This window comes from Ischnura elegans, chromosome 1, assembly GCF_921293095.1.
Source record: "Ischnura elegans chromosome 1, ioIscEleg1.1, whole genome shotgun sequence".
Taxonomy (NCBI): Eukaryota; Metazoa; Arthropoda; class Insecta; order Odonata; family Coenagrionidae; genus Ischnura; species Ischnura elegans.
Genome location: NC_060246.1, coordinates 88609081 through 88681169, shown reverse-complemented (window position 1 = coordinate 88681169; position 72089 = coordinate 88609081). Strand labels below are relative to the sequence as shown.

Genomic DNA, 72089 nt, shown 5'->3' with positions numbered 1-72089 from the left:
GGGAAAACATCAATACTTTGCAGCTAAGTGGGATTTCAAAATGAGAAAGTAATTATGGCAACGCAAGCAGTCCATCTGATACGTTGCTATAAAATGTATATTGCGGGTTAACATTGAAGGGGGACTGTATTATATGCCGTTTTACACGGGGCACGTACTTGCACAATCTGACGTTGGTACCTACGAAGGCGCAATCAAAATTGCGTCGTGTAAAGCGGTGAATTGCTAGAACACATGCGATGATGCGTGCTCTTGAGATGGCAAAAAAAAACCGTTCCATTTTATTTCGTACATTCGCGCAATTCCACGCCATAAATTGAAATTGATGCAGTCCTAACCTACGGAATTTTCATTTTGAAAGTGACATACCTAAAAGAGAATCTCCCAAAAATTTTGGACCCCTACAACACTCACAGCTTTAGCCTTGTTGAGGCACCCTTTTTTCTAGACTCGTCGTGTAGCTTGTTTGGATACATGGGTATATTATTCATCCAAGACCATAGTCGAGTATCCGAGAGCATAGTCGAGTCAGGTCGTGGCATGTGTCACACGGTGAAAATAAAAAACTAGGGAAAACTACTAGAGATAACGTAGTATGAGGGAGAGAAGTTAGCATGGAAGAGGGGAGATGGAGTCCTCCGTGGTGACGTATGGAGGAAAACGAGGCCTTGTGAAGGTGTGTGGTGCTGCCTCAACACCCGATTGGCTTCAACGAGGCGGGCGTGTGCGTTAGCGGCGTGAGGCGCGGGACCTTGCCCGTGTTCCCGGCAGCGCGGGCGCCACTGGAGCGGAAACGAGATAACTCCTTCGTCGCGTCATCAGCGAATGCACATCCTTAACGCAGCTCACTGTGAACTTCAACCGAAAGGCTTCTTTTGATCCAAATCGCAATGGGTAGCCATCACATCCGTGTGGTCTTTTAATGTTTATCCGTCTTCTCTCAGGAATGTGACACTACCGTCTCGAGAGGTCTCGGTTCAATGCCTTCGCTGACGTTCTAAAGTCCGGTCTCGCGTTAAGCTTTCCGCGGAATCTGAGAGTGTTTGCTGCGATTTCTGGATCGATTATGTGGGAAGAAATGGTGGGGGATGTGATCTCGACGAGAAATCTACGATTACAGCATTATGTCTATTGTCAACAACGTGCTCGTGTACATACGCAAGTGGATGGGATAAAAAATTAAAACAAGGAGCGTTGTGCACGGGCGGATTTGGCAATACTTGCATTCAAAATAAGCCATCACACCCGGCAATTTTTATCTTGCGCGGTGAGTGGCACATGAGCGAGTACTTGAAGTGACTGTGCCGTCGGCTACGAAAACTAGTCCATTTGGGTGCTGATCGAGTCTGCTAAAATTAAGGTCATTAATCTCCCAGCATTAACTAATTACTTGGGTGTATGCTCATAAATAATCATAGTTTCGGATTCAATTCTTCGAAATCATTTTTAATCATTAGTTAATAATTTCTGCTACAAGGACAATAGTTCAATCAAAATGGCAGCTATTACAAAAAAATAAGATGATCAAAGCTCATTGGGCACCCATAACGGTACCACTAAATTTTATTTCACTTTATCCTCATACATTTTTTATTGGAAGGTATTGGTATACAAACAGCATTAGCAACAACGAACAGGAATTTGCAATTAGAACATATTGCTTACGGCAGTAAAATATTCTGCAAACAGTGAAACAAAGACAATGGCTGAATGGATGAAAACCATAACGGTAGGACGTGGCCGCAACGCAAAAGATATTATAAGAGGATTAAAAAAGGTAGTCTCAATCGGTGATTCAAGGCGTAGTTTGGCATGGAAAGGTGAAGGTAAGAACATACCTCGGATTTGGTCCTGCTTTAATACGTCAAAAATGCTTCGTACTCTAACGTATTAATTTATGCATAATTGAATTGCATTAGTTCATATCATAATTTACTATCGTATTAATTTATATTTAATTTTTTCATAATGTTAGTTAAAAATTGTTGATTTTTCTATTTATGATGCTAAAAAATGTGCATATATTTTATTTCTCAGGGGATATAGCCCCAGAACAACTAAGCAATTTCATTCATTAATACAAAAGCACCGGGCAACGTCGCGAACCACACTGTCAGGTACCACGCCCCGCACTCACGGATCGTGATCACGCACCGCGATGCTTGGAAACCAGGTACACGGAGCTACCGTAAAGGCAAATAGTGCGTGATCACGCCGTCGCGCATTACGCAGCGGTTTTAGGAAACTAGGGTTGTCAGATGCGTATGAATTTCACTCTATCGGGATAGTGGGCAAGTTCCTTAACCTGGCATACTTGGCATACTGAGGATTTTTGTTTATGGATGTTCCAACGTATCATCCGCGACTGACAATGAGCCAGAGACAAAGCGATTATCCATCAACTTCCCCCAAATATGGCCTAAACAAAAACAAAATCCGGAAAAGTATACATCAAGACCTTTAGTTTATACCCTACTTATGTTAATAAGTTTTCAAATGGAAAGTAAATTTTCGGTCGTACCTAGTGGGGACGGGATCAAGAGCAAATTTTATTTATTTTCATTAATTTTCCATTTTTTTTAATCATTAGTCAATAGAAAAAAAATTTGTAAAATTCTCAAACTTGGAAACGGATCTGCAATGAACGCTAAACTATCAGTTGATTTGCATTCCCAAATATAGTTGCATAACTGTAATTTTAAAGTGATTGATATGGAAGATGGAGACAAGAAGATCTGTACAGGAAAATCTCACGCGTTTGGTGAAGCAAAATAACGTGAGGAAAATAATATCAACTCATCTCAACCCTTATAATATAGTAAAGATTGCCTGAAATAGCATCGATAATGGTTCCGTTTGACGTCAAAATTTTATTGACTGGTACGCGCATTTTTCGCAAAAAAAACAGAAGGATGGCCGCTTAAAAAAAGAACTTCATAACAGCTTAATATTCAGAAAGATAACAATGGTGGAATGAGAGCAATACGGAAAATGATAGATAAAAGTTCCAGCACAATAAACCTCTGACCAGCCGCTCTGATCGTAAATAATTTCTTACAGGGAATTAAAAATTGTGTGGCCATACATCTTAAATGATGATGAATCGAGTCGGTGGAAAAATTAAGTCCATGCGAATGAATGAGCAGGTTGAGAACTTGTCAGGAGCAGCTGTCTTGCGTAAGACCTCTCCGTCACGAATTCGTACGCATGCACCCGCCTCAAAATATTATCAAAGATTTCACTTTAATCTCGAACATCCTCATCCACTAACACAATTTAAACCGGTCCGGTAAGGGAAAAGGCTGCAGTCGCCCCGATACGCCGAAAAACGTTTAGGGGGGCCTTTTACGAAAAGTCCGCATTCGTTGTGCTAAAAAACGCTGTGACAAAGATATTGCCAAATCAGTAGTCTGTCATGCGGGTTGTCTGGAATATTGCTGCGCTGCATTTTACGCCCAGTGCACTCATTGTCAGTGCACTGGGTGCACCTCACGAATATTACCTAAGAGGATCCTCAAGTCGGCCTCTAAATGTGTTAATGTCACCCACCGCGCATTAAATGGGTTTAAAAAAGTCACCACTCACGTCGCTGAAGGACAATTCGATCCGATTTTTACCGGGAAATAAGATATAATTAGGGATATTAACAGAAATGCATACATATGATGATGCGATCTATCGAATTCATTACTTTTCAATGCTATCCCTTATAATGGCTCACTTTGTACTGCAAACTATTGGACGAAAAGTGGATCTCACTCTTCACCGCAAACGTTTTTAAAACCGATTAAAATTTGACCGAAGTGGCAACAGAAATCAACCTTCTATGGAATGGAATTGGGGGTTAAGATGCGTTTTGTGGGACCATGGAGCAGGTAGTCCCAGGATGGGCGTGGTACACCCTCCGAAGGGTTGCTATAATCCGTATAATATATATACGTATACATTATACGGATCATAGCAATATAATCCGTACCCCTTCCTCGAAACTCTCGCTGGCCTGTGTCGTCGATCATCCGAGCCTCCCCAAAAGTGACCGCTGTGAGTGCAATTTGAAAATCAATCAATCAATCCAATCATCAAAAAATGATTGTTTGCATCGTACTCCTACCATTCGGGCGAGCAAGTGCGTCTTTAAACCGTGTTTCTGCAATGAAAAATAACGATTTGTTAACTTTGCTCAAAACGTGGCTGCAGACCACCGGAAAATGGCAACAGCTCTTTGGAATGGGCAAGGTAGTGTGCTATTTGAGTGACTTTCGAGATTGGTTTGAATCCTATTATTCTCTTGGAGAAGTGCATCAGACATATCTGTAATTCTCAAGGCAGCGGAAAGAAACTGTGCAGATACAGGTGGTTTATTCAAATGAAAACAATTGTGACACACATACTTCTGAGGTGACACCATTTGTTTTATCTTAGATGGCATAATTTACTGTCTCACACACAAAAAATATTAGACGAAAAGCTTTTCTTTAGAAACACTAAATTAGCTTCAAAGGCTACGGCATCATGCGTGTTTGTTTCCAGAGTAGGCCTCTAACTTTGCCGATTCTATGAAAAATTGAGAACTACTGCCAAAGGCACAGAAAACCACTGTAAATGAGCGTCACTGTATTGGATTAATCATTGAAACGATCTAAAAACTGTGTTAAGTATTACTGATTATTTCAGGCTTAACTGATTGAAACCTTTCAATTATGTAAAATGAAGTAATAAACTTTGTTAGGTCCATTAAAATATTTAGAAAAGCACGACCCGGGTATCATAACATGGTTAATCGTCGGGTAACTATATTATGAAACCTCGGTCGTGCTTTTTTAAATACATTAGTGATCCTAAAAAAACTTATTCTTGCATTTTCCATAACTGTGTTAAGGTTATACAACGTCAAACTAATGCTGTATATAATGGGCTTAGCAACGCTTATCACACAATTTTAGGCGAAAGCAGGGTAACATCTTGACCATGGCTCATGACGTATAATCATTTTCCATAATTTGATATTTATCCTTATAATTAAATATAATTGCTCGTATAAGAAGGCACCCCCTCTCCATAATTAGTCGTTCCAGAATTCCTTCCATGAACTTCTTCCCTCACCCACTCTAAGATAACAACGTCAGCACTAAGGGCTTTAAATTTTCCACCCCGCATCCGTCACCCGCACTTTCCCGATATAATTTCTCTCCCCATTTCTTACGTATGATCCTACTCAATTATGACTAAGCAGGACAAATTTAAGTTACCCAATCGTAGTTTGAGGACGAATTTAAGTTCTGAGAGTGGTGTATTGAATAAATAAATAAAAGGCTTCTAAGTTTGGGAGAGGGGAAATTAATTTAATTTCCACGATTTTAAAATCATTCATTTTCTCTAACCCTTTCATATAACAGAAGGGAGCTACTGACATTAAAAAAGCCGCAGTGTTACATTCTTTGAGATTAGAGATTAGAGATTGAGAAAATATTCAAGTTACTGGTGGTGATACGCCCTCTTTGATGAAGAGCGTTGAAAGTTGTTGAGATCACACGATGCTTCCGTCTTATAAACTTAGCGTTACACAGAATACCTCCTACCTGGAATTCTTTCGTGTCTTTGATGACGTCAGTAACTCCTCGAGAAGGGCGAAAACTCGATCGAAGTTTTTATTATCCGCGAGTGGCTGAGGAAAGACAATTGTATCGCCGAAAATCTGCTTCCAAATCCAAATTTATCATTGATTAATTGCATACTGATGTAAATAAAATAAATGACATACAATTACATGTCTTAATGAGATCCCGGAAAACATTCACCTAGAGCCAAGTTTAGGGGATAAAAAATGAGTTTAGTAACGGTAGATATGACACAACACCATTAACTTTCGGCATATGAATCGCTAACAGCAGAAAGGCATCATGTCCAAGTTGGACAATTTACCTTTTCATAATGAAGTTGTTGCCACGTGGAAGACTAAACGCTTCCTACTAAAACGAAACATATCATGCTAATAACACCGAACATATGTTTCCATAACACATTTCCTTTTAGTAAGTAACTAATGTCGTCGTGAACCTAGTAACAACTAACAAAGAAGAAAAAACAAAAATCGTCCCACTTGGACGTGATGCCTTTTTGCAGTTAGCGATTAATATGGTGTCAACTCGAGCCTCAATTACACTAGGCTCTGAATACGGTTGTGAGAAACGCCCCAATCATGTTACGTCTCAACGTGAAAACATAAAAAAATTTATATGTCATATAAAAAAAATTGGACACATTTGGTGTCATTAAAAATAAACCAGAACAGCTAATTTGTGAGCGACGAACGAATTCGTCGCCTAGGCAGGCATGAAAAAATATCATTCACTTTCCATATGCTGGCTCTACTTGGTGCTATATGATCCTTGGGCTTGGAAGCAATTTTTTTAGTTTCTTAGAATTACTATTCAGCACATTTATTTGTAATTGACAAAACATAAAATTTGCTTTGAGCAAACCTCTCAAAATATGTTGTGGTATAAATAAGAAAGGACTCGAATTTGATGATGAGAAATGAGAAAGATGCAACTGATCATAAAGAAATTTATTGTAATTAAATAATAGTTAAGATAAGAATTTTTACCGACAGGAAATGGTAAAGTAAGAATTATTTATAACACAAGTAATGTTACCAGGCATGAACTGGGATTAAAATTTCATAATTCTTTGCAACATGCGAATATTCAGTTTAGGTAAAACAGAAGTAAATTGTATAACTAATCAACTGTAAAAATACCATAAGAATACCAATTACATTACCAAAGAGATATTTTACCCACTGTGATGACTACACATTTGCAATATTTCCTTTGTAATGACATGCCTAGTTCCACTCAGTGGCGTATAGATATGGAGGCGCAGGGGGCGCGTGCCCCCACCTTACGGGGCCGCCCGTATCGTCTAACATTGCAGAACCACAATTGTAACTTTTTGATATCATAAGATGGCACTGTCTTGTATATGTCTATCAACGGTAAATCATAGGAATTTCATTCCTCATAGGGAATTTTTTCCTTTCAGTAGAAACATGAAATTATGATTTCGCTAGTAGTAGGACCCGCCCGGCTCTGTGACGGTGCGGGATTCCTCTTCCCTATCCTTCCAATCCCTATTTCCTATTTCCATACCCCTTATTCCTGTTTCCTATCCTATCCTAGGAGGCGACGCGTCGTTGGGTTCCCATCGCGGCGGCGCCTCCCTCCTTTTTCCTACCTTGTCCTTCCCCTTCTGTGGTGCAGATGAGAAAAGCTAGCGCTTACAGACCCTGCCCCAGGAGTGTAACCCCGAGAGCCTGGTCTGGAGTGTCGTTTACACTGTCTCGTAATAATCAGTTTAAATAGAACTTTTTTTAAATTTGCATGCGACTTACTTTTCATCACGATAAAAGCAAAGGTAGCTGAAGATATATTTGCCGCCCCCCCCCCCTGAGATTTTTTCTTTATCCGCCACTGGCTCCACTGCATGCTTTTCGACGAATTTTGTCAAATCCTGAAGACTCTAACAGTCAAGACTACCAGCACAAGTGCGGCTAACATTGAAAAGACGGCAGAATAGAATAAAGGAAAGCCACATCAGCCATCATTGAGGTGACTAAGAATGACGACAGCTTTAAAATAGCTAGCCTTCTACGTACGTGACCGTTGCTGCGCGGAGCTTAATTCTTGAAGAATCATTCGAATGAGTGACTGTATTGGTGGGATTGTGATGGCAAATCCCTACACCACTAGCTGAACAATAGAGGATACCCAAGTCGGCCACTAGATTTGTTGCTAATCCCCGCGATTTAAATGCATTTACTTATCCCGCTACTTGTGTCGCTGATGGTTCAACGATCCGAATTGCACAAGGCATAATCTATAATAAAGGCTGTTAAACAGAATTTAAACTTGGAATGATGTATCCTACCTACCCATGATAAAATATAAACTACCAACGGCAGTGCATGTTATAATAATACATGACACGTCATTTTAAGACAATTTTACTTCAAATTCTAATTTATTTTTTATGAAAAAATCAAAAATATAGACGCCAGTGCAATTAACGACTCCGCGCACCGTAAAACTAGCCATTTTGTCAACTTCATGAACTTTGTATTTAAACAAAGGGAAAACTATCGCGTCTGCTGGCCTGTTTACACGATACATTAACACGTACGAGTTAATGCACGTTTGCGTGAATGATTTTTGTGGACCGGTACGGAACATGTACGAATGCATGAACCAAATTAGAGCAGGTTCTATTTTCTGCGCAAAGATTCGCACAAGTTGGGTGGTTACACGGTGCATTTTGGCGTTCATACATTTAGACATTAACCCGTACGCGTTAATGTACCGTGTAAACAGGCCTTGCAGGATTCATCTTCAAAAAATGGATCGTTTTGCACTCTTAGACGAAATGCGAGTATTTTTTAAAACCGATTAAAATATACCTTAAATGGTGACATTTATCAAGATTTTCTGGGAAGAATTGAGGCCTCTTTTATGCAGTTCCCATGGCCTATTTCTAAAATATCCCTCCGCATTACAATACGATCCCTACCTCGACGGGTAAATGAAAGCCTAAAGAGAGAATCAGTGGCGGCTCGTGAGTCAAATTCTGGGAGGGGCACGCTCCACCGGGGGGTCAAAATTTTTTAATATTTTTTGTATTTTAGTGAGTTTTTAAGGCAATCTAGAGACCATTATGACTCACTATTACAAAAAAATAGCTAACACTAAAACATTAAAAATCACTAACTCGATTAACTCAACTACAACTAGGCCTATTTACATTAAAGCAATTTACACGAAATAAGTCAACTGGTCGCGAAAACAAGGTATTGTGCAACACTGCAACACCAAGATTATACGGCCGCCGGCCGGCGCGGCAATGTCGACTCAACAGATACGTCGCTCTGCGCTTGCTCGGGCGGCGTCCCAAGACTTCCAAAAGGCACAAGCTTAAGGCTGTTTTACACGGTACACGGAATTGCGCAATCTGACGTCCGTGCGAAGGCGCAGTCAAAATTGCGTCGTGTAAGGCAGTGAATTGCTAGAACACATGCGAGAATGCGTGGATGCGAGACGGCAAAATAGCCCCTGTTCTAATTTCGTTCATGCATTCGCGCAATTCCACGCCATTTTAGAAATAAATGCAGCTCTAACCTGTGCAATTCCGTGCCCCGAGTAAAACGGCCTTTAGACGCGTCATAGCACCAGCAGCCCCTACCACTACCACTCTTCACATAACTGCATGCTGATCGATTGGGACGTTCTGGCCAGCGCCCCGCGGCTACAAATGCGAACTTCTTGCGCTATTTTTGCGTGTTTTTGTTACATTTTCGATGTATGCTATTGAAAAAAACACTTTGGTTAATTAGATGCATTATTATAATTGAATGGGTGTTTAATTTTGTTTTCCTTTTTCCAATATTTGGTAGGGGCGGCGTCCGAGAGTCCTTATGGGCAAGCCGCCACTGGAGAGAATACATGTCAGTTTCATCCACGGAACGAGATCACTACCTTGCAAATCCATGAGGGGTTTTCGAGGAGCCCATTAAGAAGGATTGGATAGGCGCATGGCGTGTTGACTGGAGAGAAGGAACGGCCATAAACCTACGGAAGATGAACTCCCTTGACCTCTATCCCACATGTTTCGAGAGGCGCTCTCGAAAAGACGATTTAAATTCGACTCAGAGCCTCCCCAGGGTTTATTAGGTCGTATCAGTTATGCTCGCCTGGATTCGTTCCCTTGCACAGCCAGCTCTCCTCGAAGATGACGAAGTGGAGGCGGTAAGAGCGAGCAAATTGATCGCACTCGTACCGCTGCAGAAGAGGATTTATGAACTCAACGTTAATCACCGTGAGCGAATCTTCAACGACGGCCAGCGGTTCCCGAAATGACTTCGTACGCTCCTCACAGTTAGATGACCGGTGTTAGTTCACTTGGTATATTGAATTATTAGAGCGCCTTTAGTGATATAATAGGGTAGTTTCCTTCATCAAAGAAACGAAAGGCATTGATTGCGATTCGTTACCCACCATTAGTGTATTCATAATATACAAATTATTTGGTTTTAGAAATACCGGACTAGACGAATGGCAAGGGTCAATTTTATCCTCATTTGTAAAGGGCCAGATTGGCGCCCATGCAATGTAACTCCACGTGATGTCACAGGGGTCGAGATGCTATACGAGTAGATAGGAGTTTTACATCGTCTGAGGTTACCAATGCATGCGTGAGGCACAGAGCTCAGCGAAACATGTCTTAATAATCAACTATTGAAACTGGATAAGGTCGGAAAGTTTTCTTCGTTTGATAAAGTATTAATAATCTTTATTTAAGCCAAGCGCTACCAGCTAGCATGGTACTCTGTTACCTGCTAGCATCCTGCGCCGTATCAGCGCTCAGAGCCTCGCCCCAAGGTCACCTCACTTGCGGCAGCGGGAACCAGAACGGAGTTTTCCCGACGTCACACGGAGTTTTCCCGGCATTCATACTTACCCGTCGCGTTTTCTCGCGCTTGAAAATTTTCACTTTTCATTTAATCGCGAAAAATAGATATCGTCGTTTAAAAATCTAAAAGCGTGAAATACGTACTCCAGAAGTAATAATCTTTCGATTTAGGCAATAAAAAAATAATAGGAAACCACCTTATTGCATGCTTACAGTTTACATTACTCTAGGAGATCCCACTTTCTCCACTCCCGCAACTCCATCGATTCCCGCAGGTCGCCGTAATTAGTGGCGTTACAGTAGCTAGGATACTTGTTAAAATACGCATTAGCCTGCAAGAAAAATGCTACGCGGCGAATGAAATTTTTTATTGCTAAAAATGAAAATCATATAAATTAAATACGAGCCTAATTTTTTAGAAATAAACGATTAAATTCGCCGCGTGGCATATTTTTTGCAGGCAAACACGCATGTTGACAAGTATCTGGACTGGTTGCAAGAAAACCGCCGGCAACGTGATCAAAGGGCCCAAATTGTCAAATCCCCCCAAAAAGTGAGAGGACACATAAAGGCGACATGTTTTTTAAGATAAAAAAACGTACAAACAAAATTATTCAGTGCACCATTCATATTAACAGTCCTACAGTTCTTCTGACACCTAAGAAAACATGTACCTCATTTTATGTGTGTTTACCATGGATGAAGTTCGTGTTGAAAACATATTTAGTTTAACCAGGATTCGAACCCCGATCTCTAGATTGCCGGTAAGGCGTGTTATAAAATTACACTACCAAGCCATCTTCTGAGAGCAAATTTCAGAGTGGGTTGTAGCGAACAAGGCGTTGGCGTGTCAAGTACATTCCTGGCACAAGTGACAGGAGTCTTCCTTACTAAGTCACTGTCGGAGATATAACGGAAGATCATATTTCAAATCCCGGTTAAGCCAAATATTTTCTCATGGCCAACTTCAGCTTGATGTATATAACTTTGCACCCGGACGCGTGATTGTGTACAATGTGACTTGTTTCATGCAGTGTTTTAACTTTATTTGTGCCGACACTGAAATCTGACAGTTTTTCAACACTAATAAAAAACAAGGACTCAAAATGGTAATGAGACAAAGTGCTACGCGTTGATATTTGTGAGAAGAAACACGTAATCACTGAATGTGTTTCGCGCGTTCTTTCATTTCACGGTTCACGTACTTTTACGTTACGAGAAAAATGGACGGTAACAAAGAAGCACAGGGCTCCCACAGACCGTATGGGGTCTGCGGTTTTCGGCAGGGATGGCGAGTGAAACGAAACGAAAATTTTTCGTTGAAACCACGCAACTTGACTAAATATTCACAATCTAATTGCAAGAGGTAAATCCTAAGTAAATATATTTTTTGTTTAATCGAAATCGGTTTAACTCTCGAATAGGGTAGTTTCCTTCATCAAAGAAAACAAAAGGCATTGATGGCGATTCGTTACCCACCATTAGTGTATTCATAATACACAAGTTATTTGGTTTTTGAAATACCGGTTTAGACGAATGGCAAGGGTCAAATTCTATCCTCATTTGAAAAAGGCCAGATTGGCGCCCATGCGATTCCACTCCACGTGACGTCACAGGGACCTAGTTTCTACACGAGAGGATAGGAGTTATGCATCGTCAGAGGCTACCAATGCATGCATGAGGCACAGAGCTCAGGGAAACATGTCTTAATAATCACCTATTAAAACTGGCTAAGGTCGGAAAGTTTTCTTCGCTTGATAAGGTATTAATAAACCTTTTTTAAGCCATGCGCTACCAGACAGGAAGGTACTCAGCTACCCGTTAGCATCCTGCGTCCTATCAGCGGTCAGAGCCTCGATCAAGGTCACCTACCAGGCGGGAGGGGGAACCAGAAATGCGTCGCACGGACTTTTTCCCTTCATTCCTACTTACGCGTCGCGTTTTCGCGCGCTTGAAATTTATCACTTTTCATTTGATCGCGAAAAATAGATATCGTCATTTAAAAATCTAAAAACGTGAAATACGTACTCCAGGAGTAATAATCTTTCGATTTAGGCAATAAAAAAATAATAGGAAACCACCCTATTGGCTTGCATTTGGCACTTTCAAGCCAATAGCTTTCCGGGTTTGAACGTAGCATCCTAAAGTCTATTCCCAACCCCCCCTCCCCATACACCTCTCCCCTTTCCCCTCTTTTCCCTTTTCCAACACTCTCCTTCCCTCACCATTCTTACTTCAGCTGAGGAAGAGGCCTCAAGTGCTCCGAAAGCTTTAGTTAATATCCCGTGTGAGTGTTTCTTTTTTGGGTTTCTATGTGTATTGATATTGACTTAAAACTATTTATATTTATATTGCGTGCTGCGTGCATCTCGTTTTTCTAAACATTGTGTTTTTGTTTAAAAAAGATATGTAAGACCCAGAATGACTAATGCAAAAGGCGGCCATTTAGCCAGTTTCAGGAAGTTGCTCGCAAATATCTTTCATATTTTATCATGATCTTTCCCGTCAATATTTAGATTCGTCACAGAATTCTGCCTCTAATGAATGCCGTCTCACAAGATCTTGTTACAAAAAGCTTCTCTCGCTCGAAAGAATCGTATTTCTCCACAAGAGCACATGTTAAGTTATTCTAATTTTACCGTCAAATATCTCGAAATCGGCACATGGGAACCTCTTTTTCTTTGGCTCATCGAAAGTGCGTCTTTCAAATAATATGTGACCAATGTGTAATCAAATTCTTATCACTTTTATCGAGGTACTACCTTAAGCCACATGTTCATCTTGAGTAAGTCTTCAATGTTGTTACGTCTCAATGCGAAAACGGATTTATTATAACGTGGAGGAATTATTGTAACGTGCCAAGTAAATTCAACAGATTTAGGCTTCAACTGGTGGAAGTTAGACATATTTAAACAAATGAAAGATCGTAGCACTTTTCCACAAGATTTTTTAATGCGTATAACGCGTTTCGGCTCACTGAGCCAGTCTTGTACCAGATGATGGCTCAGTGAGCCGAAACGAGTTGTACGCATTCAAAAATCTTGTGAAAAAGAGCTACGATCTTTTATTTATTTAAATGTGCCAAATAAATTGGACTCGAAGGAATGAAAACACAGAAAACGGAAATTGTAGGATCAATGAACGAATTTGTAGGACAGGATAACTGGTGATGGTCAATGGGAAAATAAATTAAATTTTTCGATTGAAAACATGAAAAGAACACATTTTGTCGTCATAAAGCCGAAAGATGAAAAGATATTCAAAGGAAATATTTGAAATGAAATGCATTCATGCGGGACAAAATTCTAAGTACTACACAGAAATGACGCAAACGGTACTAACGTCCAATTTCTCATCCAATTATTTCATAATCACCAATCAATCAAATCCAATGGCTAAGCGGGTTAGCACAAAACATGCTACGAATTACCCTGACCGGTTCGCTTCCCACATCGACAGTCTTCCTTCATTTTGGACGGAAGCCTGTTAGTCTTACTAACACTTGGTCGAGTGTAACATCCTAACAAAAGCACAAGAAAAATGTTCCACGTTATAACCCTGATCTAAATAGGCATTTAGTTTAGTTGCTAATCAACTTGCGATTGCTAAGAAGACGCTAATACTCATTTCCACGAAATTTATGGAGTCACTGATACTCACAGTTCTAACCATTATTCAAGCGTCCTTAAGCAGGGAGCACATAATAAAAGATACACTGAGTTGTATGTTCCACATGGTTCACATGGTTCACACACAAGTTTCGACATGTATACTATGTCATTTTCAAAGGTTATTTGGCCTTTGAAAATGACATGTTGTGCATCAAAGGTGAAATGGCCTTTGAAAATGACATAGTGTACATGTCGAAGCCTGGGTCGCTCAATTAAACTTTTGTGAAACATAGAACTCAGCGTATATTTTATTATATTTCCTGTCACCAAATTCCACCAAATATCGCCATCCAGCCTCAAGTTGGTTCATGAACAGGTTCTTCCTCATTTCCTACATCTCGATTCTAGCGAATCTACCAGCTATCTAAAGAATAATGGCTCAAGAACAAGCCGATGGATTACTAAGCAAGTAATAATCAGCGGAAAAGGCATTAGAGTGATAAAAGCATGGGCTTTGCTACTCTTAGTTAATAATTATGAACAGGATACTAGTTTATAAAATGAGCTGCTGGAGGAAAACTGTTGCGAATACCGACAGTAAATACGAAAGGAAAATCACAGATAAAAAAGAGATAAATGAGAGCAATATACAATGATAACATTTATTCCTCGAAACATTGACCTGTGCATTAGCAGTGACGTAACTCGGCCTAAGAAAGCAATAAAAATGCTACTGATTCGCAGTAGAAGCATGGTGAGGAATTTTCTCAATGCCGAAGCGCACATGCTAACATTTTCTTACGCATTCACTCAGCTATTCCTCAGTGTGATGAATGAATATCAAGTGGGCCAATGGAAAAAATCAGATATGACATCAGACCTAATATTCAGACCAGATCAAGGGCACATGACCTCATGCTTAATCCGCAACTTTATTTGCAACATAGAAAATAGTAGCTATTATTTGGCCATTCCATGGTCAGTTCATTGGAAGGGTGTTTGCTTACTATATTTTTTACGATGTTACTCACCTAATAATGTTTAAAATTCCCAATAGTCAGCCACTACTTTCCTGCAAATCAAGTTGTGGATTAAGTCTGAGGCAATATGCACTCGATGAGGACTAAATATTAGGCCTGATATCATGCCTGTTTTCTTTATTGGCCCAGTAAATGTTGATCCATTACACCGAGCTAATACGTAGGTTTATACGTTATTCTGATTCGGCTGACCGACAGTCGGAATTCTAGCAATAAATTGTTTCCTTTCTTATAGCTTCGTAATGTATTTTATCTACTTAACTTAAGCCACAGGCCATCTCTTGTTATATCCCGTGAACGTGTTAGTTGGATTGTACACCGCTTTCAACTAATCTGTGCCATACTCATCAAAACTCATATCTAGTATCATAGAGGAACCTTCCCTATATTACGGTGAGGAGAGATCTAATGAGAGATCAAACTTCTTCAAGACGAATCTTTAAACTTAGATGATGACACGCCGGGTCTTCGATTATACTACCCAAAACATAAATTGCAATCGCGAGTCCATGGGTCGTAAATAATAGTGACCCGTGAAATCCGCATTCCAGAAATAAAGAGGAAAATTCCACAGGATTCCATATCACACTTAATTTGAAAATAATGCTGCTTTACTCAGTTGACTATTTAATTTTTGGCAGGAGAGAATTTCTTTGGTACATATGGACATGACTCCATGAATACCAAGATATTCATTTCATCGACAGTTGCACAATTGAAGATTAACCCCATTAGGCAATGAAAATTTTCAACATCCGACATACAGCCATCACAGACTAATCAACGTTACCGAGCTTGTTCCAAAATTTTTGAATGAAAATATTTTATCACTCACGCTCTCAAATTAGCGTAGAGTACGATTATTCTTGAAGATATACAGTAAATATTTAATATACTCGGCAGCAATGAACATCAGTCAAAGAATACATTTAAACGATGGGCACTAAGCAATGGATTCACGGTATTTTTTACCCTAAACTACAGGTAAACAAAGGTATTATTGGATAATATTTATTTACGCTCTAAATCCCCTTTGAATGTGATAAGCTCTTTAAATACTGAACAGGATGCAGGTAACAAAAAAAGCAACTGCGGAAAACCTACGAGCCTCACGTAAATACCATGTCTTTTCGTTCATCAACTTGCATACACTAGAATTCCATTTCATTTGTCTTAGAAGTAGACGCTAATAGTGGCAACAATACATGGTCAATTTCGTCTATAAAGATGAATGGTAGGGATGCAAAATGTTTCGCAATGGCCAATGTCATCGAAGGGCGATAACGTACTTCAAAACCGCGACTCAAATTCGTAATAGATGCTATTACAGCATCGATGGATCGCCTCCGCACAGCTCATAGTTCTCTTAAGAAAAACAAATTCAGATCAGATAGAATAGCAGTACAAGCGGGTAATGAGATGGGTGAGACATTCATTTCATATTTCTTTTCCTAAATCTCCATAAATAACACAAATCTCACCTGTAACTAAAAATTTAAAATGCACTAGCTTACGTACTTCAAATTAATCTGCACTTTTAGGAGACAAATGTATTGAAATAGGGTAAAAATATAAATCAGTAACTCAACACGTGCAAAAGAGCATTACAAAGAATCTAATTGAATAGTACGAACAAATTAACCTGTAGATAATGGCAAATGGATGAACCCTGTGGGTGTTTCTCACGTACTTTAAACTTAGTTCAAGAGATCAGCGAAATAGAATGAAGAATCAAAAGCCCTTAAAATTTGATATGTTAAAAACAAAAACTAACCTTAAATTACATTCTATACATGTGAGTAGATATACAGTTCATAAATAATTTGGATCCAGGATTATGAATCATTAACAGTGCACGCTAGAAGAAACACAATTCAGCATACAGCAATACACGTCGTTATGTTGGTGAAAGTATCTCGAAAGCGTTTTGAAAGGCGGAAAATCATGGAGTTCCATCAAAGATTTCCTCGTTATTTAAGGAAACATTGATTATAACAACCTCCATGACCGTCGCCAAAGAGAAATAGACGGAACAAAACTGGCGTCTCCGAAAAGATGGATTTTGCTGAATACACATATGCATGATTCTCTCAAATAATTCTCCCAACGGTCCCTTCTCATGTAGTTCACCAATCCTAGAGAATCACCTGAGAATTTTTATATAATTTCATCTTTCCTTTGGAATATTTTTCCAACTGTACTCATCAGTGATCATTAAGGTATAAATGAGTCTATGTTGCTAGAGAAGGTAACTGTGAAAAATAAAATCAATGTTCATTGAAGCCTGCACTCTGACTACATGCGAAAACACACAAAGGCGCTTCTACAGCAGCCCTGATGAGGCCTACAAGGACTTATTATCTTTCCAAATGTACCTTTACAAATCGGTGATCGTCAAAGATAAAGGAAATTCTACATTCCAAAGGTGTCTGCTGCATTGTAAAATATGTCCTCGTATTTAATAGAAATCAATGCCATATCTCCAGAGTAAAGAGTTTATCTATTACCCCTGCTACCAAATGATCACCCTTCGCCCCTGCATCATGCATTCCCACCACACAAGCGCGTAGCGTCTCTGCCTACGTCATTTTCCCCCTCCCTAATCCCATTCCACCCCACCCCCGAACAACAGCGACGACTCCTCCCGGATGGCTTTTGACCCCGTCCCCCCGCCCCCCTTTCCGGTCAAGCCCCCATCGCCTCCACCAACCCGATGGCACTTTTAAAAAGGGCCCGAACTCCGCGCTTCCATCAGATTGGAAGACGACGCCGAAAAAGCAACCGCCTATCCACGCGACGCGACGCACCAGCAGGCGACTAGGAGCGGAAGAGCAAGGAGACGTTACTGCCGCCAACGCAACGCACTACATATAGAGACCGCACCCGACCGCGAGTGGAAGAGAACAATAGACTGCGCACGACGCGACCCACGAGACAAAAACCAGCCGCCCTAAAAACCATAGGGAGTGCCTAATTCGACGACGCCGCACCTGGATCGCGGGTCACCTTCGGTCCTCAGACGCGCATCCTATCATTCGAGCAACGAGGATCCTATTCGAAGATCAGCAAAGCTGAGGTAAGTGGAGAGAATTTCATTCATCATAAGTGATCTTTAAGCATCACTTTAAGAAGACGCATCGATTCCTCTCAACCAGTCGTATTTTGCGACGCACTTCTCATTACTTACACTGATCTCTTGAACTTTTCACGGGAAATTTTAGAGTAAAACCTTGCCCAAACATGCCTTCAACTTAAATTCGTAAATTTCAGCCTAGAAAATTATGAGATTTCGCGATTTTCTCAGACTTTATCGTCGCGTGGATGGACAAAATATGACCAGTCGAGAGGGAGTGATGCGTCCTCTTAAATCCGGATGATCCCCGTGACTTCTGCTTATTGAGTTCGTACCACATTTAAAAATATATCTATCTTTCGTTGCAACACCAAACAGCCAATAATTTAGAATTTATGGACAAGTTTTAGAAATAAATCGGCTTCAAGAGGGCTATCACAATTCGAAATACGAGCAATTTATAATGATATACGAATTTATTACAGAGAATAAGCACTGCTTCATTTCACAAAGCTAGGCAAGTTCCATACAATTTGGTCTGATAAAATCCATAAGTTTAATAGTGTTCCACCGCTAGTAAGAAAATGAGAAGACGATATTCACAAAGTTACGTGGATAATTACTGCTCCAACACTCGCATTCAAAATTATATGAGTAGTATTTACTCGATTAGCAGTGATCCCCGTACTTTTCTAGGATGTGAAGGATTAAATTGATGCATAGAAGCTGAAGAACCGATGGTAGTTTTCAAAACCTCGAATATACAATTTTTATTTCCCTCTTCATTTCGACTTCATTTCAACTCCCTTCATTAGGGCCGTTTCCATTCTTTTCCACATGCTCTCAACATTCTTCATTCAATTACTCTTAAGCATTCCCTTTATGGAAAAGGAAACAGAGGAGGAGATACAACATCTTGAAGTTATTGTGGGTTACTAAAGCTGCGGAGAAGTATTGAGTGATTAAAATTGGATAAGGGTTGGGGCTTGCAAAAAGATTTTCAGCTAAATACTAACACGCAGGAGAAAGAACCTAATCAAAAGAAACATTTGGAAAATAATAACTCGATGGACTGAGGTGTTTTCAAGAGGAAAACAATTTCCCTGAGGGGAGGTTGTATGGAAAGGTCAAGTCCCAGAATAGGCTGACAACCTGCCTCTCTTGAATAGACTCTAATGTGAGTCATTGTTCGCCAAAGAGATTTCAAGCAACAAATAGTCAGGCAACATCACTTAAGCCAATAATTATTTTCATTTGAGTGCCAAAAACTCGAAGCCGAGGAACACACTTATCGTTTGTTAAAAGCCGACCGAAATATAGGTCGAAAAGAAAAAAGGCTACGAATAATTATGCAATGAAATGCTTCATATAACGATTTTTATGATTATCTGAAAAATCTAAACACGCAGAGAATTGCACTACAACACAAAAAAGGGAGAAATTTTTCCCTACGTAAGTGGAATCCGGCTGGGATAAAAAGTAGTGATATTTTACGTAATTCGATAAAATTTAAATGGCAAAGCAAATTGGATAGCATAAAATGAAATGATAATATTTACTTGGTTTTAACGACTTCCATAGAGTTTTTTAAACAGCAATGAAACACTTTTTATGCAAATGAGAAGTAGAGAATACGATTCCATATCACATTTTTTAACCATCGCGATGCATCGCTGCATAATCACAACATGCCTTAATGATATCAGAGGTTGATAACTTTTGGCGACCACAAACGAAAGATAAAGATGCTGTATAAGAAGCATTTTTGTACGTGAGGTGAATTAGTACATAATATAATATGCTCTCACGGTAGAAGACCGATTGGAGAGAAAGATACTTCCGTCAGTCCTAGAGATATAAAATAGGGTGATATAATTCAAAACACAATTTTTTAAAGGTGTTTTGAATTATATCGATAGTGATAAAATTTTTAAGTTGATTGATCATAGCCCGGTGGAATATAAGAGCAATCTATGATCTTTATCATTTTCTACACACATGCAAATACAAATTCCGAAAGATACCTACCGCAAACGTGTTTCGCAGGGAATTATATTATCCCATCATAAACGGGACTACAAACAAAAAGAAAATTTCTTACATAAATTGAGATGCAATTTCATATGCTACGGGCAGCTCTCGACAAGTATAAATTTTAAAATTCAAATTTTAAACTACGGAGTCCCTAATGATACAACGATTTTTAAACTACATTTAGCTTTAGAATGTTTGAAGCTTTTCGTTGGCCTTTGTCATTACATGCCTAGAAAACGGCTTTCATGTAAATGTTCAATGCTGCCAAGCCTTCCTCGCTCCGTCCGCTTTAAGCTCCGCTGCGTCGCGCCGACCCTAGGACGATGATTGACGCGGCTCATCCTATCCTCGTCCATCTCGGAACGCGAAATGCTTTCGCTTGCCAAACACACAGCCGCGAAAGAATTACCACGATAAATTTGCGGCCTTCTCTTTCCAACGGGGACTGCGGTCAAACAATGAAATCCATCCAAGCATCTGTTTTAGCACATCGTAGACTACCATGCGCTCATATCGGAAATGTGATTCGCAATTTACTTTCACTCTGATTTCGGTGGTATTATCTACATCGATGTACACGGTGTTAAATCTCTCATGTAAGATTACGTAGACATATTGTTCTTGACTCACAATCGGTTTTATAGCCAATTCATGTCTTCCTCTCCAAGCACCATTGTGCTTAATTATTGCTTTCCCCGGTCGGTTTAACGCGAAACACCCACTGTACTACCGTACTTGCAAAAGATATAATTATAATAAAGTTATATACTTCCTAAAAAATTCCGTAAATTTTAACAATTATAAGTCAACGGACTTATTTGTTTAAAATTTTCCAAGCAATTTCAAGAATAAAACTTTGCTGCATTTCACAATGTATATTTGTCCTCACCTGATAATAGGGGATAATGAACATTTTCTCATGAGATAAAAATGAAATGAGTGTTTATGAGCACTGAGCAAACTGATTTTACGTAAAAGACATCTCTTTTAGGTACTGTTCCTCAGCCATTTTGATTTAAAACTGTATTTGTAGCAGGTTACACTACCGCGATGAGGCAGTAACATTCTTGATGTCACAACTTAAAAAAAAAACGCGCAATCACGCGCTAACAAAAAGAAGGGAATTTTAGATACAATGACATAACGTAATGTAGTTTCGAACTCTCATCACGATGAAAGCTCACCGAATTTAACCGTTCCTTACTGAATGAAGAACCATTACACCGCCAGCAGCCAAAAGCTTTCTCATGGTTCAGTGACCACGGCCAGCGGAAAAAGGAAGGAGTTATCAGAGCGATACCTTGAGGGAAAACGCCAGATCCGCGATCAGGTGAGTGAGACCGTCTAGTGGCGCGTAGGGCAGGCGCCTACTTAGGATGGATCAAAGGGGCCGCTGCGCCTTGATTGGACAGCCGGTCACTAAAGAGGCCGACTTAGCGCCGAAGATAGCTATGGCGGGTGCAACAAGCCGTCGCCTACAACCTATGGTCACATAAGTCTCCCGTGTTCCTGTAGTGCAACGGGCAAAGATCAAACAAATTAATTAATCCCACCTTTAGTCCTTGGAATTTAAAGTATACGTGTTGCCTCCAATTAGACGTGCTAATAGCTGCAGTAATGCCTAATAGGGATCGAAAGCTCCGGCAGGAAGTGGTGCGAGAGTTGAGTAAATTGAAAAGCGCTCTAGGATGTGAAGGCGAGTTTCCTACCGGCTTCTAAAATCGCCTTTTAGCAATCAGCTACCACACACAAGTTCCGACACCATTATCTTAGTGAGTTAAGTTCACGACGCACCCTGTTTATGTCTGCTCAACGTAAAACAATTGCATTTTCAGAAAGGTAAAATTGTATTATTTGGCATTTTCATAAGTAAAATTATCAGCTGTAGGTACTCTCTTTCTTGTTTGCCAATCCCCGAGTCTTTAGCATCACATATTTTTTCTTCCACTCCCGTTTACTATGGTACATCGGACTGATTTTCGACTACGAAAACATGCCCCTATTCATTTATGACATACATACTGCATGCTATAAAAATGCGTGAAAATCCGCTGGCAGATACACTTTTTTGATTCACCTTTGAAAAGGTCCATCGTGTGATTCATACATGCATTCCTCATTTACTTTAGTATTTTTTTCAATTCCAATGCAATATCGGATATTCCATTTTATCCGATATTGCATGATTCGCCGTTTTTCACATCTCTTTACCGTTGTGGGCATTTTAAATGTTTTATTCGTCAGTCCATTAAAGCATTGAGGGAGGACACCAATATCCTACACATGATATGCTCGAAGAGCGCGTGTTCAACGAAAATTTTCCGTCGCAACCAACTTATTTTATTCATCCTTATATCGTAATATTTTTATCTCACCAATAATATTTCACGTCATCAAAATTGTTTTCCAGACAATTTTTGAGGCTCCCACCATTTCTCACATTCGATTAAGAACAAAGACCATCAATTGTACTAACTGAATAAAAAAACCAGTTGCATCCGTTGAAAATAATTTCTATGCATGAATAGAAAAAGCTTACTCATGAAATTACTTCCGATGGAAATTACCGAACACGTCAAGGCCTTTCGTAAGTTGACTCCATTGAGGTAAAATAAAATTTTTCACCTTATGAATTTCACAGAATCGCATGACAATGAATGGAGCATCAAAGCACTACTTCTTCACTCCCATGACAAATCTGGACGTCATTTATCTAGCAGAGGAAGTGATTTTCTCTGAATTACCTCGCATTATATTCGGAATACACGGACAAGTTATTCTCTAGCAATATAAGAAACAACCTCAGAACTTCGTAACAGTTGCCTCCATATGCATTATTATTATCGTATTACAACACCGAGAGATTATGTCAACAGCAAGAAACCATCCCAGAACAGCCTATAAAAATTTCGACGTCACCCGAGTAGTCAGGTCGAATTTCTATTGGTGAGAGATTAAATAACTGAAAACAATTTATTTATTTCCACATACCGCTACAACAGTTCGCAATGACCTTCAAACGGTGATCCCAACAATCAGTACAAGCACGAACACACCTCCCATGGATAGACGTAGTTTACCCAGGCGGAACTCGAACCCATGACTAACGGATTAGTAGACGAGGAATTTACCTCGCCGTCACCGAGGCCGACAAATTAATACAACGGCACAAATCAAATAAAAATCGAGGACCAATAGCGCATAATTTATCATACATCAGTTGATGCGTAGTTTTCCGCGGCGTTGTCTAGATGATGTCTCCATGTTTCTGGGTTTCACCGCGTGGATTTTCTTTGTAACGACGTTTCTCCGGTATTCCAACCGGCGCACAGTGGGCGGAAATCGGAGAAAGCCGGACAAAATTACAAAATGGTTTTTTTTTAGTTAAAAACTTGAAACTTCGCAATTATACTCAAAAATGATTAAACATTATGGATATGTACTTCATTTGACATTAATCCCACCCGTTACTGAGATACAGAGGCTCAAACGTGAACAAATTTCCATAAAAACGCCCGTCTTCAATTTTCTCTGAAAATCTTCCAAAGTAAGTAGATGGTGAAGTTATGGGTGGATTCTTGTGGAATAAAAAACCACATAATCTGTTGGCATATGGTTTTTTCTTTAATTTTCCGAAATCTTAAACAATATCATCGATAAATTCTTACCGTGCAATTACAAAATGGCGGACACTGTTTTTCGACGAAGTTTTACATTTAGGTGGAGTTTCAAATGGGTTTTCTACAAAGTCACGCAAATTAAATTATATGAGAGCATTCTTTGAAGATTTCTTGAGGTGCTTATGCAGTTATCTTTGAAATAAGGTTGCGTCACCGGAAATTACAGCGATTTTTCGATCGCGCGGCAGGGTTCGTCTCCGCGCGTCGGGAGTTGGATTAGCCGCGACGCGGTAAGGTTATTGAAGCTTTATGGGTTTTAACGCTCAGCATTCACCGTTTTTATGTTTTGCTTCAAGACACTGATTCTCAAATGGTCTATGGTGAAGACGTTGGAGGTTTTTCAGCCGAGGTAAGTGCACGTTTCATTGAAGTTCATTTCGTTTTCTTTCGATACGATCGAAGACCATGCTTCTATTAATAGCGTTCAAATCTCGAAAAAGTGAGTTGTTTTCCTGGGACTTACTCTAGGTTATCGATAACTACTACAAAAGAAAACGAGAGAAAGATTTCTTAAACAACTCTTTGTTCTATCGACCTGAAGACGCCGGTTGGAATACCGAAGAAACTGTCGTCACAAAAAAAATCCACGCGGTGAAACCCAGAAACATGGAGATATCATACATCAGCTTTAAATCTTTCCCCATTGCGTAAGATTCTGGGGCCATTACGTGTGGATGACGAGTCTGTTCTATATGTTAACGAATAGGGATTTCTGAGTGAAACGTCTTCAAACTCGATTTAATGATATCTTACTCTAGGTTACCGATAGTTACTACAAAAGAAAACGAGATAAAGCTTTCTTAAACAACTCTTTGTTCTATAGCTGGCGTGATTAATAAATTAAAAGAATTACAGTTAGGCTCAATTTGCAGTCGTCGGCGTTATGCTACAATCTAAGTTTTAATACTTTATATGTTGGCTAACATCAACGTGTAATTAAGCAACATCAGAATCTATTATGAGATCAACTCCGAACAGGCATTGAAATCACTGATCTCTTTCAGTGACGGATACAAATATATAGTATAAGGATCTATAACACTAGGAAAGCATTTATTACACCAAGATATCGCAAACCACTCCTTCCGTATTGCGCTCTGACCTTTACATTCTAGCTCTAACAACAATGATACTATTTATTTTTAAGAATTTTCTCAAAATTGCCGCCATATACAGAAGGCTACACATCTGAAGGTCTCAAGTCTCGGAGTTCAAGAGGAGTGGAGTTTCCTGACGATCATTATTCCTTCCACATGAAGAGAGACCGCTTTGCTTAACATTTAAATCTCTATAAAATTCTCTGGAGAGTGAAATCCTCAGCGGAACGAATGACCTCACGCTTTCATTCATGCTGGATATTTCCTTGAGTACGACCTTCATCATTTTTTTCCACGCCGATGTAGGCTTTACCGCTATGGTATTGCATAATTTTTAATTGGTCCACGAGGCGCTGATAAAAAAATACCGGCATTCTAAAGAGGAATGGTATAGCCTTTTGCGCGATGAGTAAGAATTACAAGTTCTTTCAATTGATAAGAAAAAGTGTGTGGCAAAATCGTGAATTCTACACCACTTGCATAAGCGATTACTCTAATAACGCAAAAAACAGAAGAAAAGAATACGTAAATTAGATTTTTATCTAAAGAGAGGTCGCTTCAAAATGAAGAAAAAAACCTTTAATAGTTCTGGTAGGCTATATTGTGTGTCTGATCAAGCCTCGAATGAATGCCTGCGTCAGCGAGAGGGTATTAATTTCTTGGCATTACTATTCAGAAAGACTTTCATTTAATATTTTAAGATAATAATTTCGAAAAGAGGTACCTCACTAATAGATCAGGAAGATGTTTTGCCTTTCTTTAAAGAGGAAGTATAAAGGGACAAATGGAAAATACACCCTTAAGTGAATGCACACTAGGTCACATGGAAGGTGAAGGAAATAGTGAAAATCATTTAAGAGTTATAATGAATAGAGATAACATGCATAAAATATCAAATAATTCCAGCATGAAGCTTAGGGATGACATAAATTTAACGAGCAAAGACAATGAAACTACTCAAAATTCAAAGGTTGAAATAAAAGCTAAATACAGCACATTAGCTCATTTGGGCCGCCAAATATCAGTTATGAACTTTTTCCACAGAGGATTAAATTACCTAACAACGCTGTCTCCATAAAATCCACTTCCCAAAATGTTTAGTCCACCCTAATACACCCCATTTAAAGCAACCACAATAAAGTTACTAAACACCATAAAATTTGTGATATAAAATAATCCATCTCTATCCATTCAAGATGTTTTAAAAGAATGAGTGTAGATTTATGCCCACAAGTATTATATATTCAGGCTTCTTATTCGGCATTCACAGATGTATTCCATCCACCGGATACATCAAGCAGGTAGTGCAAATGTGGTAAGAATGATAAGGCATGCCTCTGAGTAGCTGCGAGTTGAAGATTCTTCTCCAAGCGGATTTTATATTCAAGACGCAGACCCACACACCTCGCATTGCGATGTAAACAACAACACCCCCTCAACAGCCTTGAAAATCCGAGAACTCGTTTCTGGGCGCGAAGAGGACTGCGACTATCCTTCCGCAGGTTTTTACGACACTTCTGAGGTTGAAACCTTTGCCGTTCACTCCACAGCTGCTGTTATGGGAAGAAGATGAGCTTGAGAATTTCCAGACGATTCATAATAAGAAAGACGTTCATTCATCTCTCTAAGGACTTAAAAGCACGACGAAGTACTTTGAATGACATACCCAACAAATACTCTATGCATATCTGACCTTTCAGTGATATAAAGAGGCTGTTCTTGCTCCGTAGTCAATTTAATGGCACGGAGGACTTGAAACCTACGTGGAATAATCTAGATAATTATAAATCTTGCGCGAGTTCGTCTTGTTTTATTGCGGTTAGACTCAAATATAATGCTAAAAGCTAAGTTAATATTCCAGAAAATACAAGCGAGGGGATACGAAATTATAAATTAAGAGAATAGAGAAAATTAAGAGCGATGAGAACTTACATTCTACATAAAAGCTATCGGGCATAGTGTTCGTGTGTATCTATATGAATATATCGTCGTCGACACGTACTGCGCTGTACTCAAATTTCTTTGGCGTCATAGGATCCCTGCATATAAAATCTTATGGAGAAAACAAAAACCTAATTTCCTCCACAGCAGTAATTTTCTGGGGCCCCAAAAGATTAGTGCTACTGAAAAATGCGTGGATGAACAATATGGAAATATTTTTCCAACAGCTTATTACTAACTGATCTGGCCGGGCGACATAAAATGCCAGGGATAAGGAAATAAGAAATGCAGAGAAAGAACAGGCAAAAGGCTACATCCTGGGCGTCTTCCAAGCTCATTGAATTTCCACTCTACCTTTCACAAGAAGCACTGCTGCCCAAGCATGTCCTCATACTGCGCACATGATTCAATCGACTCGTTCGAGTTTTCATGGAAAGCGATCCCAAAGGCTTCAATGCAGATTTTGCACAAAAATGTTACGCATAAGTAACTACTATGCAGATTCCTGGGTGAGTTTGCTAGCTTTTGTAACTTGATCACATATTTGGCTACAAGAAAGTTACTTACAAGAACGTATTTTTAGTCCAAAATTACAAGCCATGAAGGCATAAAAAATAATAAACCATGCATAAAACGCTTGCGGTAGAAGGACTTCACAGGACCAGATAATATTTATTCAATTTTCGGACATCCAAAAGTAAATATTCAAAGCTCGAAATAACCCTCATACCCGGAAAACAGGAAAATTCAAACGCCCCTGACTTCTCCGGGGTGAGCTTTACTCTCACCTATCCAAAACTAATATTTCGTTGAATAACTGAGCGGATGAGTGAGTGTAATATCCATAGATATTACAATTACTGAACGTAATTGCTGCAATGTTTATGTTTACTCATATGGAGTACAGTTCCACGCACAATTAGGCAAGAACTAAATACAATGAATACATCCTGCAGATAAGAATGATCGCAGGATTTTCCGGCGTATCGAATCGAAGAAGGTTACCCGGGAGTTCCACCGTGCAGGGTTTCCAACTCCATCTCGGCCGACGTTTCGATAGACGAGTTGTCCATCGTCACCAGGGACGCTGGTGACGATGGACAACTCGTATATCGAAACGTCGTACATCGTCACCAGGGACGCTGATGACGATGGACAACATACATCGAAACTTCGGCCGAGATGAAGTTGGAGAACTTGACCTGGTGGAATTCCCGAATAACCTTCCACGATTCTGTAGAGAAATTTCATAACATCGCATATGCCACTGCGGATGATTAAAAAAGAAGTTCTAACAGAGAGTTCGAGAGTGCTTCGAAATATCTGGGAGAAGGGAGTAGGGAAGCATTACCGAAGTGAAACCCCACGTGACTTCCCCCGGGGAATCTTCGACAACAACAGCCAGGCGTCTCGCCACTCCCATTTGTTCCCACGAACCGCCGAAGGTGTGGTGAAGGAGGAGGAATGGGGTGATCACGAGCTCAGGCCGTGTCCGCGCAAGGACTCGACTTTTCTTTCTCTCCCAAGAGCCCTTGCTCGCTTACTTCTCCGCTTCCTGGAGGAGCGGCGCGGCGATACTGAGGCCCAGGGAACCGTGGCGGGCTTCCGCGCGAAGCGATTACCAAGTCATATGTCATAGAGGTCAATCCCCTCATAAATCACGCATCCTTTGACGAACCTTATGTATAAATATTGGGTCACACATACGTTTAAAGTAAAGCTCGCTTATAACGAATTTCAGGGGACCAGCGTTTTTTTATAAATAGGATTTCGTTAGATCCATAATAAATTATTTTGCCCAATGCATCACAGGATTGCCTGCTAATATTCCGTAAATCATCTTTATTTGAACAACTGATACGTAACATACCATCGTCAGTCTTTCCATCAAACTGTTCAAAAGGGAGGAATTTTATGATCAACAGTAGAACTATGTGGTGATGGCCATACGTGAAAAAATAAACTGATTATAAGGTAAGGAACGGTTAAGTAGCGAAGATGACCGTAATTTAGCTATAGAAAAGGGCCATAGAATATTTCGTAATAGCGAGGATTTCGTATCATTCGTACTCCTTAAATGCGGGGTTATTAACATTGGCGACGGTAGGAAAGTCCAAGGGACCGGGAACTCATCTCTTTATAGGCAGGATTTCGTTACATGTGTGATCGTTACAAGCGAGTTTGACTGTAGTATATTCCTGTTAATATATTTCTATACATATACTTAGCCATGCAAAGCCATTAGAGTTTATGTAACACTGGAATTTTCTAATCAATTCAGGGGAAAAAATGTAGCACAGAAATAATAAAGTTTTTATCGTAGCATTAAGAGGTAGATCCGTCATAATTTACAAAAAATCCAAAGAGTTTCATAATATTTGCATCCTAAAGCTTTCGACACTTGTTTAAAAGCTGGCTGATTTTTTAGCCAGTACCCACGTAAAAAAGGGCGAATTTGCTACGAATAAAATGACTGAAAAAAAAACTTTAGTACCTAGTATCAGCGAGTAACGAAAAAATGAACTCTAAATCCTTTTTAACGCCGAAGTATGGAATCGTAGTGCAAACATTTATGTAAACGTTTCATTGAAAATTATATAAAATTCAGAAATTTATTTTAAATCAAACATAATCATGAATAAATGAAAAAAGATACCTTGTAAAAAAACATTCTTCGTGGAATTCTTCGAAATTAGGTGTTTGCGAACAAGGATCAGGAAACCAGAAAATGTCAGCTTTGATAGGCACGTGAGTCATGAGGGTGGCGAGAAAACGGAGAAGGCAGTAGCATGCGAAAATGTTCACGTGGAGGATTTCAAAGGAGTCATATGTTTCGAGGAATAATCCGCGTAAAACTGGATTGAATCTTAGTTGAGGGGAACATCTCCAGTCAGGAACTTCCAAATAATGATAATTCAATGATAAAAACATTTTCTGAAAGGAAAACTATGTTCCGTAAAAGAAAATAGAGACGTTTAGTACTAAATATTTGTACCTGACAAGTCAAATACTTTTAAGTTAACAATTGAAAAATCTTTGAAAATTACATGTCCATGGATTGATTGAAAATATGAAAAAAAACATATACAAAAAATATGAAAGCATGTAGATAGGAATTCGTTAAAGTCTTCCACCAATGAATGGCTATTACTGAAAGAGTATGGAGCAAGCGGCTTAAAATTACTAAAAATGCATGAATATTAGAAATAAGTGTAAAATGAATCACTCAATGATAACTTCCTAGAACAATCATACAGGACGTCAATAGAGGAAATAGTAATAACGAAGAAACAAGCCGGGATTCAGAGATGAACATCTTAGTGCGACTTGCATGAAAGTTGGGCTGAATCGGATCAGAAGATCAAGGTTAAACCAAGCAGAGACAAGCTAAAAGTGGAAATTACTGGAAAATAGCAAATCGTGTCAAGAGCGAAAAATCTGTCCACCGGAGAAGGTGGATTGATGACGCGAGAGTCGCAAGGCAATCGAGGGATATCCTAGGGACATGAGTTAAGAAAAATCGAACAGGATTCATTTCTAGACTGAAATAAGGGAGTGATTGATACCTATCGTCATACAATAAAAATGCTCCTTCAGATTGTCTCCTGACAAATATTAAAACTTCAAAGATCATTCTCATGATCAGGATCCATCCAATAACGCGTTAATCACAAACAAATCATATGTTAAAATCTAAAGTACCCGCAAATACATGAAAACAGCTAATTTTCGTTTGAGAGCAAGGCATACTCAAGAGAATAGAAAAAGAATTCCGTTTTCAGAATTTAATATTTGAAACGTCTTAAATTGACATTCAATCAAGGTCATTTTAGAAGAAAGAGTATTCTTCTAATTTAAGGAATTCCTGAAGGTAAAAAGCAATTCAGAGATATAAGGTTTGTTTCCATGGAAAGCATATGCATATTACGGACGACTACGAAAATATGAGAAAAACGTACGTTGGCATTGCATGCATTTCAGCAGGAAGTTTTCAGATAAATTTTGAATCATGTAATTTATTATTCAACACCATTCAATCTTTTCCATGGATAGTAACTATTATAAATGGAACGACATGGAAAGTAATAGCAATCATTAATAGTTTGAATTGAGTGAGCGCACTCGAGCTAATTATTTAATCCCAAAGAAAACTAATAAATCACAGGAAAAACTAAAACTGCATTAAATACAGAAGGATAGAACTCAAGTATGAAAGATTCCACATCCAATCAAAAGAATTGAGATTCAGTTACTTGAGGGATCATCAAAACCCATGCGGCTTTGGCTGACCTTTCTCATAATGGCGATACATTCGAACTTCTTGACGAGGGATCTGAAATGAATTTGACGCGATCACTTTGTCACCATGTAACTACGTGAATATTTTTTCAAGAAATATCATCTTTATGAAGATGCACATTTTAATGAAGATTTATGAAATTTTTTAATAGAAGTTTTCAGGAAATCGAATCAACTCTTAGTGGAAATGAAGACCTCTACGCGACTCGTCCGGCAAATACAGGCTCAGAATTGATTGTATCTTAGCATGCGGTCGACCTTTTGACTCCTTCGGCCTTCGGATGAGAACTTTGATCAGCCTCACTCCTTTTGGCTTAGTTCATCAAGGCTATAACTTTGAGGCGAGAATGAAAATGTGCGGTAAAAAATTCCGCCTCACCTGACAGCGAACGCTTGACTTCTCTTTCAAAGCGGGAAACAAATTATTTCGTCTCCAACGCCTTTGAACAACGATGTCTTTATGATTGCGATAAAAACTGACCTTTTAGCAATGACTCCATATCATCCTTGCTTCCTGCTTTATAGCAAACTTGCTAAAGCTACGTGCCAAAGTCCACGTCCGATTACTAAGGACGAGGGTCGGCAACCTGAATCAATTTAAAGCAAAAATCGATACATACAGGTACATGCTTAAAATAGGAAGATTATGCATTAGCTATATCAGGGAGCGCACTTTGGTCTAGTGAGTAAAGCGCTTGACTTTTGATCGCATATTCCTAGGGTTAAGATCCCAGGTGAGTCCGAGGTTAGTTTGGGGTGATATCGACCCTTGCATATCCAAACCAACCTCACATACCCAAATCGTTTTGAGGCACTGAGTGAGCCAGTGAACTACAATTTAACAAATGAATCTTAGGGAAATACTACTATTTGTGATCCACGAAGTATTGCCAATTCGAATATGAAAGTCATGATAAGGGTCCTACACCACAAGGTCAGAGGTAGCCAGGATTTTAAAATCGGGGGTTCACCGAAGATTTCGGAGCCCTTGTGGGGTGTATGGAAAACACCCCAGGGCAAAGGGGGGTCAAGGGATCCTCTTTTGAAGGCTCAAGGAGGAGCTGAAACCCCCTCCTCCCCCCTTCCCCCCCACCCCCCGTGGCTACGCCACTGCTCAAGAACATAGCTAGACGGCTTTAGTGTTGGCGAAAGTAATAAGCAAAAATACGTGGCACGTGGATTACAGTGGTTAGTATTATTGAAGATTTGGAATTCCGATTCCTACATGAATAGTTTACGGAAGTAACGCAACATATTGCATCCTGTCGATCTAGTCATTGTGTGGGATGGGACGCAATGTCGCGTTACACTTTTCTCATTTCGTAAATGTTGATAAAATATAAATGAACCTGCCATTAAGCACATACGTGTCATTAAAGATGATTTTTTCATTAATATTATATACAGCACATATTTTTTTCAATATCTGAAATAGGAATAAAATGAGAGTGGAAGGGTCTGTAACTCAGGGATTCGACCCGCAAGATGATTTTAGAGGGGTAAGGGTAGAGTTCATCTCCGACTAAGCCTTTGGCGTACGAGTTTCCCGCATCAAGGGTAGGGAGGCAGTTTGTTCTCCTGTTACACCTCTTACTTCGAATATTTTTGGGAGGGAGTGTCCATAGGATACGCTCGAGATATGAAACGGGAGCCTTTCGGTCGAAATTCAATCGCTCATTCCACTTCACTACCACGATCCGTATGTATTGCCTCTATAATTTCCAAAAAAAGTAAGCTCAAGGCCATCACTTAAAAAGGTACCTACAAGACAGTCTGGTCTTACAACTGATGTTTATCCATCACCCCCACCAAATAAATATACATATCAATTTGACTTGGACGGTAGGATTACACTAAATATGTAGTAATTAGATAGCTACGCGGCGTTATAGCTGGTGGACCTTTGCTAAATTACCTGAAGGTGCCAATGACAATGTATCATCGTTGCGTGAGTACTTGGAAGCATTGAATGAAAATAGGGTGCCCACCCGATGCTCCTCCAGCACTATCACTGCTTAGTGTAGCATCACTCACTCACCAGAATGGAGGCCATTATGTTAGCCACTGTACTGCGCCGATTTAAGTACGATGTGGTAATTAGAAATGTAGAGAATGACAAAATGATTTGGTCACAGTCTCGGCCAAATGCTTTCATAATTACTTTCACAAATCCGCCGACTGATCCGTGGAGTAAATTTATAACAAGTGGCACACATTGGATTCCACGATGGCCCATTTTCATCACAACCACGACGTAAATGCTTGAGACATTTATATTGGCTAAGAGTTAAAATCCACTTCCTCGTCTCCAACCGTGCCACTAGTCCCTTATTTTTCACGAAATGGCAAAGTATGAAAAAAATTATTACTTCACCTGGATACCGCATCATTTCATCAATTAAATAATTCTTGCACCGCCAACAAAATGTTACGGGCACAATATTCATATCGCGATTGAAAAAATGACCTAAATATTGAGCAGGAAGAGTTCAAACATGTTTTAATGCCTCCGTCATCAGAAAGCGCAATTCATTGTCCCCATTTGGCTTTTTTCACGACAAAAAGGTTATCAGTACATGAGCGTGTTTGTCCAATATTTTTCACGGCAAATTTTTGAGCCTGAAAGACAGAGAAACTCTTATAAGACCTCTTCAGGGGAGAACTTGGAACCACTTTTAATTTTAAAGCATTTCAAAGAGTAATATTTACACAAAAACTGGAATATATAGCTTCTTATGAGTACGATTAATTACTGTAGTACCAAAAAGAATATATTTATCGGGAAACTACCTCATCCGAAAAACAGCCCGAGGGAAGGTAGGCCTTTGAAAAGGATATTCTGTAATGATCACTTTAATTCTGGTGGAGCATACGTAAAAAACTGTATTGAAAACATGGTGTGAATGTAAATGTAAAAATATGTATAAAGTTGTTTTCAAAATAATTTTTAATGAGAACTTATATCTTCTCCTCGATAAAACCATAATTTAATAATGGCTCAATCGAAAACCCACTTTAGCTCTGGGTTGGGGGCTATAGCACCAAAACTTCGTCCAAACTAAGTCACTAAATTAACAAGAAGTTATTTCTGCACAACCCCATAAGAGTAATTAATATTTCCCGGTAATAATGTGACGCAAAAAAATATTTATTCATCAAATTTCTCATCACTTCGTCATACAGAGTTATTAACGTATTTCATCCTCAATAAGCACTTAAAGATGAAAGTTTACACTAATTAATGCATTCGAGAGAATATAAATGAATTCCATACAGATTTCCATATGGATACATTTACATATTCCATATGGATATTATTTTAATGTTTCTTACGGACACTAATCCGCATAAAAACTGATTCACTGAGTAGAATAATTTTCGGAATATGCTCTAGCCCAGCAAATACCCTTTTGGATTAAGAGACAGAAAGTTATTTCATCAAATAAAAAATGGCTATATTATAACCGTCACCTATTGTTATGGAGCTTAATAATTCTCGATCCATCCATTTTGCACTCCCTCAAAAAACGTTTTGTCTGACGACGAAATAGCGTTTTAGGTGCTTCACTTCCTCTCAAGCACTCTGGCCGCACAAAGGTAATGGACTGGGCGCAGCACATAAGTGGGAAGGGAGAAATCAGGCTTAGCGAAACCTTATAAGATGCCTCATACGTCCCCTAAAGACCATCCAGAAAATTGATCTCTCGTTTGTGGCGCAATAGAGACATCGGATCGGAGTTCAGAATGGCTTCTTTACGCAAGAAAATAGATAATCGACCGCTCACTGAAAACATGGAGGAATTTCCAAACGTCATCAGAAGCTGTACTCTCGCCTCGGAAAAGGGGAAAAATAACTTCTGTTAACTATTAAAAAATATTACCATTATCACTGGATATAAATTATGCAGAATTAAAGAATATTTTAATCCTTGCATCACTCTTAGATGGAACTCACGATGTTTTATCCACATGACATCAATAAGAAAGAGGAAAAAACAAAATATAAATTCCAAGCATAAATTAGTATTAGAACTGCTAATTTAAGTAAGAAGGATATAATGTTTTGATGGCGTAGGCATTCAAAAGGGAGAAAATATATTGAGAGCACAGCCAAGTGAGGTACTTAATTTCAGCACCCTGGCCTTGTCCACATAAGGGCTATTGCACATTTAATGTTTTTTTAATGGACCTCTTGTAAACATGCACAAAATTAGATACAATACAATATAATATAATACAAGGTAGTAATAAATTCATGAACACTAAGCGCATTACACCGTCACTTTCATTTCCTTCATGATCCACATATAAGTTCCTCATACATTGAGTGATCGAGAGTATTATAATTAAAAACTACCTTGAGAACTTCGTTTGATTCACAGATGCCAATCTTAATTTTTTTATTGCCATTCTACCGAAAGCGGCGATATTTGTTCTTGAAATCGGGGTTTTCGTAACATTTAAAAATCAAACGCACACGAAAATCCATGCCCTGGATAGGGGCAACCTACCTCCTCTACTCCCCCTGCCAAACCTCTTAGAGGTGGCTCGCAGGGTATATTGTAGATATAGGTGTACCCTGGCGAGACACAAACCCGCAACCTTCGAAGGTTAGAAGGCGAGGACTTTACCCTGACAACACCGAGGACGGCAAGCCTCAGCTGGATTGGATGAGCTGAATTAGCTAACCAAATGAGATGATTAAAAATGTAAAAAAAATGTGGCAGGAATATTTTGACGACTCAAATTTGCCTAACTGCTATGGAATGTGAGCTAATCTTGAAAAGGAAATATTTTTTTCGCTCTACCAATGAAACCTCAAAAATATTTCTTAGCGTCTATGCTAAGCTTTAAAAAGGTTCACACGCCGAAAGCTAACACGTAGCTAATGGACACGTCTCGCCAATATCGTCGAGATGATGGTCTACTCCTCAAAGCGCACGTAGCCAGCGAATAGCGATGACCTCACCGCCTCTCGTGAGGGGCACCAATGGACCAAGACCAGGGCCTGTTTTTTTCCAGTGTTTCGATTCTCAGCTAGGGACGGTTGGAATAGCACTTCCAAGGCCACTCCGTGGGATCCTCTACATGCCACACCGGCAGTTAATTAGAAATGGGGAAACAATGATTTTTGGGAGGTTTCCCATCGTTAAAGCCTTCTTTCCAAGAAAGAAAAGACGAAGCAGGCTCTCATCGAGGGTCGGAAACCACCTTCAGTTATAATTTTCACAAAACGCTTTCACCTACCGTTCTATATTTAATGTATCTATAATATAAGTAAACGACGAGAAAAACTCAGAGTGATAATCACATTATTATAATTCATTTTCGGGAATACGTCTGCGTGCTATTAATATTTAACTCAACGTTTCGTTCCACTTACTGGGAACGTCGTCGTCGTCGTCGTTCTCCTGACGACGTTCCCAGTAAGTGGAACGAAACGTTGAGTTAAATATTAATAGCACGCAGACGTATTCCCGAAAATGAATTATAATAGTGCATCTAATCGCTGCGAAAACCTTAAAACTAAAATTTGATAATCACATTGATTAAAAAAGACCGATTTTTTGCTTACAAACTGAGCGGTTTTAGCCGAACTTTTACGGAATGAGCGGAACTTTTAGCTGATCAGTCGCTTATGAGGTAAATAAAAGTTATGTTTGCCACATATGCGTACCCAGCGGGGGGCAGGAGAGAGCAGCCCAGCCCACCCCGCATCCTCAGGAGCAAAAATCGCAGAAGTCTTTAAGGAAAATCAGCACTGGATTGAAAAGAAAGTTTTCAACAAATTTTCTTTAGACTCTCGAAAAATGATGTAAGTAAAAGACATGTAAATAAAATAATTTTCTTCTATCAAATACTTTTGAAAAACTAATAAAACTCAGTTAGAGTTTTCTTAAAGTGTTGGTTTGGTTCACCTTCTCCATGCTAAAATGTTACAACTTGAAAAACCATGGCTTGACTCCACCCCCTATTTTGATCCTGGGTACGGCCTTGAAATGCTATTTGGTAAAGAGAGCAATTTCTGATAAGTTTCACAATAAGACGCAACTAAATGTAAAGCACTGCATTTCCCCAAGCTGGACTATGGTACATTATCTACTTCAAACTCAAAATACATACTTAGATCCAATATCATTTATGCATGATAAGTAATTTATCGACATTCCTATGAAAAAGCGTATGGCATGGAATGGGAAGGAAGAAAAAACGAGGAAACGTTACTCCCTTAGCCCACAAGACATAATAACTCATCACATGAACATTTAACAAAACGATGATTCGATGAGCAAAAATCTAGGAGATTCTTACCGCAAATGACGTTTTTTATCAATACCCAAAGCTGCATTACAATATATCGGCTAAAAATTGAATTTTTATTAAAATAGTTAGTGTTACGGCAAACTACAGAATAGGTAAATACTTCGTTAACATAAAAGGCAATGAGCGGCAATGACATTGCAAATGCTTGTAAGTTAGAGATATCGTGAATACTGTGATAGCCACTTAAACGTATGATTACCGGTTACATTTATGCGATGAAAAAGTATTTCTACAGCGAAAAAAATGAAGGGAAAATACTCAATATAAAAAAAACTGTGGTTGATGGTAGCTAAGTAAGGACTATCTAAGCCAGGGTTCCTCGTAAGGATTCTGCTCAAAATTATAAAACGACTGGTCACATCCACTGGGGGGCCTCATGCTGTGACTGCCGTCTTCAGACAACCAGGAATAGCCCTCGGACCGAGAGAAAAGGTCCTAAAAAGGGTGGGGTTCGAGCGACGACCCTACTAATGACGCCAGTGCTTTACCCACTTAACTACCAGGAACTAAAAGTATTTTATGATCCCCAAGGACGCTAAGTATGATGAGATTAAAAAATTTTCCATCGATACCATATGCTTATGACGTTATAATTTCATTCCAACGTAGGAACATCACTGCCTAACATGACGAGACAGTCCAAATTCAAGAGCGCTTCCGCTGTATGGAAAATTTAGTTAGAAAATTAAGGGGAATGGTAGGAGGAGGATACTCTGTTCAAGCCTTAGGACTACTTAATCTGGAGTCAGCTCTTCATAACCTCTAGTTCATTAGGTACACCATCAGTTGAAACCTTTCCTCAGGCTTTGCATAGAACCAAAGTCAAACTCGCGCTTAGATAACCACCAATGAGAACGGCTGACTTATGGAAATCTGTGCGTTATAACGGTACATCCGACTTCTCACTTTTTAGCGGAATAATTGCGGAAGCGCAAGAGATCTATTGTTAGCTTTTCCGTTAATAAATATTTTTCCATACAAAGTTGATTCCTTCAATTTTATTCTTTGATGCACGCAGTTGAGTACCTACTACCACTGACGCACGCGACGGCCCTCAGAATTCACGGCATAACGTGAGGTGCGTAGTAAGGTCTACCATTCACCTGCTCACCCGCGTTATTTAATCTCATCAGGAATGTCACCCCACCCACTCTACACGGAAGCGTTCCACGGGCAGCGAAACAAAGAAAAGACGCACGATATCCCGCATGGACGCGCTTGACTGCGGATCACCGCCCGCTCAGAAAGAGACGCACTTCACTTCCCTGTTGCGTAAATTCGCATCTACCGATGCTCACAGCCTACGCAACACTCCTCTATCTGACACATGCTTCAAGTAGGAGTACTTGTCGAGGCTAAAGCATTCCTCAAAAGTCGCTGCTAATGCATTATTTTTGGGTCCCTTCATGCTTGTATGGTTTCCCGCTGAAATTATATCAATCTCATATGGTTTGTTATAATATACCAGTTTTCCGAGAACAACATCAAGGGCTTCCTAAACGTAAAGTAAATTCATAGATGAGGGTCTTATTTTAATTCAGTAATGATTCCTGAAGCGTCATTATACAGTAATAACTTTTTTACCCTTGCAAATATCTATTCACAACTAAATTTCAGTACATAAATTAATGTGCAAATACTGTGAACAAGGCTCTTATCTCCAACCTAAGTAAGATAAGTGTCAAATTTTTAATACGAAAATTACTTTGTTTCGTCTTAATAATGGCTAGTTTCTGGGGAACAACTCATGATATAAAAGCAAGCATAAATGACTTCAAATATCCACATTTTTTTGTAATATTTGCTCAAATAACTCTGAACACTCGCTCAAAACGTAATTACAAATTCAACAAAAAGGTTTATTGATGATGGGTGGACCGGGAGAGCTACAAGTAAAAGAGGTTCGGTGCACAATACGGTGATAAATCTGCCTTTTCATTTGAATGGACTGGGAAGAGAATGCTCAGGGTCTCCCCTTGAACTACGACTACAATTAACCCTTCTTCCCGTAGGATTTGAAAAGAAGAAGTCGGAAGCGTCAGTCTAGACTACCTAACGCTACACCCAATAGGAAACAATCGTCATTTCATTCTCAAGGTAACAACGTTTGTAGCTTCAAGAGGCGTACGCACCGTGTCGGATGTCGAGTTTAGAATGCATTCTCGTGCTCCAGGTGATTCGATGTGGGCAACAAAGCCGGGATGGGGGAAGGGAATATAATATATCACAGGAGGAGGAAACCTCCGCTTCATGAGCGGGCAATGAAAACATCACCCATTCCGTTGTGCCCTGCGATTATAGAATGCATAAACATCAATACGAGGGGAGGCAAAGAAGGCACCAAATACGCCAAAAAAAAGTTCTCATTCCTACTTCTTCAAAGCGCATGAAGCTAAAAATTAATTGACTTTGAACTCTAGAGCACATCAATATGTACTTCAAGACAGTGGCGCAGCGAGTGGGAGGGTTTGGGGGATAAACACCCCCCAGAACTCAGAGAAATTTAAAATTTAATCCATTTTACTTAATTGGATAAATATTACTTATAGAAAATTGTAAGGATTAATGAAATATCCCTCAGAAAGCCGTAACATTCACCATTGTGAACTATTTATCTTAAAAATTTTCCGGGGGAAGGCACCCGCATCTCCCGTATCCTATACCCCCAGTATTAATTGCTCCTAAAAAGCCTTAATTCCTAGCTGCGCGCCTATTTCGAGAGAAAGATCCATTGATAAAAATATCATTACCATGATGAATCTACACCTACGAGGTACTTTGCAATGAATGGTTGCAGGAACGCAGAATAGTAAAAACATTCGAATAGTTTTTACTTTGTACAATTTATTCGAACTTCTTCATCGTAAGCCTGTCACGTGGACAAACTACCTGGCCTAACATATCTTCGAATATCCCTTGCATTGGAGAGAAAATAGTTAAATTTGCTTTCGTTGCTGGATTTTTCCTCATTTTTCATCCATCTGACACTTTTTCTTCACAGATAAACGCTTTGATTGGTCATGGAGATCCTTAATATGACAGCGATGGACTGTATTAATCTCCAGATTCTACCCAACGACCAAGCGTATAATAATATGGTCCTAATATATGTATCCCAACACCAACTTTGGTTATAATTTGTTGGAAAACTGTTAAGAATGTTCAAATCTACGCCCGTCGAATAGAATGCTATAAAAATGGCCTTTTGGCGGATTTTGCTCGCATCAGATCATGGTCTATGAATGCCAACAGAGTATATTTTGTCCTGGTCAATCTCGCCTAATAATTACAACCTGTCGTAAATTAAAATGTATATTACTTAGCACCATATTCTGAATCCACATCATCTCTCCTTGTGCTTTCCATCAATTAACTCGATATTTTACGCGGATGTAATCATGGCAAAAGATTTGAAAGATCAAGGCAATCGCACACTCGTAGACGGCGTCACAGCTGGGCACGTGAGCACGCCTTCATGATGCCCTCGGAAGAGCAATCAATAACCGCGCGCAGGTACAGAGAGGGCTGGGATGAAGTGGGAGCTGACAGAAGTAAACATACCAAGGATGACTAGCAGACAACCGACGATAGAGCTGTACGACCATAAAAATCATTAAGGACTCGGGATCAAAACCGTTAGACGTTCTCACAGGGTCGTTTATCCACTGCAAAATTGAAAAAAAAAAACGTTAACAAGAGAAACTTAAGGTGACGCATCACTCATATTCGGCCTATTTTGCGACGCATTCATTGTTTGAAACTTAATCTATTGTCCAAAAATTTTAAAGGAAAATAAAGCAGATGCTTGTAAACATTTGCCTCTTTCGCAAATTTGAAAGCTTTCCCTTCTCAGATTTAACATTTTTTAACTTGAGGTAAAGGCAGGTGTTAGAGATAACGTTAGTTTTAAAGGAGTAATTAGACGTAAAAAAGACAAATTACGGCCGTGAGATGTATAGTGAAGCGACCTCTCTACAAGTATTTCTCTTATTCGTCCTCTAACCAACGCCCAAATCGAAGATTCTTCCCTTACACAACACTACGAAACATTATCTAAAAAGTAAATATCAAAATTGTCTAAGATAGAAACACCAAGCGAAATGAGGAACTGAAAATTATAGGAGTGGTCTACTTACACCTGCCTCGTCTCACGAGGCAATTATCCATTCATATATTAAGGCTTAAAATATTTCTACAGTTTTACCTGCAAGTTTATTTAGACAAGTAACCCAAAAACCTGAATCATAATATTTTGATTCCCATAGCGCAACAACCTTGAACTCGAAAAAATTTGGTAGACAGTATCGATCCTGGTCAACGACCGACACGCAATCAGAATGAAAACAAACGAACAACGACTTTTCCTTTTGAATTCGAAGCAGCCAACGGGAGCAGTGCGAAAACCAACTCAAATGGATAAGTACTAAGGAGCGCTTTAGTTTAGCAATAGGAATGTTGCCAAACTCTTTGCTTTCCATCATCGAGGGAGAAAAACGCCACGTTATAAAGGACGCATCTGATGAATCATCGAGAAAGACAACGAAGAAATGGTTTTGGAGCTTGCTTAATTTAATCCTAAGATTGCCACTGCCATCGAGGAACAATGAGGGAAACAGTTGACCCAGGCGAGACAAGGAAAAAAGAAAACAAAATGCTGCTTCTCGGGCTATCGTGATTTTCCATTAAGAGCTCCAATGAATTCGACGTGCAGAACAAATGCTGCAATAGAGGATTGACCCTGGGAGAGAACGGTGAGATTGCAAATACTTTCTAACCCCTCGAGTAATTGCTGACTTCCGAAGATGCGCAGAGATAGCATCACCGAATGGTATACACATAAATATGACGAAGTCAAATCTGGATTCTTAATGCATTTAATAAAAACGTGCCAATAACTATTAAATCTGACCCCATTTTCTATCAAATTCTACCACCGCTTCTTATGGCGATAGCGGAGGATGCTTAACACAAGCCGAAACTGAAAATATTTATCATAGAGTTGTATTTTCTGGCAGAGATTAAATTGCAGTTTATTTCTCATTATGTTTTTTTGAGTTCCTGGAAAAAAGGTATTCCTTTAAGCCTTATAATGAATTTCAATTATTCCCATCTTTTGGGCATCGTCTATTCCATTGTTACTCGTTGGATATGGACATAAAATATAATTCCACAATCACTTACTTGATAGAGTGCATAAAGTATTCTATGTTCACCGAGACAAGAGATATTCTGTAATTCACGTCTATTCCTAGTTACCAATCAATCAATACCTCGCCCGATTCATCCCAATCTCTTACAGTCCTCACATTAGTGCTAGTCAAGTTTTCTAGCTCCTTTAGGACTTCATCACAAATATCTGTGTATGTCATCAAGTTCACGGCTAAAGTCTCTCATCCCACGTCTCGATTGATACCTACACAAAATACACAAAAATAACGGTTTACGACTAGCTGAGACAATAGACTGATCAGAGAAGAAGAAAACATCTTTCAAAGATAAGAAAGATGAATTCCCAATAGAGAAGAGGAGCTACCTCCGCTCTTAGCGGTACTCTACAACTAAAGCTAGCACAAGCCAATCACGGTTAGTGGATGGCGACCTTCCCTTCAGTCAATCTCATCTTTCTTTTACCCCCAGTGTAGACACACAGCACACCGCTGTCCCCTCCTCCTGGCGACTACCACAGCGCCCTCAACGCGCAGCCATAAACACAGGGAGGACGGGCGCGCGTAAGCTCAGTCCACAGCCGGCAGTCGCTCGCGAAGCACCCCAGACGCGCGCACCGGGAAAGACTACCGACGTGAATAGTTTGCGAGAGGGCGAAAGTTTTCACGGCACGTCCAGTCGGACAGTGTTTTGACAACATCCACTATTGGTCAACACTGATCGAGAGGGTGGGGAAACGTCAGGATTTTGAGAAGTCAACTAATACCGGTCTTTAGCCGAGGGACGTTTAAATAGTCTGAACTGGAGGCGAGTTCCGCTCCGGAGTGACATAAACAAAAGAAGACAGACGCGGTGGCCGTGTGTCGTAGCGGTGTTTTCCTCGTGCGATGCAGATCTCGCGGCTGAAAAAAGAAATGTTGGGCGACGGGGAGAGACTGCCCGAGTCAGCCAAGAAACTGGCGCAGTGGGTGCACCAGAGGCTGCGAGGGGGTCCTGGAGCGGATGATAAGGCACCCCTCGAAGAGGAGACGGTCACTGAGAAGCCAAAGGAGAAGCAGCAGAGGGTCGATGCCACGGTTCAGGAGCCGGGGAGGCTGGAGAGGGCCGTTAAATTTCTGGGGGGTGAGTCCATTGTAGGGAAAATCGAAGTGTGGAGTCGGATAGAGTAAACATTTGAGTCCTGTCACCTCGCTTCCCTCTTGTTAACATGAGACCGTGTTAACGGTCATTTTACAGGTGTCACTTATTGGACACGATCTAACCTTGCAAATGTCAACCCACTCTGTTTTCGCAACAAAATGAGCCATTATTTCTTTCATTTAAGATTTGATTAAAAACCGAGTAGCCTGTTCTAGTAATCAGGTTCAATCAAAGGTATAAATTGAATTAATAAAAACGGTTATCCCGTAGAGGTTGCTATGCTTCACTTTTTCTCATTACGTAGATGCGTTCAAATAAATGATCATTTCGCAGGTGTCACTTACTTTACAGGACTTGACTTTGTAAATTTCAACTCATTCCGTTTTTTGACAACGAATAGAGTTATTATTACTTTAATAGTATTAAATTAAAAAAATCTATAAAGTTTCGTACTTTCCTCATTCCCTACAACCAATAAAAAGGATTCCTAATCGCTCAAGCTTAGCGAACTTGTAACAGTAATAATGGTATTTCCGCTTAGATTGCGATTATTCCATTCGACTTTATCTCATTACATGAGTTCCTTCAAATAAGTCGATGTTATAGTTATAAACAAATAATGAAACTAGAACACACATCAATACGCATTTGCGTTTTAATTCATCAATTATTGTCTACTTTCTTTGTGTGGTAATAAGCGAGCTATTTTGGGTTAGTTGCACAATGAAATCATCCAGCAGCTGTGAGGCCAGGTGCGCTTCCGAGCGTCAAAAATTTTAGACGGTTAGAATCAAAAGCACGCAATGATCCCCCCACGAGGCATTGTGAGCCGGTTCAACCCTTTTCAAATCGTCGCGCTAATGCGCCGCCTCTATCGACGCAGCTATGGTCGATAAAGTCGAGAAATTTCGGCGGTGGGCGTGGACGGAAAATTCCGCTGACCGCGACCCCGCGACGCAGCAGGGAAAGCAGATTCAGCGACGCATACTCAAAACGAATTGCTCGCGCGCGAATTTCGACTGAAAGATACCGCGAAAATGTCGTCAACACGGGTGAATTGCTATGATTAAACACTCCTGTGGAGATAATTGAAGGATCATTTGTTCGCAAAATCATTGAATTCAATTCCAAGGATTAAATGTCGAATATATCTTGACCTCAGCAAACCGCTTAACTTAACAATGACATTTTCGTTGAAATTTCTCATGATTAATCCATTACTCTTGAACTTTATACGCTCACGTCAGTGTGACTATTTTTCCTCGATCAGCCGTTCTTAAGAAACACGAATGCATTTGCATGTAAAAATTTTCCCATGCCTGGTTCATTTCCCTACAAATCACAACTATGAAAATGCCTTTTTGAAACCTCTAGGCTTACCAAACTATCTCGAATAATTTAACGGGACTAATGCAAGGTGGCGGATTTTATTAGTCTACCCAAATACATTAATTGACTGTGTACGGTCCATCGCTTCTTTATTTCATTCTTGTATGCAACTAGCAAATTAAAAGAATATTTGAGGGCTTGTTGAAATACGATATTATTGGGAAAAATAAGGTCACACAGACGAACACTCCGAAAACATTTTTTTTATCGGAAAGGAATTACACATTCATGGTCCAAATTGATAAGGAGGCTTTAATGATTGATAATCATTAAGAGAGGAGAGTGGTAGATGATAATTTTTTAAGAAAATAGTTTTGTGACAGCTGATTCATACGAAAGACCAACGGAGGACACGTCCCCTATTCGGGCCACGGCCGACCCCCAAATCACTGGGTCACTGGGACAACAAAAGTCAACGGACCATACCCTGAGACTTCAAATCGTGGTCATAAATTCAATGCCAACAAGAGTCATGCGAAGATAATTCACGCATGAACGCAGAATTTCATTCGACGAAGAGGAAACAATCAGTGAGACAGTATCGAATACGCGAATAGTTTAGTATTATATAATGCAGTTGCAACATAATGAGGTTCATGATCAGATTACCTAAACGACTCACTCATATCTTTCCGCGAGATAGGAGTGTTATATAAGCTTACCACCTGAGTGCAGCTTCATCCCGCGCACAGCTGGATGGGTATACATTACTTTAAACACGTTACACGCACTACAACATGCTGATCAATTCTTTAGAAGTCATGGGGACGCGATTCCAAACAGCAGCCGTCCATAGAACGACACAAAACACCTGAATCATTCGGGTGTGAGTGGCGAAACATGAGCAACTTTCAATGAGCTTGCCGTACTACCGAATAAACTTTCATCAATGTCACTGGCGAGGTAGGAAAAACACCACAAATACTCCAACTACAAGACCCCAACACTCAAGGCGTCGGGGAACTAGACAGGAGTTGTTATTGTTAGCGATGTATACGACGTACTCAAAGGCAAGAACAGCAGGAGTGGGGGGATGCACTGGAGTCAGCTGTTCGCTTCGGCCCCACACTCCTTCGAAGCAGTCAGCTGCTGACCACGTGCTCGCGGCGTGATATTCCCCTCCCCTCTCATTCTACTCCACCTCCCCTCCGCCGTCTACGCTTTTACTCTTCCCGCTCCTCCCCCTCCCTTTCGGATGCACTTGCCCGTGGCGGTCAAGTCCCGAAAGACGGTACTGCTTGGTCCCCCAAAAATTGCATTCGAATTGAAAGGACTGACTGGCCTGGTAGCAATGAAGGTGAATGAGGAAAGGCGGTTGTCGGCATCCCAAACACAATGGGAGAACGGTACTTTTCTTCACGACGAAAGATACCTACGCAGCTTGAACTGAGGGTTCTATCCTCCGTATTTGTTCAGGTTTTATTGTTTTCCTCGCCACATATTCGCACCTCATCCCTGAAAGCTACAGCGAAATCATGAGAATTCTTAATGTTGTGGAGGTGCACGCATTGCCCCAGGAAGGCGAAGTCCCGTCCCGTATCATATTCTGGTGGGACTTGAGTCATTTGATGTCTGAATACGTGTTTCAGTAGATGTGTCATATTGACAGGTAACACTCATGGTTGCTTAAGGTAAAAGTAGACTTATTTACCTGTATGTTCGTTTAAGAAGTTCATAGATGGAGAAACCTCCAAGCGAATACTGTAGATAGACTGCAAAATAGATCGGCGCTAACCAGATATACCTGTATAGGTAGAAATATAATGCAGATAATCTGTAATGCAGAAATATAATTGCACAACTCTGTTAAAAATTCCCTGACCATGATCACAACGGTTGGGCGATAGACATGCAGCGAAATATATTTAGCTGACCGAAAGAATTATCGATTTCACTTTATTTTGAGATAGCTGTAATGATTGATTGTGTTTTTTATCGTTTATCTCCATAATTTTTGACAGCACCGCTTATTATCCCCCTGCCCAATACAGGTGGCTCGCAGGATTACTGGGATCATATCTCGCCTATTTCAAATTAATGAAACTTGGTAGGCTGTAAAGCCCAATCACACAGAGTAAATATCCACTACATATATACGGTACTCAAAACTCCATTGACTTCATATCAAAACAAAGACGGAGACTGCATCGAAAATATTTTCATGGACCGACCGAATTCAACTCTTACTGTTTGAATGTGAGGCCTTAGCGTGGAAATTATAATAATCTACTGCCCAAGAAAGCGTTCGAAGGACACCATGCCAACCATAAAGTAAAATGCTATCACGTTTCCCTAAAGAGTCCCAGGTAAGTCGCAGTTTCACTTTACTACGCAGCGACCTTCGCTGGCGTTATGTTTTGCATCGAGATCTCACATCGACGGTCGATGATCCAAATATCATCGGCCGAGACGAATGATCGAAGCATCGAGCTCTTTTGTTTACTTATCACTTTACGGTTAAAAGATAGGTACACCAAGCACTTTTATTTACGAGACCAAGAAACAAAGTCAGAAAGAGTCTGTTGCGAGGATACCGTAAGGAGAAACATATTATTTTTTTCTTTTTCATTTAAATGAAACGGGCGTTGAACCGCGGTTTTAGGATAGCCGAGTCACATATATTTATCGATGAGTTTATAAACAGAACGTAGAGCAGCATAAGATCTCCAAATATTTCAAGTTATCCATTGAAGGAAGCCGATCAAGTATTTTAGCTTTATTTGTGACATTAACTTGAGGAAGCTCAATGCATTGATCCCGTCATTTCTCTCCGCTAAAGCCTAGGAAACTGAATTGTACGTCTACCATGATCGAATCAATTTTTATTTTCGGTTTGGAAGAAGGATTCGTAATTAAAGGTTTACACAAATTACGATGTATTGATAAATTGCTAAATCTTAGGCTCTCAAATATTTTACCAAATGAGGATCAAGCAGTGGCGGATACATGTGGGGGGGAGCGCAGCCCCCCCCCCCCCCCTTGAGAGGCTGCCCACATTATCGAACCACAATTGTAACTGTTTTGTATCATAAGGTAGCAATGCCTTGAATATGTGCATAGTCAGCTTAAATAAAACTATCTTAATTTTTGCATGTAACTTGATTATTTTTCATTACGATGAAAGTAAAGGTAGCTCAAAATATCTTTTGCGCCACCACCCTTTTCTGTATCCGTTGCTGGGATCAAGTGGTTTTTCAAATGGATATATTTTACGCTTCAACGGTAAATTACATTGGAGACTCAGCACATTTGTGCTGATAAGATATCTAAGGGTGTTTAAAAATAGAGAGTTACTTATATTTATGACGGCTTGTGAGGGATAATGTATTTTGGTTCTAAAAAGTGAAATGTAGCTCGTAGATAATGTAATCCTTTTATGTCGTATTTATCTCACGATAATATTCGACTTCTTGGTATTCAAAGACAAATCTTTCAATGTATAGACTTGAGAGGATGAAATAGTCAAATCAAGTATACTTGCAATCCAAAAAATGGTTCATTATGAGGGAAATGTATTGTTGAAGGGTGAGGATTCACTTAAGAGGGGTTATCTTAAGACTGTGCCCCTAAAATATTTCGAGGAGGTTTAAACCTTATGACCGTCTCTTACTCCCCGATATTTTGGAGGAGGTGACCGACAACTTTTGTCATTTGCGTAGCTAGGAAATTGTAGAAAAAGAATAAAGGACAGAATCCCGACGTCGAAATTCGTCATTTCTCAACGAGAGACGCCAATGCCCTGTTCACATTACCATCTTTCTTAACCAGCGTAAGATGACGTCAGAACCAACGCTCGTTCACACTCAACCATGGTTAGACCCTGGCGACATCTGATGAGTGGTAGAGTAATTCCAAGTGAAAAATGAATTGAGAAGAGCGAATAACTTGTTGGAAGGAAATATAGAATGTGAAGGGAAAAGTTCTTATGTTAATTGCAATGATATTGATGATGAATTTAAACATATGTGCATATTATGAGCTACTGATGAATTAAAAATTGCATTCCAGCGTCGACAATCATTGTTCCTTGCTACGTAGAAGGTAATTCAAATGTGTTCGTCCAACTAATCATTTCATCCATGGTGTGGCTTGCATTCTTCTACTGCTCTATTTAATACGAATGAAAGCGAATATTACTGATAATTAGGTTGATATCAACTAACACATACTACTACTTGCCCTTGATTCGGATGTGTCGACAAATCATTGATGTAGGTGAAGAAAATCGAGGACCTATAATCTTGAGACTTGTGATTTGGGATGGAGATACACTTTTCGCTGCATTACATTCTTAGCTATTATTGTTTTCTGACTTTGACAAAGGACATGATCCAATCTGATGCTATACCGTAAATTAAAGCTCTTTTACCTCTTCTTCAAATGTGGACGAATAACTTACACAAATGTGACGATTGTTGAAATTTAACTTATGAAATAAGAGAGAGATCGTGGTAATTTTTGCGATATGTGGTATCACCCGACGTTTCTAAATTTATTTTCTATCGTTACATCTGACTAGCCGTTAGCCTGATACTTTATATTGATATGGGGAGAACTTTTGTTCAAGGATGAACATAAGTGATCTTTTTCAAACTGGGACAAAGAACTCTTACCAAAACATTAAAATCATTGTGACCTTCGGATTTTTATTATGGTAGTTTCGCACATTTTACTTAATTCTAGCAAAATATTAATATAGATTATTCAATCTGTCCGTAACAATACAATACGAGCTAATAGCTAATTCACTACGAACTATAAAGTATACCGCATAACTTAAATCAGGTTTAAAATCTCATACTATACAACACATTACGGAATGAATCAATAGCACTTTCCTTTGAATTAATTCTGACGAATATAATTCAACAATAACGGCCGTCTCCTCTTCGAAACTTTATTTTCTGTTTTCTTTCCTCCTATCCCACTTCGTTGCTGCTTCGCCTTCTTCTTTTTCTAACCAGCTTTTAACCAACTTGCGTTCACACACGCATGAACTACCGCCAACCATGGTCGGAAAACGGTGGTCAGAATCCCAACCACGGTTAACGGGAACTTGCGTTCACACCTCGTTTTGTAACCATGGTCGGGGCTAACCGGCGTAAAAAGGACGTAGTGTGAACGGGGCACAAGGGGATCACGGCTTAACGTCCCATCCGATGGACGGAGTGCTGCACTTCCGAGTGCCTCCGCAAAGCGCTCAAGCAGGAATCGGGTAATCTTCGGAAAATCTCTGCCACCGCTGACGTTTGAGCCCGGACTCTCAGGGTGGAAAGTCAATACTATCCACCACACCAACCCAATCTCCTCCGTTCCAATACCCATAAAATATTTCATATAGGTGATAATCATGGAAGATTGTTCAGAAAATTATGCCATCTAGATTTAATTATCCATTCTTTTGTGAATAAGAATTCTCTAGCGATATCTCGAAGTATTTTTCGAATGTACGCCGATGTTGAATGCGGTAAACCGGAATTTTTGGCGCATTGGCTGTGACAGTTGTTCGATTTGCCCTTTCACGGTTTAAAGACAGAAATTCCCTGATGAGTAACTTCTCATGGTGTTAGCTATTCGCAGTCTTGAAAACAACCCCATCTGCAGGATATGCTCAAGGTCGCCATCTGTTTGACTGAGCACACAGGATAGCCCGCACTTCTCCATAAAATATCTAAATCTGCATGCGGGCTGCAGAAGTCTGTACGCTTCTAGAATGAGTATGGAATGGAAATCATCAATAACCAACTAGGTGACCTTGGAATGAAACACATCTCAGCGACCGCGGCTAGGTGAAGTAACAGCTTATCTATAATATGCTAGGTAAAGCAGCAGGAATGAAACGCATCTCAGCGACCACGAGTGAAGTAACAGCTTACCTATAATCTGCTAGGTAAAGCAGTATTAATTTTTTTTTCAAGCCATGATTACCCCATTCATGCACCTACGTTGGGAGGTAATTGCACGTACATTTCTCCAAATTAGGATAGGGCTTCAATCATGTTCATCCATCTGCGAGATCATAGGCGGATCTAGGGGGGAGGGGGGGACGGGAGCACGTGCCCCCCCAGACCCTTAAAAAATATGTAAGATTTTTAATACGGTCCCATTATCATTGCATTCATTTTTTATTACGAGGTATCCTTGTGCAGCCCCAGAAAAAATCCTTGATAGGGCCTTAGTTGTGCCCCCCCAGAAAGAAATCCGGGATCCGCCCCTGTGCGTGATTATAGGTATTTTACGCTATTCCTTTCGAAGGTTATGTGTACAATTTGCGCACCTATTTGCAAAGGCACATCAAGAGTGTAACGAATGCTCTAGAATCTGCGTAAAAAGCGGTGCCATGGTGCCAGAACGCTCCGGAACGCCGCACAGTGGGGCCAAATGCTTAAAAGTTGGTCATAATTATTAAATATCATGTAATTTGTTTGAAATTTGGAATATAACAGTTTTAGAGGTCGCTAATTCCGAATATGATATTTAAATATAAAGAAAATTTATATTTTGCCAAAAAATTGGAATTTTTGCTAAAATAAGACAGTAATTGTTCCTTGTGTCCAGTAAAAAGGGGGGAATATTTTTAATTATATTATATTACGAATATGAAACTGATTTTGAAAATTATATGAAATACATTTCAAAGCTTTAAGGCAATCGATTAATAATTTTATGAATTATTTTAAATGAATATCATCATTTTATGGCTATTTTTAATTTTCAAACATTCTAAACGAATTAATTTCGGATATTGTTACATGTATCTTAATGTTTGTACACGTTATAAGCATGTATGCATACTTATGGCTTAAAAATACATCCTTGAACATAATAAGGTAGCAAAGAAATTATAAAACATTATTGTATAACAGTCAATCTGCGTAAAATATGAACAGGCCCGCGGCCACTCACTTAAAAAATGCAAACACTAAATATAATCCGTCTCTAATTCGTCCCATGAATAATTATCTGAGCACAAAACTGCATTATTGAATAAACCCAATTATTATTTTAAATATTAAATGAAAACTATTGACTTAAATGTCTTTTAAAGAATATATAAAAAGTTAACAAACACATTTACATCACGCATTATTATATAGTAGGTTTTCTACGTTGAATATGAAAAGAACTGCGCACATAGGCTTGTAAACGTAAACACAAATTTCAATCAGACTTCGTTCCATCCAAAGAATCGTCTGCCGATTCCGATGAAGAACCTGATTCTATCAGGTAGGATTCATACAAAATATTCATGGCTCCGGAACATAAAACTGTCGATGACTTGGACCGCATCACAATCTGACTTTCATTAATCGAGTCGGAATGTAACATCAATCTCACGACGAAGTCCACTACAGTTTTTTTCCTCGAGCACTTTCGGGTAAAATTTTCCCTGAATTTCCTTAACAATTTGTTGTACGCTTCCTGCGCTTCCTCTGACATTTTTCCGATTGGTAACAATGAATTTTGTATGGCGTTCCTTTCGTGCAACAGTATTTAGGGTAAACATTGTTGGCATGCAAAACCAGTGATAAAATTCAACAATAGCCGTGCTGTTTGGATAGAATACACTTCGAAGATATCTATATTTTTATTCTATAGCCAGAAGACAGCTTGTAAAACAGTATTAAATCTCTGAAGAAGCTCCAAATTGAGGCCTGTTATATTGGCGGAAATTTCAGAGTTCTCGAGCTGTGTTGTCGTCATTACTACTACCATAAACCTACTTCGGCCTGTTTAAACTAAGCTCCTTTTTAAGTCCTTCTCCTTCTTAGGCTCCTCCACCAATTTTTTAGCGTTTGTATAGCAGATCTGCCAGGTTTTAACTTACATTCTGAAAGCCACTTGCAAGCAGCATTCGAAATTTCGAATCCATGCATGCAACGTGGTTAAACTACATTAGGGATATTATTCTTTACTGGACGAGATATTATAGCATCAACTTTGTAGATACTTTGTCTTCAGTCTTTGTTGCGGCAATTTATTGCAAAATAACTCATTTTGTTACGCTGATTATAAAGTAAGTGCTCCCTCCTGCATGCAACGTGTCAACGAGCTGCGCGCTTCGGCGTCCATACGGTTGGAGGTTACTTACGTATTTCTTCATTAATTCACGAAGGGGCGGGTTGGGGCGGTTAATTTTTTTAGTTTTGATAGCCGAGAGTTGTGGCTACAATAAAATAACTATATAAGAGCACTGCTATATAACTTAATGATGTTCGTATTTTAATTTTTGAATAAAAGTTGTGCAATTTATTGGTTAATATTTATGTTCATAATAATTTTAATATTGCTTCAATGCTATGGTAAAGCAACATTTTTTATCTATGCACATTTCTACGTTGATTCTATTTTTTTAATTTTTAATTTAGCCAATTGGGTAGCTGAGGAGGAGTCTAGAAGATGAGGGTATTTCGAAGTGAGAGGGAGGCTATGTATCCCAGCAGCGCACATGTCACTTTGAAAGTGATTTTTACGAAGAGGTGCATACTTACCTGCTTCACGAACTTATTTCTCAGCAGCTCAAATAAGTGTCTTCCCAACCATGTAAAAAGAAATCATAACCCCGAACTTTTATTTTTCTAATTATGGCCACCTTTTATGGATTTGGCCCCACTGTGCGCCGTTCCAACACTGGTTAACAAAAGACAATATCAAATAACACTTTTATCAATGTTGTTACTTCAAAATTTCTAATACATACATTCGCAACCATAACAAAAAAATTGTAATAACGTGTAAATAACAACTTTCAATAAAAAACACACATAGTAATATTTCACTTCTAAAAAGTTAAGGAGAGTGCGTTCCGGCACTGCTAATTTTGCCATGATGTCACCGTGCGTAAAACATTGATGGGATAAATATATCCACCCATTTGTGCTCAAGACAATCGATGCTCAGCTCATTGCTAGCTCGGTAGGCAGAGCGCTCTTAAGGACCACCACAAAGGCTTCTGATACTCATTGGCAAACGTTTATACATATATATCTCGAGGAACTTTCTGGAGTGAGATGGTAACCACCCCAGCAACCCCAATAAAAAGAGGAAATTAGTTCTCTACTGTAAAAAAATGCTTTCACCTTTAGGGACAAGCGGGAATGACTATCACGGAAAAAAATTTCTCTACCCAGAATCCGTTGTTGCATATGCATCTGGAAAAAAGGCCTTAATTCACTCTGCCCCTTAAGAGTAGGTACCTATCACAAAGGCAGTCTATATTTATTAATGATCACGAATTTTCTCATCTTTGGCTGGATATGTCCGCTGACTAAATCAACTTTTCAAAAGAATAAAATAGATGTTGAGTTGTTCAAAATTTTCTATTCCTGAATCGCATTGTGATTTTTGAATCATTCCCTTAGAAACCGAGTAAACAGGTGCTATGCTATTAACCTACTCTAAAAATCACGTACAGAATGAGAATATTGTGGAAAATGAGATACGATGGTAACTATAAAAATGCACTTATTTCTTCAATTACTTCTACTTAATCGAAAACTTTTCTATAAAAGATGTTCGCCAATTAGTTGAGGCAGATGGAATCCGCGGGAATTTTTCTGACGACTCGTGATGTTCCTATCCAAGGACGCCGACTTACACAAAATATTGGGGGGGCCCAAACCGGGGATCTTTCTCCGGGAAATTTTATAAGTAGTGAGTTTTAAGTTTTTTAAGCAATTTAGAAGAGTCATATGATCAACATTAGAACACTGAGAACTCCAATCTCGATATCTGGACACTCCGGGGAAAATCGACAAACCTGACACTTTTTTCCTCACACCCATAACGAATTAATGAGGGGGCTCTGGCCCCCTCAAGCCCCATTGAGTCGGCGTCACTGTTCCTATCTTTAATAACCATTAATTTCCATTTCTTTACAGCTCTCCTCACAATGGTTGCTGTCCCCGTAATGGTGGGCGCCGTATTATGGACGGCATCCCAGTTGGCCGGCATCGCCCATCTCGGCAGAGACGACCAAGCGGTTGACTCGCCGAGGGTATCGCCGCCATTCTACGCCGCCCAGCCTCTGCTTCAAGCCGGTAAGTGCACATGCCTGTGACGTCGTTTGACCGTGCAACGGTTAGATGGCTTTTGCGACACTGCTAATGCTCGAACATCGGCGATAATTGTGGTCAAATGAAGCGCGAAGTCGGTCACGGGATTGCTAGCCTGCTCAGTTTTACTCTTTAGCATCCGCGACCAGTCGTTTCCAAAGCATGGAAAGCGGTAAACAAAAGCGAAAACCAGGATCGGTCTGGCCAGGTCGCCTGGTCAGCGATCGCCGAGGGCCCCGAGCTCGGAGGGTCCCCCAACGCTCGTGTCTATCGTGAACCGTACATGAAAGGTTTAGTAAAAATTTTGTAAACTAGATCTCTTGTACCAAAATTTTTTTCTAATTATAAAAGTCTAAGTTTTCATTAGTTATTTATTTAAAACATACCCACAGTAAAAAGATTATATAAAAAGATAAAATAAAGGTGTTGGAAGATGAAAGAGAACCTGATCCTTTTTTGAAAGGATTATTTGAAAAGATTTTATTTAGAGTTTTTTTTTATATTTTTCAAAACAGTTTCAAGGAACACATTCACTAAATATATGAGAGAACCATAATACGTTATTAAATTTTAGAAGCTGTGAAATTATCACATATGATAGTATTTTTTATTTGCAAAAGTGCTATCTTTTATTAAATTTTATCTAGTTTTTAAGACCTAGAATAGCGTCAAAATCCATTTCCGGGAATGCAATTTCCTAAAATTTTCCGGGGGAGGACCCCCAAATCCCCGGTAATGAGGGCCACATCATGAGCCCCTGCTGAGGGCCCCCAATAACCCCAGACCGCCCCTGGCGAAGACGTAACCCAACAAAAGTCCTGAGCTTGGCACAACTCCAAATGTTTAAGTATTAATGATAAGAAAATCTGCAATTCCAGATACATAAATACTACAGATTAACGCTGTTACATCCTTCTTTAAAATAGAATTCACTTCCATGACAAATTGTAAACTTTCTTTTGCCTTTCAGTAGGTATTTGCAAGCTTGTATATGAAAGATCAATAAATCATACGGCAAGTATTTTCTTTTGTCATATTTTATTCACATGGCTCACACATCAAGCTGCTTACTAAAGTAGCGAGGGCAATAGATAATTTTCTTTGACCCTTGGGATTGATATATACTATATTTGCATGAAAAATTATTATGACACAACTTTATGAATGTGTTTTAATAACTGGGTATCACTAAGCACAATTAATGAGAGTATAGTTCCCTGATGCTTGCAGACACTAAGTCAAAAACAGTAGCTCCGAGGGTGGACCAACAAGAAAGTACATTAATTTAATAAGCAAACTTCCAAGTGACTCTTCGATACAGGGAATAACAAAATTACAGAAAAACAAAAAAGAGGAAATAAACCCCAATTAATATGCATGTAATCACCCTCTTGACTCAAAAACATGCTTGAATAGATAAAACTTAGTGGCAGTAAAATGATATCTGTACTAGAACATTAAAACTGCAATATTGTCATATTTTCATTAAGTATCTTCTAATACTCTATCAGTGGCGGATACAGAAAAAACTCAAGGGGCGCAAAATATATCTTGAGTTACCTATACTTTTATTGTAGTAAAAAATAATCAAGTTGCATGCAGAGTTTAAGAAAGTTTTAATTAAAGTGGTTATATACACATATATAAAACAATGCTATCTTATGATACAAAAAAGTTACAATTGTTGTTCTGCAATGTTCGGCAATGCAGGCAGCACCACAAGGGAGGGCGTGCACCTTGAACCCCTCAATTGTATCCGCCACTGTACTCTATGAATAAGATAAACTTACTGATATTCTAAAAATATGAATAAATTTTGAAATAACCTTTGGGTATTGCCAATTCTCTGATCTAGGTTCTCTCCGGAAAGAAGCTTCACTGAAAGAAGATTTTGGTCTTCCATCCATCTTCCTTCTCAACCAAGGGAGTGAAGAAACATCGTCTAAATATCCCAACGTGCCTCCTGAGAGCATACAGGCTTCATTGAACTATGGAAAGGATGTGCTTGGGAGATCCTCTCGTTTGGAAATGAGTCTGGAGAGCGCAGATGTGAAAGTATTGGAGGGATCTGCCGAGCATGGCCAACTAATAGCCTCATATCCGAAGAAGGAGTCACTGAGGAGGCAAGGAAATGGACTGTTAGCATCAAGGGCATCCCTGCACCTGACTCATACACTCTGTAAACGGTAAGGATCAAATGGCAAGGATTTTAACCCCTCAACGCCGTCATGCGTACCCAGTACGCGCCCTTTAAATTTCGTATGCCGCCGTCATGCGTACCCAGTACGCTTCCTGACCTACTGTTTATAATATTTTTTCTCCGCCAGATATTGTATGTTAAATTAAAACTAATTACTCTATCTTTTGAAGAAATGTTTTTCCTTTCCAATAAAATATTCATAGCGGTTTTATGCCTTCAAGATTTTTTTAAAATGCTTCGATAAACTTCCGTTTTAAACCAGCGCCTTGACGACTTCGGTCCAAAAACTCATCGCCTTCTTTCAGCTGTTTTATCATGAAAACTTCCGCCTATTCTGCTTGAGAGACGTCTAGAAGGGTCAGCTACTTTAGCTTGAGATACGGTATCTTCTAAGCTCAATGCCATCTCTCCGTCTTCTCCTTGTTTGTCGTCACCTCGAGCCCCAAGTGTGTTTGGTCCGCCTCGTTAGTCCTAAGCGAAGGGGCCATGTGCTTCGCTCTGCATTTATTCATTTATTTTTTTTCTGGACAGTAATCAACGAAGATAAGATTCCATCTAAACAGTCAGCGTATACCATATACCCTTCGAGATATTTTCTCGTCTCTTGAGGGAGCTTCTAAACCACGAGCTTCAGTCCACCCAGTCCACCAGAGTCATTCATGCTGTGTGGTGTTCGTTCAGGCAGTGTGCTGAAATTCTCATCGGGTGTACTTCCTGTGTGTGGTATTTTTTTATAATTGGGGACCCTACGAAATGGGAATAGTATTGAAAGGCAAAAAAGAGACTCGGAAGTCTGTTTGTGTGCTAGGCTATTGTAAAATCATTGGTGGGGTGAATTTCAAGTCCACCTGTTATTGCACTCGTATCTCATGGAAAGAAAACGCCATTACAAGTGATGTATGAAGTTATTTAGGAGACTATTGAATGAGGCAGTCCTAAATTCATATGTTGTTCAGAGGAAAAAAACGTATAAGAATTTGACTTATCATTTCGCGTGCCATTGGGCGAGATAATATTTTTGAAATATCCAACGTCATACGAACTGTTTGGACTTGGCCGTCACTCATTTCACAATTTAGTACCAAGACACACAAAAATTGATTTCCTAAAGACAATTCCTGCAGCTGGGAAGAAATCAAAGTCTCAAAGGAGGTGTGCAGTTTGTGCGTAACATGGGAAATGAAGAGTTTGCGTGTACTGTTGTGAAAAATGTGCAGTGGGATTAGATTGCTTCAAATCATGTCAGAGCAGATTTTCTAAGGTAAATCATTTGAATATTTGGATATTGACGTTTGAAACATTAGCATGTGATTACCTATATGAAATGATACGGTAATAATGGAACAAAGTCAGAGAAGTGGGCGGAGTGGTAAATTTTCAAGTAGGCGAAACGGGTAATCCTATCGAAAGTATCCAATCTGTTATGAAATTTTCAACCCCAAATAACTAAATTACATCATCTAATTGTATTTTTTAAATGCATGGAATGTTAGAGATCTCGTAGCTTATTCGAAACCAAATAAAAATCTTTCAAAATTGAACATTTATTCATTAGTTCATAAAAAGGGATACATAAAACAATAAATATTTTTTCCAATCGCTCGAAAAATTATTATATAGTAGCCCATTATAATACGCAAGTTTACAAAAATTTTCAACGATACTGATCGTATATTATGAAAGATATAAATTATTGAATGAGAGTATACCAAAAAGGCGAAGATTTTTAAATCTCATCCGGCCGCTGAGATGGGATTTAATTAAATGCCTGCCGCGCTTGAGGGGTTAATTAACAAAAGATTTTATTAGCCAGAATTTCCATTGAGTCCAGATAGAAATTCTGGCAGATCTATGTATAAATTTGGTGGGTGGACTTTTCAGGGGAAATATGAAATATGTACATGAGGTGCTACTTGGAGAGGTAAAGTCCCTCCAGGTACAATTTTGGATTAAATTCCTAATATGTCCAACCTCAAAGGAAAACTATATACCTTGGGAGTCAATCTAAAATCCATAAATTTGGTTGAATATGGTAAATTATTATCCTTAGCTACACTTTAGCTCTTAGATTAACATGAAGTCACAATTTAACTATGGCATAAATTACTATGATTCTTTTTGGTATTAACTTCCCTTTGTTCGCTACAAAAAGTTGATTTTTCATTCACCCATAAAATAAAATAGAAGTGTTGAATTTGTTTTGTTTAGAACAGAGTCCTACTAATACATATCATAATATTTTCATTTATATCTTTATCTTTACTTTGGAATGTCTTTAAAAGCAGTCAATTATATAATCTTTCTTTTCCCGACAGATTTGGATACAAGGATGAAAAATGTGCCAGATTTGTGGCCACAATTGGCCTTGGAGATACCGAAGTTGGGAAGCATTGTGACTGGAAAAAAGGAGGAGAAAATGAGATAATTGCATCTGCCAATCTCCTGTGCCACAACGACTCCCCATACAGGATGCCAGATGGGTCATGCAACAACCTAATAAACCCAGCCTTAGGAAAAACCTATACTGGCTACAGAAGACTGCTTTTCCCTAATTATGCTGATGGTAAGAAACCATTTATAAAGAACTGAAAATCCAAAAACTTGAATACTAAATATTTCAGCTGAAAGTTGACTTTCTATACTGAAATGAGTCAAATTATTTGCTGAAATGGAATCAGTGCCTTAGCTTTGATTTTGACAATGAGCATGACCTAATTGCTTCTTGTACTGATCAGCTCTTCAAAATTAGTCTACTATAGAAAATGGTGGAGTGAAAAATTAAAGAAAAAATTGAGCAAAACAATATTGACCAATTTCTTAATCCACAGGCATTCAGCAGATGAGACGATCTGTGAGTGGTAAACCACTCCCAAGTGCAAGGTATATCAGCACATCTTTGGCTCCAGACTCAGACAGGCCTGACCAGGTTACCACTTTGAGCTTGATGCAATGGACTCAATTTGTTGAGCATGACTTGGCTCACACTCCATCTGCAATGATGTGTAAGTCAAATACCCTGGTCAAATTCTATTCCAAAACACAAACATGAGTAATTCACGGCAGCATTAATTTTTTTACAAAAATTATGCATAACGTTAAACTGTTGACAAATCAATCCTATGCCACAACTTTTGTTCAACTTATTTAAAAAAAAATTAAAATGAGTAAGTTACTCCAGGTCCTCCAGGAGAGAGGGCTCATTAGCGATTGATAAATATACTCATTGACTGGCATCTAATAATTGTTTCCTATGAGCATGACAGGAAATTATGAATTTACGGCACCTAATGCTAAAACCTAATTCCCCCTTTGGCAGAAATCAAAGCATAACAATATATTTGTTTTTCTAACACTCAAGAACTACTGTGACCTATTATTTCAATGCTCTAGCATAAGGATTTTTAGAAATGTCTCTCTTCATGAAATCTAACGCTATGCTGCTTCTCTTCATAAAAGTGAGCAAGGGAACTTCCATCCTCTGCTGCAGAAATGATGGATTTCCTCATGCCCCAAGGTATCAGCATCCATCCTGTTCACCCATTGACATCCCAGCAGATGATCCATTCTATCTTCAACACCGTCAGCGTTGCATGAATTACGTAAGATCCATCACAACCATCAGACCAGGATGTACCCTAGGACCAGCAGAACAGGTTTGTAGCCAATGTCACTCTGATGAAGACACATAATATCATCCCTCAACTACTCAGCCTGAGCCAAAGATAAATAGCTTGAATTCAAACATATAATGAATTCAACAATGTGAATGAAAAGTTGGTAACCTACTCACAAAGTATTGTTATCTCCTCAGGGTGCTTTTCCTGCGACTCACGCGTCAACTAGTACCAACTCACGGAAACTGGTTATAACTCTCAAATTCCTGCATGTAATCGTTTGTTGATTTGTGTCACAACGGTAAGTCGGTAACCAACTCACATAGAATGGAACACGAAAACCACGACACAAGTTGACTTGTATTGACGTGTATAAATGAATGGAAAGCACCCTCTCTCGATGAAAGTTTTTAACTAGCCTACTCTGGCAATTTTACAATAAAGTTTTATGCAAAATATTAATGCATCTTCCATAATTTTCTAAGGAATTTCTTGCAAGTATCAAATGCTCATAACAATAGTTATGGCCAATACATTATCTTAAATTTTACCGTTGTTTAAAACTCATTTAACTTTTCCTTTCAGATTAATCAAGCTACTCACTTCCTTGATGGTTCCATGATTTATGGATCAGATTCCGAGACTCAACGAACTGTTCGATCTTTCGATGGAGGCAAATTGAAGGCGAATGAGCATGAAATCGAAACGAGTGACGGAAGAAAAAGTGTTGCATTTTTCCCATCTTTCTCAGAGCCCCTGGATATATGCCAAGGAATGTCCATTAAAGGACACCATTGCTATCATGGAGGTAAGATTTTTTTCTTCTTCTTATTTCTCTTCTTTTATTAAGATTCTTATATTTCATTTGGTTCAACTTTTTGTGTGACAATAGTGATTTTGCTGTAAATTAGGAGGAAAAAGATTGCCTGTCTGCAATTCAGTGCTTAATTTTGGCCGGAACGGCACCTCTTAGAGAAAATTGAGCAATCTGAAATAAGTCATCCTTTTTTATATTTGTTAAACCAACGATTCCTCATTGTAGCTTTTATTACAAGTTAAAAAAATTGGAAGTTTTAATGGGTGGCAGCTGTGGCATGTGTGAAATCATGTACTGATGCCATTACATGCAATATCCTCAATATAGGAGAAAAATTAATTGTTCAAAGCTCTCAAAACATTCCACATTTCACGCATTCATAATTATCACACCATAAAATTGTTCACTGCTCCTTTTGAGTAACAATAAGGAGGGACACACTAAATTGAATCACATCATCAACACAAATTGAAAGTGTCAATGGGAATCAATTTGCTAAGCACAATATATGTTTAATTGAATTTTGAAATTTCCATTACATAGGAGATTCCCGAGCTAACGAACACCCGCAGCTGACTGCACTGCATACGATATGGCTCAGGGAACACAACAGATTGGCTGATGAACTGGCAAAGCTCAACCCTCACTGGAAGGATGAGAAGCTGTTCCAGGAAGCACGAAAAATTGCTATTGCCCAAATACAGCACATAACTTACTCAGAATGGCTGCCAAATGTCATTGGTGAGTAGGAATTTTTATTCATATAAAAAATTCAGACTAGAAAGTCCAGAGTAAAGAAAATTATTTACACTAATTATGTTTTGTAAGCAGTGCTGGTCCAAGTTAAAAGTATCCAATAAAGCTTTGCAAATTTCAATAATAAAAATCAAAAGTTTTTTCATGGGAAAATTATAACTGAAATTCAGAATAGCTGCTTTTGCGGAGTCTATAGAATACTTTTGACTCTAGAATACTTTTGACTCTAAGTTAGACATTTCACTTGAAAATGGAAATGATATTGGAATTACACATAGTAACTCACTTCAAAAGCATTCAAAATTAACCAAAGTCCTCAATATTCTTAGCCAAAAAAGGGAACATTTGTAACTCTTGAGACTAAATTATTTTTTGGGTGTCTTCCGTAGGATCCAAAGTACATGAAAGGATGTTCCCCGAGAGACTAGAGGAGGAGACAGGTTACAACAAAGACATTGATCCATCGACAAGCAATGAGTTTGCCACAGCTGCCATTCGTTTTGCTCGGTCTATGATGGAGAGCAAAATCAAGTAAGTCAACATTTTTTTAAATTCATAATAAGCATGCATAAGTATGCCTAACTTCTCTGACTTTTCTTTGCGGTATTTTTAGGAAACAATTTATCCAAGGAAACCGTAACATAAGTATTAGATTATTATGAGGGACTTTTGGCCGAGTTAACAAAACATAAAAAACCACCAAAATTGGTTAGAGTTCCTTCACAGAAATAGTCACTTGGATACATTGAAGGAAGTATTTAAGTCTTTAGAATTGCTTCTAAATTAAATATATGCTTGCCTGCGTGGGCCACACCATGCATTTGAAAGAAATTGCACAAAAGTCTGCAGTGCATATACTTTGGTGGATCTAAGTGAACTGCTCCATTAGAGGTAGGATATGTAGCACTACAAGCTTCTTCACTCTGTAGCTCCACCATATAGCTTTATCTGAAAGGACCTGAAATTATTTTCAACACTGAAGTTTTTCATCTGCACAGCCCCCATTAGTACTTGTTTTAAGTCAGTAAAATGTTTCATTATAGCATTCAGAAATGTAGGCAAATGCCCAGAAATACTAAAATTAGAAATTGTTTTCCAGATTGTATGAAGAGAATCGCGAATTTAACGATACTATTCATTTGAGCAACCATTACAATCAGCCTTTTGTGATTGAAAAGCCTGGACATTTTGACTCTCTAGTCAGGGGAATGGCAACACAAAATAGCCAGCAAATGGATCTCCTCTTCACTGAAGATGTAAGTTTTCTTTTCTCACAAGAGTCAAATATTTACACAAATCATTGTTAACCATGGTGATGAAGGTTATAAATAAAGCATTTAATTAGATGACTTATTTTAACAATTTTCATCATTTTTACCTACAGGTAACAAGCCTTTTATGGAAGGAAGACAAACCCTATGGAATGGACATTGTCAGTTTGGACATTCAAAGAGGAAGAGATCATGGTCTTCAGCCATACAACAAGTACAGAGAACTTTGTGGACTTCCAGTGGCAAAGACTTTTGATGACCTCCTGGATGTAATGCCCAAGGGGGTAAGTCAAATACATATGTATTTACCTATACATATAATATTCTGGCTACAATCGTTTTGATGGGGTCATTCACACTCAAAATCTGATCATGAAATCCATCCAGCTTCAGTTATATTGTAATGACAAATGGGAACACAAGGCCCTCTCTTGGTTGAAATTGAATATCTATATTTTGCTGTTGCCTCACATATGGATGTAGCTGGGGCTGTCCAGAAGTGGGGGAGTGGTGTGGCCTGGTCTGGCCAATTCAACTATCTAAAATTCACTTTTCCAACTGTCATGTTAACATCATGTTAAACTATGAATTATCCCTGAAAGCCGAGGGTGTATGGTTTTATTCTTGATGCTATGAATTTCTTGTTTAAGTATATAAATGGGAGGCTCCACTGTAGTTAGCATGTGATACTATAAGATTACTGTTTTCTCCAACTGTTTATATTGGACATTTCTATAGCCCATGAAATATTCAAATTTTCTATTGCTGACTAGACTATTTTTTCCTGTCCCAATATTTCAGGTTGTAGAGAAGCTGACCCAACTGTACGAAAATGTCAATGACATTGACTTGTACGTTGGTGGTATGTCAGAACTTCCCCAAGAAGAACTGAATAATGTGGAGGATTCAATTGAGTTGAGCCAGGAACATAAGCCGAGAAGCAGTTTGGTAGGACCAACCTTCCAATGCATCATTGGCGAGCAAATGCTGAAAACAAGGAAGGCTGATCGCCACTTTTACTATGTAGTACAAAAGAATAACCAGGCCACCTTCACACCGCAACAGATGGAAGAGTTGAAGAAAGCTTCCTTAGCTCGCATTTTCTGTGATAATGGCAATGATGTCCGCATGATGCAACCGAGAGTGTTCCAGACACCATCAGAAAGGTAAAAAAAGTTTCATTTCTTGAAAAAGTAAAGGTTGATATTAAAACTGAAGCTGCAGCATGCTGTGCCGTCTTCAGAGTGCTGGGGATGACATGGATAGAAATTTTACAGCAATAAAATCATACCCAAATATGAGTAATGAAAGCATTTATGCTCTTATTGCTATTTTTCAAGATATTTATTTCAGCAGCATTGAGAAAAGACTTAATTTGGAAGTCTCCATCAAAGTGATCAAACGTTCTACAAAGCCAATATGTGCATCTAATCAGATTCTTAATGATTTGGAAAAGAAATGAGTGGCCTGAAGCTATCCATGAACATGCATACGAGGACATTTTTTTTCAACCTCCGATGGGCCATGAACAGAAGACGAAATGATTGATTAAATATTATTTCATTGGTAAATCTTGAGTACACTTGTGGTGTCCTTTTGACATAATTGCCTCGGCAATTGAGGATTTGGTCGTGCCTGTGGACATGCTTTACTATACCTTCTTCATAGGATATTGCTGCCAATGCCGCCAAAATTTTGCCTTTGTCCTGAAGCTTATTGTCCTTTTGGAAACGCTTCCATCCAAGCCACATCTTCATTTCAGGGTAAAGATGGAAGTCATACGGCACTTGGTCGGCATTGCTGGGCGGGTCATCCAAAATGTTCCATTGAAATTGCTCAAAGAGCAGTAGGGCACTAAGATGATGGGCATTGTCATGAATCAGAACACTTCCAGAAGTCAGCATGTCCCTTCTTTTGTTTTGAATGGGAATAAGTATAATTTTTCACACTATTTTACACTCTAGCCACAGTGCATTAAAAAATTCTCTTTTATCGGTATAAAGGTCAAGAAATGTCAATGCTGAAGACGTTCGGCGAGTTTTCTGGCTGTCATTCCGCAGTGCACACTTGGCGGAAGAATCAATTGAGGCATTGTTGTTGATGAGATTGCCTGTAACCTTATTCTGACAACTTATGGTCAGAAATTACTTGAGCGTGTAGTGCGGAGGACGTGCAGTCGCCCTATCCACGCAGTACCCGCCTGTCACTTGTATGGCATTTTTGCTGAGCATTCGGAGGGTAAAAAAAAAAGTCCCTCGTAGATTCAAATGGTAGCTTGATTTAGTAGAAGGGTTCATCATACATCGCTTTAATTGCTTTGAGCAGAATGAATTAGGTTCTATTTTCAAAATAGGCAATCTTACACAGTCAAGTTTGATTCCGATGGTGGTCTTAATCAAACCATTTCATCCAATTTTAAGCATAAGTACCTACTCACTGTGTTAGTTTAATTTCAGTATTGCAATAAGCATTGTGTTAAGCAGTCTTATAGATAAAGTTCTTACATTAAGGGTTTTCAAATAACATAACTTAATTGTACCATGGTACATTCAAAATCTGATTTAAAAATAAACAATAACTACTACAATAATTGTTTTTTTCTAATTTTTCAAATACTTTTCCAACAAATGATTTGCAGAAAGACTTCTCCAAATTCCGTCCAGGTAATAACCTCTATGACTGCCAAAGCTATGGAGTGCAAGTCTTCATCTTGGCCGGTTGACCTCAAGGAGTGATGTCAACCGGCTCTGATGACAGAGTCACTCAAGTCTACCTGTTGGAATCCTTAGAAGTCTTTCTGCAACGTAGCTGATATTCAAAGCATGAAGAAATTTGCTCCCAGACTTGTTTTTAGTGATTAAACTATGCCAATAATTTATCACCAAAGTATTTTAATGAAATAAATTTTCATGTTGATTTTTGATTACTTTTCAGCAACTCATTGCATCGTTGTGATGACCACACAAGGATACCAACTGTGAATCTGAGCCCTTGGGTGGAAACATTTTAAGGCAGCATGTTGAAGAATACTCGAACTAGAAACTGCAATTGAATAATTGCAAAGCTTCTTCAAAACCAAAGTGCCTTAAAAAGACTGGTGATTAACTGTATGTCTATTGAGAAGATTTTGTTCCACCTACAACATTTTGATAAAAGAAATGACTCATAATTTCACCTTTTGTGGTGTAATAATTTTGCTACTTAGATATGTTTACAGATAAAATCTGTATTGATATCTTTTTTGAGGGCATTTTATGCACTCTGGAATGACATATTTCTGTAGATATTTGAATAGTTTTGTGTGTTATGTGACCAAGAAGTAATATTGGTCAAGTGACGTCTCCAGCAAAGCATTTCATTTTCTCCCCATAGCTATTGCTATGGGAGAAGTTTCCTTCAAGTTAATTCACCTTGAATGAAAAGTGTCTGTGATTGTTAGTTGTAAAACGTAATGTAAGTATTTCAGACTTAAATAATGTGAAATCATGTGCTGACTTAAATAATGTGAAAATGTTGAGGGATATATCCCCCAAGTGTGAATGTGTACCTACTTCTACTGCGTGAGAGTTCACCCTTTTCATTCTAAATTATTTATTATCATCACATCACTGCATCTTGAAATATTCCTTCACATCATTCGAGGAAGTTTGCGCATTTGATTATGATTAATCCAATGATCTGAGTATTTTAGTTTTGTACACAACTAGGTATCATTGTTCAGATTAGAGTTTCATTATGAAAACTGCCAATGTCTATATTTAATTATGTAACTTCACATCATCTGAATAAGAGTGAAAAAACTTAAAATAAATGATTTTTTGTAAGAAAACTGAAAAAAAGGTGTAATCATTGCTAAACCCACAAAAAGACATTGCCTATATAAAAATATCCGGCAAAAAATATTGAACCATACAGAAATTTACATACATTTTGTAATGAGAAACATACTAGTTTGTAGTCTGGATGGTATGGTGGAATTATACTTTTCTATTTTCCTTTCTAATTATCATTAAATTTGAATTGGATACTATCACTAATTTGTGAAAATAGGTGTGAGTGTATGACTTTATCAGAAACTAAATGGCCACCCGGCGTTTCTTAGGGAGGATATTACCCAGAGTAGTGTAAACTTGGAATTCATGTTCACGTAGCACGATTTTTAGGTAAAGGAACAAAGCAAATTTGGTGATGGTATATCTGTATTGATTTCTGTGTACTGCACATGAGATCAGCTTATACCCAGCAGCTTTATCCACAACATTGAGTCGGTGCCTAGGCACAAAATGTGGAGTGAACACATACCCCAGCGAAGAGGTTTGCGCCGAGAGGTTTAATAGTGCAGTGTAGCAGGGGCGCAGCTAGGAATTAAGGCTAGGGGGGGTTTTAGGCACAACTAATACTTATGGGTGTGGAGGTATTGCATACCTATCAGGGTAAGCAGGCGTTGCAGGGGCCCTGCTCCAGAAAAATTTGAAGAATAATGGTTCAAAATGGCGAGTTTTACGGCTTTCTGAGGGATATGTGATAAGTCCTATCTTTATTTTATAAGTAATACTGATCCAGATAAGTAAAATGGATTAAACTTAAAAATTTCTCTGAGCTCTGGGAGGGGTTTTATCCCCCAAAACCCCCCCTCACTGCACCACTACAGTGTAGTATATTTTGAGTTGTTTTCCTTGGAGAGTGAGAGGTGTGCAATTCACCTACCCGGCAGGATATCCAACTACAGGATTTGTATGATGTGACATCACAAAGGGTAATGAGAAAATGATGCATCGGACGCAACCAAAATTAGCACTACAGGGTTTGAGCCATTTTAATAATTAAGGCTTAGAATTGAAAAATGCAAACAGAGCAAGATGAGGTTCAGAGTAGGTGGATGAGATATGTTGCCGATCTTCATGAAGTGGCACAAGTCAGATAGATTGAGCACATAGGATGGCATCTTAGGAGGAGAAATTAGTTGAGCCCTTTGGGATTTGAAGGAAAGGAAACTGCTGGGCATAGATAATATCACACGTGAGTTTCATTAGGAAGACTGGGGAAAGAAACCTTTTTGAAGCTCACAGAATATACAAGGATTGGTCTTGGCCAGAGGATTTTCATGAATACCTACAGCTATAATTCCTCTAACAAAAAATAACAGAGGATGTAGAGCCATTAGCCAAATATTGCATGCAGTGAAAGTGGTACAGAGGGTTATTAATAGATGACAAATGATCACTTTGATATTAGGAAAGGATGGTCAACCCCTGATGTGGTACAGGTATTGATGACCCTAGTGGAGAGGAGTCTAGAATATGGCAAGAACCTGTATGTTACCTTCTTTGATTTCAAAAAAGCATTCAGCAGATGTATGTTTGTGAAGCTAATGGGAATTCTTAAGAAAATAGGTATAGAATGGAAGGATAGATAATTCATACATGATCTTTGAAGGTTCGACTACTCAAGTGAGGAGGGGATGAAGGAGAATCAGGATGTGCAAGCATTAGTCAAGGTGTGAGACAAGGCTATCTTCCATAGCCTTTGCTTTTCAATGTACATATATGATGAGGATATGGTAAGGGAGAAGATGAAGGAGGTATGGGATGAGCTAGAGGCATGAATTTAATTCGAGGGAATGATACTTGAGTATCATTGATGTGCGCAGATGATTAACACGTTGCGTACCGGGGTATTTCAATTCCTTTTAACCCTCTGTTCCAGCGGTTTTTTAAACATCACTCACTGAGCAAACCTTCCATTCGAAAAAATGCCATAACTTATTTAAAAATTAAAATTTTTTCATGCAATTTTGAATGTAATACTCACAAATAATTTCAGAATCTCTTTCTGGTGTGATACTCCATGAAACATTTTCTCTTGTGGAGTGGAATGCCGCAAGTTGAGCACACATACCTTGTTTCTTTTCTAATTTTTCTCGTGGCGCACATTTTGAATATTCTTGTGTGATATTTTTTCGTCCCCTTCCCCACAATAGGAATGAGATGGTGTTCGCTAAGGTCTCTTGATAAGCGCTGTGGGTGATCTCTTGAAGGGGCCCGTCCTGTTGGGTTATCATCGCAGTCATCGTCCGAGAATGATTCACTCGACTCCTGCCTACTCGCTGCCCACTCTTTGGCGGTCTGGAGCAAAAAGCCTTTGAATCGAATGCCATTATTTTTGTTTAGAGTTTTATAAACTCTGAAAGCATTAAAAAGAGCGCAATTTATTAGCCAAAGCACGACTTTCTTCGACCATTTCATTGTTTTTCTCATGATGGAGTAATAGGATAAGTACATATCCGCCCTGTCAACACCTTTCATGCACTCATTGTATTTTAGAATACAAGTGGGTTTTTTGATTGCCTGTCCTGTAACCCAATCTTTTACCTTTGAGTTACCCATACTAGCATTATGAACTGTGCGAATCATTCTTACTTCCCTCTTGTCTTTCCAAACCACTAGTAACACCTCACCTTAACGAGAGAACGTGCTCTGTCCCTTTTTCAAAGTTTTTGCCTCGCTCTTCAACGCGGGAGGGAGTCCCCGATTTGGTCTTATGGTTCCACACACTCTTACTTTGTTATCTAAGAGCAGTTCTGCAATTTTCACACTATTATAATAGTTGTCTTGATAGACATGATGCCAAAGATTGAGATGTGGCTTCAAAAGAGACAAGATGGTTTGTTCTAATTTTTTCCCCTCGGCTGAATAAATTTCTAAATTACTAATGTAGCCAGAATCACTTTCACAAACCATTCGAACTAGTAACCCATACTTTACAATTTTGGCAGGATTATAGGTCTTGATTTTCAATCTTCCTCTCCATGGAATCATGGCTTCATCTTTCTGCTTTGGTTTATACACATTTTGAAAATTTTCAACTAAGTATTCCACGGTGGGTCTAATTTTATATAGTCTATCCGAAGTATCTAAGAATGCTTCGTTATCACTAAAATGCTACGCTTTCCATATCTGCTCAAATCTGTTTCGCGTCAGTAGCTCTCTAAATATTTTTGTTTCGATGAAAGGATCTGTACTCCAATACTCCTTCAGTGTATCTTTCCTCACTTGACCCATCAGAATCAAAATAGAAAAGAATTTTTTCATTTCAGCCATGGTTATGTTTGACCACTTCCCTTTTTTTGGCGATTCTTTGTATTTATGCTTATTTTGACAGTAATACAAATTGGATTGATGGCACATCATTTCAAAAAAATCATTACCAAGAAATAGTGAGACTACGTCAAGGATGTTAGTGGAATTTTCTGGTAATCGCTTCACTCCAGATTGGCCCAAAAATTGCTCTAAATGTCTCTCAAAATCTATTTTTTCCCATGAAGTAGAACTTCCTGCCAAAGCATTGTCTTCATTTTCACTCGCATAGGAGTCACTTTCACTGATAACTAGAGGAATAGGTTTTCTAGTTTTCATGTTCACCACAACATCAGAATCACTTTCACTTTCGTCGTTATCTTCGTCATACCCTAATGGTATATGTATCTGACAAATCATCAGCACACAAGTCTAACGAAATTTCTTCTTCATCCAAAGTGTTGTCCTTTCGATGTGATGCCATAATATGGAATATTCTTATGAGTGGTTTTTAGAGCACAAATGCGAGCAAACCTTCAAGCGAGAAAAACTTGACACCAAATGTTCTATTCACTTGGACTCAGGGAAACACCAACTTCTCTAGACACATCAGGAGAGGAAACTAACCCAGAGGCAAGAAACAAGTAAGAGAGCATCATCTTCCTCCATAGCATGGACGAAAAGAACTGGGGGCCTCATTATGAGTCCCCCAGTTCCTTTTGTCGAAAATGTTTATGTTGACGGAGCAGAGCAGTCCACTTGCTGAGAGTGCATCTCGAAGAAGCAGCGATGAAGATAAGGGTCAAACTCACTAGATAAAACAAGGCCATGTGGATAAACTCTTTGGAAATAATGAGCCAAGTGTGTGGGGTAACTCAAGGAAACAGATAAATAAGATGCCAACGCTGGTAAGAAGAGGAATGCCGATTCTGGGTGGAGGTGTTGAGAATGGAAATATGTGCCTATTCGGGCGTAATGCCTTTGGTTTAAACATGGTTGAAAAGCTAATGTTTAGAATATAACTTGACCTAATCAAACGTTATGA

The 72089-nt window shown here is 39.0% G+C and overlaps 1 protein-coding gene across 2 annotated transcripts; it reads left to right on the top strand.

Annotated features, from left to right (window-relative positions):
* Nucleotides 1–17861: 17861 nt before the first annotated feature.
* Nucleotides 17862–67577, top strand: LOC124165484 (peroxidase-like). 2 transcript variants are annotated; one of them, XM_046542933.1, is made up of 13 exons: nucleotides 17862–18188; nucleotides 55137–55295; nucleotides 57166–57496; nucleotides 59826–60073; nucleotides 60339–60512; nucleotides 60967–61163; nucleotides 61710–61932; nucleotides 62485–62682; nucleotides 63087–63228; nucleotides 63797–63953; nucleotides 64082–64252; nucleotides 64770–65134; nucleotides 66903–67577. In XM_046542933.1, the coding sequence occupies exons 2-13, from the start codon at nucleotides 55148–55150 to the stop codon at nucleotides 66976–66978; spliced, it is 2430 nt and encodes an 809-aa protein (XP_046398889.1). In that variant the 5' UTR covers nucleotides 17862–18188; nucleotides 55137–55147; the 3' UTR covers nucleotides 66979–67577. The 2 variants fall into 2 exon arrangements, with proteins under 2 accessions (XP_046398889.1, XP_046398883.1); XM_046542927.1 differs by lacking the exon at nucleotides 17862–18188 and adding an exon at nucleotides 43286–43848.
* The last annotated feature ends 4512 nt before the right edge of the window (nucleotides 67578–72089 follow it).

Coding starts and splice junctions, on each gene's coding strand:
- LOC124165484 (XM_046542927.1), top strand. CDS start 43,614: ATGCAGATCTCGCGGCTGAAAAAAGAAATGTTGGGCGACGGGGAGAGA. Junction 62,683..63,086: donor ATGGCTGCCAAATGTCATTG/GTGAGTAGGAAT, acceptor TGTCTTCCGTAG/GATCCAAAGTACATGAAAGG. Junction 63,229..63,796: donor ATGATGGAGAGCAAAATCAA/GTAAGTCAACAT, acceptor ATTGTTTTCCAG/ATTGTATGAAGAGAATCGCG.